The 72,089-nt window shown below is 37.4% G+C and overlaps 1 protein-coding gene across 1 annotated transcript; it reads left to right on the forward strand.

The window, feature by feature from the left end:
* The first annotated feature begins 20,773 nt into the window (after positions 1 to 20,773).
* On the forward strand, positions 20,774 to 43,821 carry LOC114646353 (sarcoplasmic/endoplasmic reticulum calcium ATPase regulator DWORF-like). The gene is made up of 3 exons (XM_028794512.2): positions 20,774 to 20,928; positions 25,119 to 25,213; positions 43,318 to 43,821. Exons 1-2 carry the CDS (start codon positions 20,916 to 20,918, stop codon positions 25,211 to 25,213), a joined length of 108 nt encoding a protein of 35 aa, XP_028650345.1. The 5' UTR covers positions 20,774 to 20,915; the 3' UTR covers positions 43,318 to 43,821.
* The last annotated feature ends 28,268 nt before the right edge of the window (positions 43,822 to 72,089 follow it).

The raw sequence follows: 72,089 nt of genomic DNA on the forward strand, positions 1-72,089 counted from the left end.
AAAAAAAATTCACATACTCCAAAAAGAAATATTTTCCTAAATAAGAAATTGCATTAAACCCATAATGGAAAATGGAAAAATATTATTATGTCGACTAAGTTGGTCCCTTTTAAACATTTTAACAGTAAATTAAATTACTGAGTTTACTGTTTATTTAATTTTAGTAAAACAGTAACATCTTTTGCAGGATTGGAGGAAGGTTATGTCCCACCTGCTTTTTTACATAGAGATTCCATTGTATATTATGCATTGTTCCCTCCTGACAACCACACTGTCTTTCCTAGAATGTCTCACTTATATCTCAACTTGAATGAAGGAACACCATCTCCAGCTCACCTGGCAAAAGTGGACCTCCTTGTTATTCCAGCCAGTCCATAACCTCATCTCTGTTCACCTCAGCTCATTATCACTAGCACCTGCCACGTCAGTATGTAACCATGTGGTGATGATCAATGACCAGGTATCCTTCACTGACCACATTGCAACTGTCTCTTGTTCATGCGGATTCATTTGGCATAATAAGATCAGACCATATCCGACAGAGCAGACAGCACAATTTCTATTCCAGGTAGTAGTCTTGACTACTGCAGCACTCAGCTTGCAGAAGTACCTATCTGCATGTGCAACCAAGCCACTGCCAAAGATTTAAAATGCATTGGCATATCTCATATTCAACCACTGGCTCCCAGCAACAGCATGAATTAAGTTTGCATCCTTGATGCTTGCCTACAGAGTAGTCAGTAGGTTAGCCCCTATGTATAAGGAGGCACTCATGTAGTTTTATGCTCCTTCTCACCCACTCACATCTGCTAATAAATGGAGGTGGTGATACCACCTTTATATGGTATCAAGCCTCAGTCCAAACTGGTGGAACAAGCTGCCACCTCCATCCAAACTGCTGACTTTCCAACTGTATTTAATAAGCATTTCAAGACTCTTTTGTTCTATGAATATCTGTTTAATTGACAATGGCTTTTATGACAGTTCTGGTAACTAATTAAAGATTAACTAGTCTAGTACTGTTCTTTTTGACTTCACTTGTGATGATCTGTTTTGTAACCTTGTTCCTGTAGCACTTGTGTCAAAACTGCCCCAAAACTGATGTTTACTTGATCATGTTGACCTCTTTCATAAATCATTTTGGAAAAAAGTATCAGCTAAGCAAGTAAATGTAATATGTATGTATACAAATATTGATGTATAGAACGCACTTTTCTGCTATAGGGTCACCAGTAGTTGGAATCTCCGCAAAACTGAGCCCTACCTGGTTTGGACACCAGTTCATCACATGGCACACTTAAGCACACACCCATCCTCACTGGTACTAAGTCAAGTTAATTACACTATTCAGTTCGAACTGAACTACTTTGGCCTGCGGAAGAAAGCGCCAATCGCTAGAAAAACCTCCAAAGACACAGAGAAGGCGTAAACTCCACACAGAAAGAGATCAAGTAAGAAACTGAACCAAATTCCTGGAGCTATGATGCAACAATTCTAAATGCTAAGCCACACTGCCACTAATGTATATATTGCATTGTGCTACTGTTATTTTTATTTTATTTTTAACCACATGAGATCTGAATTATTTTGTAGATTATATCTAACTCTTTGTTTTTCCATCTTTATGAAGTTTTCTATTCTAAAGGCAAAACAATACTCTGTTAAATAATACATATATATTGAGCTCCCAGGACACATTTTGTTCGACTGATATGAAAGCATTTTAGGGGAAACAGATGGAGTTGGTGAGATCAATGTTAGATATAATGGAATGACTGGAATTGATCATATTTCTCCACCTCCTGATGACCACAGTAAATTGCTTCTGAAACATTTTTCTTCAGTATAAGAAAATGCACACAAACAAAATCTGTTCCATTTTTCAAATATTGTTCTTGGAAACTAGTCTCAGTGGGTTATTTAATGCATAGCCTGGAGACAGATGGCTAGCTATTAACTGTTTGCTGTCATTTCCTGGAAAATCTTTTGGATGTTTTTTAATACAAGGAGAAGAGTAAATAAAATGGTGTAGTGGTCTAAAAAATGTAAAAAAAATAAATGATCTACAAGACAGGCAGTTGTGTTCCAGAAAGAAACTAATGTTATTTTGGGCTTCAGTTTCTTATTATATCCTGCTGTTATGCAATAACTGAAAATAATGTACTGGTTTCCTATTGAAAAAATGTAGTAATTGTTGAAAACAAAGAGATTATTTACTTACATGACCAGAATTACACAAGGCTAAAACTTGCATCATTAAATTAATCAGATTTATTGTAATCTGCTAATATGTTTTTAGGAATGTAGGGCTGTAAAATAATCTGGGTCTTTCACATCCTTTACTGTAGTCTTTTACATTTTCGGGCTGTTTACATTTATTTTTGTGATATTTAATAGTTTTCATCATTTTCAGACCATTTTATTTTATGTTTCAATTTGCCGGTGTAAAATTTTGCCAAATCAATATGTGGACAACAATACAAATTTCCATACCGGATCGATCAAGCCCCGGGTTAACAATGACCGCCGCCAGTACTGTTAGCCAACAGGGTGCTGGCGGAAATTGGGCTACTGTTGGCCGAAGAAGAGGGGGGAGATGTGTCTGGAGGCAGGAGGAGAGGAGGAAAGTAAAGAGAGTCAACTGAGGGTAGGAATTTTGAATGTTGGCAGTATGACTGGTAAGGGGAGAGAGTTAGCAAATATGATGGAGAGAAGGAAGGTTGATATATTGTGCGTGCAAGAGACTAAATAGAAGGGGAGTAAGGCCAGGTGGATCGGAGGTGGATTCAAATTGTTCTATCATGGTGTGGATGGGAGGAGAAATGGGGTAGGAGTTATTCTGAAGGAACAGTATGTCAAGAGTGTTTTGGAGGTAAAAAAAGTGTCAGGCAGAGTAATGATTATGGTGTGATTATGGTGTGATGATGAATGTTGTTAGTGTATATGCACCGTAACTTGGGTGTGCAATGGGGAAGAAAGAAGATTTTTGGAGTGAGTTGGATGAAGTGATGAACAGTGTACCCAAGGGACAGAAAGTGGTGATTGGAGCGGATTTCAATGGGCACGTTGGTGAAGGGAACAGTGGAGACGAGGAGGTGATGGGTAGATATGGTGTCAAGGAGAGGAATGAAGAAGGTCAGAGGATAGTGGATTTTGCCAAAAGGATGGACATGGGTGTGGTGAATATGTATTTTAAGAAGAGGGAGGAACATAGGGTTACATACAAGAGTGGAGGAAGATGCACACAGGTAGATTACATCCTGTGCAGAAGAGTTGATCTGAAGGAGACTGAAGACTGCAAAGTGGTGGCAGGGGAAAGTGTAGTTAAGCAGCATAGGATGTGGTCTGTAGGATGATGTTGGAGATCAAGAAGAGGTAGAGAGTGAGGGCAAACCCAAGGATTAAATGGTGGAAGTTGAAAAAGGAAGACAGCAAGGAGGAAGTAAGGACAGCTGTGAAGAGGATGAAAAATGGAAATGCTGTTGGTCCAGATGACATACCTATGGAAGCATGGAGGTGTTTAGGAGAGATGGCAGTGGAGTTTTTAACCAGATTGTTTAATGGAATCTTGGAAAGTGAAAGGATGCCTGAGGAGTGGAGAAGAAGTGTACTGGTGCCGATATTTAAGAATATGGGGGATCTGCAGGACTGCAGTAACTACAGGGGAATAAAATTGATGAGCCACAGCATGAAGTTATGGGAAAGAGTAGTGGAAGCTAGGTTAAGAAGTGAGGTGATGATTAGTGAGCAGCAGTATGGTTTCATGCCAAGAAAGAGCACCACAGATGCAATGTTTGCTCTGAGGGTGTTGATGGAGAAGTTTAGAGAAGGCCAGAAGGAGTTGCATTGCATCTTTGTGGACCTGGAGAAAGCACATGACAGGGTGCTTCGAGAGGAGCTGTGGTATTGTATGAGGGAGTCAGGAGTGGCAGAGAAGTACATAAGAGCTGTACAGGATATATACAAGTGAAGTGTGGCAGTGCATTCAACATTGAGGTGGGATTACATCACGGATCAGCTCTGAACCCTTTCTTATTTGTAATGGGGATGAACAGGCTGACAGATGAGATTAGACAGGAGTCCCCTTGGACCATGATGTTTGCTGATGACATTGTGATCTGTAATAAGAGGAGGGAGCAGGTTGAGGAGACCCTGGAGAGGTGGAGATATGCTCTAGAGTGGAGAGGAATGAAGGTCAGTAGGAACAAGACAGAATACATGTGTGTAAATGAGAGGGAGGTCAGTGGAATGCTGAGGATGCAGGGAGTAGAGTTGGCGAAGGTAGATGAGTTTAAATACTTGGGATCAACAGTACAGAGTAATGGTGATTGTGGAAGAGAGGTGAAAAAGAGTGCAGGCAGGGTGGAATGGGTGGAGAAGAGTGTCAGGAGTAATTTGTGACAGACGGGTTTCAGCGAGAGTGAAAGGGAAGGTCTACTCGATGATAGTGAGACCAGCTATGTTATATGGGTTGGAGACGGTGGCACTGACCAGAAAGCAGGAGACAGAGCTGGAGGTAGCAGAGTTAAAGATGCTAAGATTTGCACTGGGTTTGGCGAGGATGGATAGGATTAGAAATGAGTACATTAGAGGGTCAGCTCAAGTTGGACAGTTGGGAGACAAAGTCAGAGAGGCGAGATTGCGTTGGTTTGGACATGTGCAGAGGAGAGATGCTGGGTATATTGGGAGAAGGATGCTAACGATAGAGCTGCCAGGGAAGAGGAAAAGAGGAAGGCCTAAGCGAAGGTTTATGGATGTGGTGAGAGAGGACATGCAGGTGATGGGTGTAACAGAGCAAGATGCAGAGGACAGAAAGATATGAAAGAAGATGATCAGCTGTGGCAAGCCCTAACAGGAGCAGCCGAAAGAAGAAGAAGAAGATAACTGTCTTTTCATGGCTATGGATGGCCATGCTATTTACAGTGACTGTACCTGTTGCAGGCCACATGACGCAGAAGTCACATTTCAGCTTGTGTTATCAGGTGCCACCTACTATATATAAACTTCTGTATTTGATTTTGAAAACAAACTTTAGGCATAGTGTCAATAACTATTAGCTAGTGTAGCAACTTGTACAATGCTATTTTGATTGCATTTCTGGTTTGATGTTGCCCACCTTGACAAACTATTTCTTTCTGTTTCGTTTGGTATTCCTACTCCTTAATACTCTTAATACTACATTTTTGCTGGATCCTGTTTGCCTATAATTTTCATCTCCTTTTCAGTTTCTATTTCTTCCCCTCTCTCTCTCAACATCATAAAAATTTAAGAACATTAAAAAATTTGATGAGAGTAGGCCATTCAGATCAAGAAATTGTGCCAATCCTATCAAATGAATTCTTCCAAAAATAACACCAAGTTGAGTTTTAAAGGTCCATAAAGTCCTACTCTCCACCACACTACTTGGTAATTTATTCTGTTTAGTCCAGGGGTGGGCAGATTCAGTCCTGGAGGGCCGCAGGGGTTGCAGGTTTTTGTTCCAACCCAGTTGCTTAATTAAAAACCAATCCTTGTCAATTATTTAATTGCATGGCTTGCTAGTGCTTTAACTCTGCCATGTCAGGTCATTCTCATATCCTAGATTTATTTTCCTTTCTAAGGATATCATCCAAATGATTTGAAGTCTAAAACAGATGAGTAATTCTCAGTGCTTCACTTTTTTCTCTTCACTTTCCTTCCAAGTATTTAATTAAACCAAATAGTGCATGATAAATACACACAGAGGTGTAAATGAAAACAAGCTAAATGGAGAAATGCTGGTCTCTTTTGTCATTATTTGCTATTGCTAATTAGGAGTAATTAAAAACCAAGAATACAGCTGTTTAAGACTAAAATAAGTAATAAGGGTTCAAAATCTTAACGAGCGAGACAACTAAAGTGAAGCTGAAGTGTTACTTGAGCAATAAGGGCTTCTTATTAAGCAATTGGGTTGGAGCAAAAACCTGCAGCCACTGCGGCCCTCCAGGACTGAATCTGCCCACCCCTGGTTTAGTCTATGGTTGTTTATATAAAGAAAAACTTTCTAATATTTGTTCAAAATTTACCCTTGAACAGTCTGGATCCACTTTAGTAATTCCTTTCATAATTTTGAAAACTTCAATCATATCACCTCTTGATCTCTGTTTGCTTAAACTGAAAAGATTCCTTTAATTTTTCCTCATAAATCATGTCCTGCAGTCCTAGCCTAGTACACAAGAGACCAAAACTGACCCCAGTACTCTAGGTGAAGCCACACCAATGCATTTTATAACTGAAGCATAACCTCCTTGGACTTGTACTCTACATGTTGTGCTACACTATATAACCTGGCATTTTGTTAGCCTTCTTAATGGCTTCTAAACACTTTTTGAAGGTTGATGGTGATAAGGTCCTCTTCATAAAGGGTACTTAAAAGTTATTGACCTCCCACTGTGTTTTTAATCACACTTGTATCTCTTATGTATTTATCTTCCATTGTTCATTCATAAAACTAGCATAATGGAAACTGTTATGCCATTTTACAGAGCACAAAGTGACTGTTTTTCCCAAACTGACTATCCCACATATTCTTCTGGCAATGAGTATTTAAGAGCAACTGATATGATGTTTAAAGGAGCTAAGCAGGAGATGTGTGCTTCTTTTAGGAGTAAAATCAAAAACAAAAAGAGCCTTTCACAAAGACTAAAAACAGGTTGTGAGTTTTTGTTTTTTTAAGGCAGAAGATTTAACCATAATCCTAGTCAGCCAATGATTGAAAATAGTCATTGTGATGTGTCAAAACCAGAGTCTATATAGAAATAAAGCTTATCTAACCACACTTGTTTGCTGATCATATGTGTAGCTCAGAAGAAGGAGTTTCAATGCTGCACTGGATCTTCATGGCACAAGTCAGGGAGGAAGTCTCTAGCAACCAGTTAACATCCCCTAGCAATCAATTATCCACCTTTAGATGGCAATTTAAAATGGCAATGAAATACATATAATATTTAAATTTAAGAAATGTAATCATTTTCAGACAAATTAATAAAATTCAACCTCAAAAAAACAAAGCTTGAACTTTTAAGTTCCCAAAATAAAAAAAAAGTATTATCTGAAGTCTTAGAAGCAACATCCTGGTTTAGTATTAGCTACCACACTTATGGTACTCCATTACACAAATATGTGCAATCATTCTTTTTCCAAACATATATATTCCAATACAGAATAACAGTTGGTCAAATTCTGTTCAGGCTGCTAAACTTGGACAAGGCACCAGTCCATCACATGGCAGGCTCACCTATGCACACACCCATCATCATTTCATATCACCGTGATCGTCAGTATTATGTCTTCATTAGAGAATACAGATCTGCCACTACTTCACTCACACAAGGTATCCTTCAAGTGTCAGTTCTAGGTCCAATCCTCTTTAACATCTATATGCTCCTATTAGGTGAGATTATTTGTCAGCATGGTCTAAGCTTTCACTGCTATGCCGATGACACACAACTTTATATAAGTGTTGATGCAACTGCAACATCTTCACCAGTTGCACTGACTGATTGCATTTGGGAAATCAATCATTGGATGACAGATAATTTTTTATGGCTTAATCCTGATAAAACAGAAATCCTATTGGTTGGTACCAAATCTGTCCTCTCTACCCTTTATGGGTTAAAAATTGACATAGATGGGATCCTGGTTGAACCTTCAGCATCAGTCTGTAATTTGGGTGTCATCTTTGATCGGCTTCTTACTTTCCAGCCACACATTAGCTCAATAGTACAGACAACTTTTTTAATCTCCACAACATTGCTCATCTGCATTCTTTCCTCAGTGTGAAAGACACTGAAACACTCATTCACGCTTTCATCACTACCCGTCTGGACTATTACAATGCATTGTTTTATGGCCTCCAGACTAAATATATGAAAAGATTACTTTATGTTCAGAATTCTGCTTCTCGTTTACTTACACACACTTAAAAATCTTCTCACATCACTCCTGTCCTCCATGATTTGCATTGGTTACCAGTTTCTTCAAGAATCAAATATAAAATTATTCTCATCTCCTTTAAAGCCTTTCATGGTTTAGCCCCTCATTATCTGTCTGAGCTACTGCTTCCTTACACTCCTGCCCATGCATTACGATCATCAGATGCTAACTTACTCACTGTACCTAAATACAGGTTAGTAACTCTGGGTGGCAGAGGTTTCAGAGTGATAGCCCCTAAAATATGGAATGTTCTTCCTCTCAGTCTTTGTGAGGAAAAATCTATTATTCATTTCAAATTCCTGTTAAAAACACATCTTTTCAATGAGTATTATTCGTTTTTTTGTATGTAATTTCTGCTGTCTTGTTAATGTGTTTTTATTGAATTGTAAAGTGTCCTCGAGTGTATGAAAGGCACTACATAAATAAAACTTACTATTATTGTTATTATCATTTGTACAGCCTCTAAGAACATGGGATCAGGAATGGATTGGGAAGTTTGGGAAGTTATGTTAAAATGAGAAAGATTCAGATTGATAGGATGAAAGTGATTTTGATATGGTAATGATACTGCAATATTTTTCTATTGTAGGGTATGTGTAAATGTTTATTTGAATATTCGTATGTTCCTGCCAAGGAATCAAAATTGATGCTATGTGTAATCAGTCTGGATGTTTCAAAGCTGCATTCTAGTGCAGTTTTCTAGGTTCAGTACCCAAAGCATCTTGGCATAAGGCTGTAGTACTAAGGTGTTGTACCACATTAGCCATTATGGATATAGTGAGAAGTCAAGCAAAATGACACCTTTTATAGGCTAACTAAAACATTTACAATATGCAAGCTTTCGAAGGCAACTCAGGCCCCTTCTGCAAGGAAGATGTAAACACATCTTATTACATCTTGCCTGAAGAAAGGGCCTGAGTTGCCTCGAAAGCTTGCATCTTTGTAAAAGGTTGAAATAGTAAAATAATATCATTTAACTCCTAGTGTTCGATATGTCTGGTTTCTCAGCAAAATAAACATATACAGGGGAAAGTGAAATAAAATTTGATTTTAAGTCTCTGAAACAACCTTCATGTCAGTCACTGACAGTTTAGGAGTCACTTTTCTTCCTAATCTTGGTCCTGCAGGGACGCAAGGGGTTGTCTTTGTGCAGCCATTAGAGTGGATGAAAAAGTGGCGAAGATGAAGGAAAGGTGTGAGCAATTGAAAGTTGTATCCCCAGAAGCGTGGTGGAGGTTCTCAGGAGTGAGTATTTTGGGGTGTGCATGTAACAAGAGGGTAATAAATAGGCTAAGGTATTATTTAGGGGCATTTCATGCTCACCAGTAACAAAAAGTCATACATAATGTGCTTTGTGAAAAACATGTACATACAAGGTGTGACAGATAGGGGGCGCTATCACTCCCTTGAACCCTCGAACAATACGTCAGACACCAGATCAAAGTCCAGTTATTATCTTTATTATAATAATGCTGTGCACAAAGCACCCTCCACTCCACAATACTCAATAATAATCAAAATCACAATCCTCCACTCCCAGACACTCAGCCACCCTGCCTCCCAACTCAGCTCACTGCTGGGATTTCCCACAGTCCTTTTATACTTGTTGACCCGGAAGTGTTTCTGTCCCTCAGTCCGTGTGACTCTTAACACTTCCGGGTCAGGTGAAAACTCCTTTTCTTCATCCTGGAAGTACGTCATTTCTTCTGTCCCTGTGACTAGGACGTACTTCCGGGTTATAGTGTACATAGCAATCCCTGGGCCTCCCTGCAGCGTCCCCTTGTGGTCCCCATGGTACCCAACAGGGCTGTGCAGTAAAACTCCAATGTCCATGAGGCCCTGCTGGAATTTGGGGCACCTCCATGTTGCAGGGAGGGCTCCATCTGGCTGTCTGGGGGTATTGGCCGGGATGAATGGCCGGCTATATCCCACAAAGGTTAAAATGGAAAAATGGAAATTGGATACAATACACAGATACAGTGGAAACTGGAGACTGCAAACACCCATAATAGGTGTTATTAGTCTTCTTCTTTGTAATTTTTTATAATCTAAGTGTGATTTGTTGTATTTTGAGATATTTCCATGTCTCTCTCTCCGGAAATTCCTTACACATATAATGTAACTTGTCTTTCTGGTATGCTCTTTCTTGCTTTTATACTGCAATCTTTATCAGTGCTTCATCTTGTGGAAAAGTTTCTACTGATTTAGAGGTTTGGTGTATTGAGATCACATGGTTTTTGCTCCAATCTAGGCATTTTCTTTTGGAGCAAGTGTAGATTTTACTGCATTCTCAACGCTTTGTTAATGAGTGCTGGTTTTCAATCAACTCTCTGCCATTGTCAGTATTGTGGTTGAGCACCTCCTGGTGGTTTGATATGCAGCAAGAGCTTACTGCAGTTAAGATAACATGTTTTGTTTTTCTTCAATATTGTTTTTAGTTCTGTGCCCACCACTCGACCTGGAAGAGTAAAAGCTGTCCATTTAGTCTCATGTCATTCTTTTCACCATTCTGGAATGACTAGACTTGCCAGGAGTGTTTAACCTTTGACAGCTTTGCTGTCATAGTGTATATAATCTGCATGTGTTTCTGTATTAGCCAAGACATGTGTGCAACATGAATCAACAGGGATTAATAAAGCCTAGAAATTTAACGCAAGTCCATGTTTCAAAGCCTTATTGTGTGCCAGAAAATTTGCAAAGAAAATGCAAGTGGCATGACTAAAACTGAAGAGGAGGTTATTTATTGAGCTGACCTACCACTGATATGTCACAAGAAAATACGTCAAGCAAAAGACAGATTTCCCCAGGTGTATCACATTATGTCCTTCAAAATGATTTGGCCAAGCAAAGATCACATGAATGCAACTATCTTTTATTCTGTTAATGGCATAATATAAATTGTTTCTAAGGTGATTCATAACAAAATAAAGAATGGAGAGCGTTTCATGGAACTGGCTAAGTCCAATTTTATTTTTACAGTATGTTCAATTAAACATTGCTTTATTTTAAAAAACATATTTGCTGAAGAACTCTGTATAAGTAAAGTGGCTTTTTCAGAGTGAAAAATAGGAGTAGTATGTGTCACCCCATTCTGTTCAATTAATTTTTGAGACAAGAACTCAAGTTTCCAGCTATAAAGCAGTGTCAAAAATAATTAAAACATACAGAAAGAAAGAGATTAGGTCATACACACAATACAACAGAGCAGCTTTAAATTTACCTGATATAAAACTAATACAACAGAAGTCCACTGACATTGTAATTGACACATGGCCAGTTGACAATGGTGTAAAAGAAAGGAAAAATCCCAGTCAACAGCACAGCTGGGGAATAGAAACTTCTAAAATGTCCCCAGCTGGTTTTAAAAATAACAAACAAATTCCCAGTCGCAATTCTGGTATCCTAGACCTACTGGTTAACCAAACCCAGCTATTCTACAGTATTAGGACATTTTATGGGCTGTCTAATAAGAAGACTAAATACTTTGAATCCTTGGATTCCAAACCTCCCACTGTCACTTTCAACCAGCAGAAGTAGCAGCCTGGTAACTAAAATTGTATGACAGAATACAGAAGTTTTGTTTGTTGTTTTGCTTTTTTGTTAAGTACTGGGTCTTCAACTTGCATTAAATTTCTGAGACCGATGGGAATTCTCTAAAGGCCATGTTACATTATGGGACATTTCCAGTGATTTTCAGTAATAGCCTTCACTTCCAATATCTCAGCGAGTCAGAAGCAGTTGTTGGCATGGTTCCAAGAAGCTAACTTGACATACCTACCGACTCACTCCAGTTAGTTCACAACCCACTTCAACACATTCAACCTGTTTGATTTTTTATTTCATTGTAGGGGTGGATTTGTGTGCATTAGGGGTGACAACCAATGAATGCTTATCTGGAAGTACAATGCATATAACGCAGTGATAAGCAATATAAAAAACAGGCATTTCGGACTTCACAGACAGTGGAGACACGTTTCTGTTTGATTTTTTTTGTGTTTTACAAACCGCAGCAAAATAAAAAAAAGAAAAACAGAAAACACCCGAGATTACAGCTGAACTAATTTTACCTGTTGACCCTTTGTAAAGTACTGACTCGGTCAGGCAGCATGCTATTGACTTTCAGATAAAGGGCCAAGCACTCCTGGGCCGATCTGACCTACCTCACGACCAGAAGCTGGGTAATGTGGCATTGGCTTTACACAAGCAGGGAGATCATTCCATATCTTTGGGACCTTATAGCTAAAAGCTAAGCTCCCCAGTATTGTTTTAATAGTCTCTTTGGAATCTTCAGTAGCATCTTGAGACTGTAATGTGCCATCTTATATGTTGATAACACCAGATAAGTAAGTTTTGCCTAGGCCAGGCCAATTAATGCTTTAAATGTGAGAAAAAGACAAATTAGTACTAGACTCAGCTGGAAGCCAGTCTAAAGACTTAAGAACTAGGGTTATGTGGTTCTTGTTCCCAGCAGGCACTGGAAATATATGGCCCTTGTTCCCAGCTATAGTAATTATTCTTGTATCAGCATTTTGAATTAATTGAAGGCTACAAACAGAATCATTTCAGTAGCCTGTGAATAAAGCATTGGATTACTCAATTCTATAAGAAATATAGGCATGATTTAAACTTCCATACTTAAAAAACACCTTACATTTCCAATAATTTGGAAAAAGTATATTTTATATAGTATAGTATTGTTTTTGACTTGTAGTTTGCGCACTGATTCATTAAAAGTAATGTTTAGGCCTAATGAGTTAAAAAGGACCTTATTACTCTCTGTAATATTTCCACCAATTAATAATAGTTTGCTTCTTCTGTGTCCAAGTAATCCTTCATACAATATTTGAACTTGCTGAGAGATTAAATATGAACATAATATGCAGATGATAACCATCATCTGCATGTGAGTGTTAGGAGATATTATGTTTTCTAACTGTATGTACAGTGAAAATAATAACAGTCAGGGCAGTGAGTCCTTAGTTACACTAAATCTTCATAAACTTAACGGAGTACTATCATCACCTGTCTGTACATAGGACACCAAATGTAAATTTCAAGCTAGTATAACAGAAAAGAGTGGTAAATAATGTTAAAAGCTGTGCTTAACACTAATAAAATGTAGAGCAGGGTTCTCAAACTCCGGGCCTGGCTGGCCGCAGTGGCTGCAGGTTTTCATTCTGACCCTTTTCTTAATTAGTGACCTGTTTTTTTTCTCTTAATTAACTTCTTTTGAATTCATTTTATTTGACTTGCTCTTGGAGACTCAGACCCCTTAAATGTTTATTTTTTCCTTAATTAGAAGTCGAACAATAATGAGATCTAAAATGAACCAAAACATGACCAGCAAACTGTGTCCATCATACAATATCTGAAAATAAAGAAAGGTGAAAGTCTCAAGAATGTTAATCTGCTCAGGTCCCCAAAACATTTGAACAGCGATCTTAGAAAAGAGAAAATCAACAATTTTGGAAATGTCTGCTATTGCACAATGAGAGCAGCAACAAGCCATGGAATTAAAAAACGAGTTTAATTAACAACGAAAATCAGCGCCTAATTAAGCAACTGGTTGGAGTGAAATTGGTTAGAGTTTGAGGCCCTGACTTAGTTGGTATTCTGTTGGCTCACTCACTTCACTTTCATTTCTGTTTGGGTGCCATTTAAGGATAGAAATGAAGCAATTCAGAGGAACGATGAAGAAATTCTGGGGAACAAATCTTAAACAATAAGTCAATTAAAATTAATTCAAAAGAAGTTAATTAGCTGCAAAACAGGTCACTAAATGGTTAGAATGAAAACCAGGACCGGAGTCTGAGAACCCTGATGTAGAGGATCCACCTTTAGAAAACAATAAAATGTGATTGCCATTGCAGGTTACTGCTGTTTGAACACATTGGTGAATTTCAAATCAGTCTATAGATTTTTTTCTCACTAATGGTCTAATAACTGAGACTTTCAGTGCAACAGGAGATGTGACAGCCAGTAACCATGGACTGGTAATTTTAGGATATTAGAGTGCTTCCAGAAAGCAAATTAGGTATGTTAGCAATTTTGTAGAGATTGAGTCCAAAGTACAGGTAGGAGAGATCAGTTTAGAAATGAAATGCTTCAGTACATTTGTTGTTTTAAAAGTCAAATGATGTAATGCTGTTATTGTAGTTTTTTGGCTATGCTGTTCCTGCAGTAAGGTGACCCATACTTGTAAACACTAACCCTATAAACCTGGTCATACTGTTCTAAAAAATCATCATTTCAAAAAGTAAAGGACCCCATACCAAAGTTGTCCTATTCAACACAATTGAATTTTAAGTGACATTCTGCCTTTTACAGTATTTGGTTTTGTTCTGAATACTGTGGCTGCCACTTAGTTTAGTAGCATCGCAATGTGTACATGAAATTCAAATTGCAACAAAAAATAAAAGATGTGGATTCCAGTTGGCTGCCTAAATTTATCCATGCAGTGAAGGTCATTAGCTGGTGATTGTTTTTCCATCTATTGTCTTCCTAATCTTTCTATGAAGTTTATTATTAGAAGGAACATGACAAATGTGATTCAACTGTTAGCCAGTTGAGTAAGAAACATGTGATAGAAAGAGTGTCTATTCTCTATCCAAACATCATTTTTCTCACATTCTAATGTACTGTGTTTGTTTAATAAAATAAAGGTTGCTAGTTATGACCACCGTTTAACTAAAACCATCAGAATGAAAACTTGAAAACTTCAAACTTGAGCATGATAAATTAGTGTTTTAAGTAAATTTAATTAAAGTCTGGAATTGCCAGCATCTTTTTTGGCCCAACTTCTTTTTGGTAACACTTAGATTATTTACTGCATGATGACTAATTATTTTTGGTCCAATTATAAAAAGAAGATTTAAGTACTACTATGAAAATATGCATTATTATATAATATAATGTAAATTCCTTTATATTATTAAAATGCATATTTGCCGAAGAAATGGCTTGATGGGACAATGTTTAGCATAGCCAGCAGTGAAAAATAATAGTAAAAAGTGTGCCACAGTGTATTTAATAAGCTTTGCATTCCTATAGCTTCCTTATGAGATATTATCCTTTCATAAACAATACACAGTATATACTGTACATTTTTTTCTTCTTTAGGTACATTTGCATATAATGCAAAAAAAATCTACTGTGATCACCATGTGTTTCTGTCCACAAGAAACAATAACAATGTATTTCTTTTGTAGCCCAAAATCACACAAGGGGTGCTGCAATGGGCTTTAACAGACCCTGTTTTTTCACAGCCCCCCCCCAGCCTTGACTCCCTAATAAGACAAGAAAAAAACTCCAAAAAAAACATTATAGGGAAAAAAAATTGGAAGAAATCTTAGGAAAGGCAATTCAGAGAGGGGTCCCTTTCCAGGTAGGTTGGGTGTGCAGTAGGAATCAATAAATGGAGTAAATACAATACAATACACAGAACAGAACACAAGCAATCCTCTTCATAGAGCTAGATGGCCAATCTATCATTGCCACCTCAGAAATACAATACAACACAATACAAGGCAAAATGTAAGAATAGATTATGCCACTCACTAAATACAGAACTATCACATATGAGTATGCAGATTTAATATATCAAAAAAACAGAAATTAATTAACATAAATTAAATTGACAACATCTGTGCATCAGCTAAGAAATAAATAGCCAATCAGTGAACAGATTTTGTTGAAGTTAGGCACACTTATTCTTCAAGGAAATTTGTCAGGAAAGTTGAGTTTTCATTGACATATCTCAAATATAGTACTAAAATTTCAAAATTCACCACTGAAAATCATTAGTGAATTTTCAGACTCATTTATCCTAAAACAGAGAAAGTGCAGCTGCATTACTACACCAGTTCACTTGTCCTGACACTTCAGGTAAGTGGTAACATAACCTTAAATTAAAAAAAAGCAAAATCACTTATCTAGAAATTAATGTAAAATGACACATATAATGTAAGCATCTCTCTGTAAGCATAGAGTGAACAAAGTATTTATGTTACACTAAAAAAACTCACAGCAGCACATTACAATGATTCAGTAGTTCTTTGATATTGTAATTTATTGGCAAAACTCCAGACTTGCTCTCCATATGAGGTGAATAAACATTTGATATCAAGCAATTGCTTCTTTATAAACAACATTTTTTGTTGTATTTCATAGAGTTTATATACAGCAAGTAAAGAGCTGTTTCACATCACTCGTGAGCAAACAATGCAAAGCTGCACATTATAGAAAAAATCTGTTCTTAAATCAATGCCTGTAATTTTCTGCATCTGACTCTGTGGTTTGTTTATGGTCATAGCAAAGCAGATACAAGCAGAAAATTGCAGATGTGTATAACAGAATAGAAAATTTTGAGAATCTATATTTCAGTATTTCAACCTCTACTATTGTACATGGGTGTAACACTAAAATTTTTTAATGTATGGTTTCAAACTTTTGTTTCACTGTTCTGGGCTCCCAGAATCCTGCAGCTGGCACTTTCTTGTGGTATTGGTAGATCTTGAATTTAAACTGGTTTTCTTTCTAGAAGGCATAGTATTTGGCAATGAATAAAATAGGAAACAGAAGTAGCAAAACACACTGACTTTATTTCACAGCGCATGAATGGCTAGATCTCCAACAGGGTGTACCCTCAATGAAAAACTTTGAACTGTTGAAGTTCATGAGTTTGCCCCTTGGGACATTACTAAGGTAATATGCATACTGCTTTTTGGGTATGTCTATTGTTAATTTATCCCTAAGCTTTAATGACAATGTGTATGCATTTTTGATTTGGCACAGAAAATGTAAGAAAGTAATGTGTCACATAGCAAGATTTTTCAAAGAAGCAGCCACCCAGACCCCCAGGAGACAGTGGACAGAAAAAAGGTAGCCTATACTGGGACAAGGACCAAGATGAGTATACATAACAAATTTCATGTAAATTGTTTGATCCGTTCTCAAGTGATGCCTGGGCATATGTACTTTGTTTTTGTTGTTTTGCTCTATAAATCAATGTGAAAGTATTCCTTAGGCTCTGCTCCAAGAAACACTGAGGAAGATCTTTGTTTCACAGGGACTTACAGAAAAGTGGCGGTGAAGCTACAGTGTGGCTTATTGTACCAAAACAACATAATCTTACAATTAAAACAAGAGTTGTCACAACCGGGGCATTTGAGAACCAGGCCACTGCTTACCCTAAACATGCTGGAGACACCTTGGATTTAAGCTCTTCGGAGTTTTCTGCATGCTCTAACTGCACCCAGACAAGACAGCAGCCTGTGCATTGATAGTGCTTCATTTGAAAAAGGGAGAGAGCAGACTGACTGTGGTATGAGCATTCACCTGCCATTATTCAAATAGACTTTTCCTGGCAGAGCCTGACCTGAATTTTACACTGAAAAAAAAAAGATTAGATTAATACAAGTTAAGTTTAAAATTATTATTTGTGTCATGACTATTTTTTCCATGTTTTTTGCTTTGTGTTTTTTGTTATGTTATTAAGGCCAATTTGACCTTTCCACAATGTGATTCCCAGCATTGAACCTGGTCCATTAATGGAGCTAACACTCCATGCTGGATACATCTGGTTTGAAACACATCCTCAGTCACTGTCTGTGTGTAGTCTGTACTTCCTACTTATGACTGTGTGGGTTTTCCTCTACATACTCAAGTTTTCTTCCCACATTCTCAAATATTTCTGGGTTAGGTTTATAGGCAAGTCTAAATAGGCCTTGTATGAGTGAGGGTGTCCTGGAACGGAGTGTTGCCATGCCCAGAGAATATTTTTACTTTGCACACAGGGCTGCTGGCATAGGCATCAAATACATGGCATGAGTGATTGCCAGGAATTTTACCCAGTCGGGACGCCTTAGTAATGGAAAGACCAACGGATACAGCATTCCCCCTGGCTTGCTATGGTGCCATGTGTTTAAAAGTATGAAAGCTCAACACTCCTGGAGTCATGGCCTCTGCCAGGGGCTGCAGGGGGAACAGCTGAGCCCTCCTCAACAGGACTGCTGACACATCCAGAACTATAAAAGGAGCTGCCTTTATTGTTCTATTGGAACCTTTGTGGAAGGTAGCTGTAAAAATAAACCACTTTTGTTTAAACAGGACTTGTGCCTGTGGGGTTGTGTCTGGAGTTTGGGGCTCTCTGGCGCCCCTTGTGGTTCACAATGGATACACCTTAGGAATTTTCCCCCTGTATTCCAAAAAGCAAAATGCTCGTTATGTTTATTAATGACTGTAAATTGAAGTAGTGGTAGGAAGTGTGGAGTGTCCTGTGCAATGAACTGACAACTGATAACAAGGCTTGTTCATGCCATGTGCCAATTATAGCAGGGATAAACTCTTGGACTCTAAGACACTAGGTTAAGCTGATGAATGGATGAAAATATTTCAATAAAAAACATTTGCAAAGTGTTCAGGAAAAGTGTTCGATTTCTGTTTTAAAATGTAAAATTTTACATTTATGTACTACATATAGAGGAACGTACTTAGCAAGTATTGAAAACAAACTTTAACATACATTACTTATTGTTCACTTTTCCATCACTTTTTAGCCAATGGGTTAAGTAGAATTGTTTACACATATGTTTCACAGGTAAAACACATGCATGAGTGTTAAAAATGTCAAAATTGTTATTTATATAATTTCAGTTAATTCAAAATGCTGGTTCAAAAATTATTACAAGAACAAGAAACACAAACACATAGCTCCAGTTCTTAAATCCTTACACTGGCTCCCGGTTAAGTTTAGGGCAAATATCAAAATCCACCTTTTAACATATAAAGCCTTAAATGGCCAAGGTCCAGCTTACTTATCTGAACTAATCATTACTTACAAACCAGAGCGTACATTAAGATCTTAAGATGCTATTCTGTTTGTGATTCCAAGTGTTAATAATATTACAGTGGGAGGGCCCTGAAGCTGTGGAATGGTCTGCCTGCTAGTATAAGAGGTGCCCCTTCAGTCTCAGCTTTTAAATCCTGGCTGAAAACTCACTACTTCAGTTTAGCATACCCTGACTAGAGGTGCTCATTAGCTGTGCATACTGCATCTATGTGGTTAGTTAGTCATTAGTACTAAAATATAACTAATAGTTACTACTTGCCTACTGTTTATCTTCTCAGTACTCAAATATGGCACTTCGTGCCTCTGTTCTACTGCCAAATTATTTGCCTGCCTATGGAAAAGTAATCTCTGATAGAAGAGCACTGGAATCCTGGGGTAGTAGGGTCCTTTCATCAGACTGTCTGGCCCAGCACTGACTCAGCTGTAGAATAGTCAGTAGGGGAGAGGTGGCTTATTGGCCGTGGTCTCCAGGACTCTGAATGAATCTGCACCCTTATATGTGATATGTCTGTATTTAGTGAATGATATAATCTAATCTTGCATTTTGCTTTGTAGTTTGTACTATTACTATTGTACTATTGTATTGTTTTCCTGTATGACAATGATAGATTGGTCATCTAGCTCTGAGAATTACTAGTGTTCTTTATTGCATATCATGTTTACTTCATTTTTTGACACCCATTGCAAAGACTAGCTGGAAAGGGGTCTCTCTATGAATTGCCTTTTCCCAGATCTCTTCCATTTTTATTTGTATTTGTATATCCCGTTTGTATTTGGGAGTTTTTTCTTGTCTTTTTAATGAGTTGAGGCCAGGGTGCTGTCAAAAGATTTTGGGCTATACAAGAAACAAATTATTGTTGTTAACTTACTATGTGTTATAAAGTGATTAAGTATGGAGATGGTCTAAAGATGTGTGGGTATGTCCAACAGTATATACAGGTATGGCTAGTATTGTGCCTCTTATTTTCTGATTTCATAGTAATGACACAACAGACACCAGAACAAACGTCTGGAGAAAGGCAAAGCTAAACCTCAGAAAGTCCATGACAGGTTTCTCATTGCACCCCATAATCCCTATGGATCACTGGACCAATTGTAAGAGTCTTCTTCCCTGACCATATCCCTTTCTTATCTTGGACCATTTAAGAACGCTCTTTGAATACTCAAACCAGCTACGGTTTTTATTAATCTGTTGTCATTCATCCTGAATGCATTGCCCAACAGTCTTACTTTCCTTGCTTTGAATTCACCCACAACTATTCCTTCTTCTTGGATCTTTTCAATACTCACAATCCAGGTGTTACCGTGTGGTGGGTATGGCAATGCGTATGCTCCCAACCTCCTCCTCCTCCATGCTCATGTAATTTACACAATTTTCATCTAAGTGGCTCACCCCTAATCAGACTTCAGCCTTAATCTCAGCGGACATTCAGGCTTTCAGATATCCAACAATCCTCCACGTGGCCAGGAAGTAAGACCAAACATACTCTCTGTGAAGAAACCACACTACTAATCTGTTCTGAATCATCTTCTCCTTAAAGATTCATACTGTTAGTCATGGCATGGCTCTTAATCCCTTTAACTTTCAAGAGTATTGCAAAAAGTAGGAACAATTATTCACCAATTAGGTTTCCATCTGTAGCATTTTTTTTCACTTGATCCTCAAATATTTTTTAGAACAGTGTAAGCTAATGTAACATAATTACAGTTGCCTTGCATTTATGGGACGTAAATACAACAGGGACAAATGTGTTGTTTTTTTCCAAAAATACAAACATAAATACCCATAACTCCCACAGGGAAAAGCACACAGTTCACTTAGAACAGCTGTTGGGTGTTTCAAACAATCTGTTAACATTTTTTGACCCATCGCAGGAAATCTTTATGTGCAACATTTTATTCTGCTTATTAACACAATGTGTTGAACTAATCAGAAGCACAAAGATGTGACTTTTGTCATTTTCAGCTGGCATCCTCTGAAAGTAGGATGGCATAGCTGGAGAGGGTAGCAAGCTGCATTCCATTCAACCTCTATTTAAAGCAGCAGCGGGCACTGAGTACTGCAGCAGTTGTTGTGCCCTAACTTTAAAAGTGAAAATTCAAAAAAGAAGCAATGACCAGCACAGGTAAGATGATACTTTTAATTTGCTCAGTGTTGATGATCATGAATCTCCATCATGGTTTTCAAAACTATTAAAGCAAGGCCTGCTGGGTTAGGCAGAGTGGAAAAATATTTGTCTATGGACAATGGTTATCAGATGTTAGCAGTAACATTTGATACAGATCATTTGGTAAAGTTAAGAAATCAAAACAAAAGTAATTTACAACCCTTTTTATTGACCCTTGTTTCAATCCAAGAACTGTTTCATAGATTTAATAGTCTATCCTGCATTTGCTGAAATGGTTTAATAGCCTCATTAAATCAAATTAATGAGCAAAACAAAAAAAATGATGGATCTACATCTCTTTAGAGGAATTCCTCAAAATGAAGAAAATGCCTCATATTCGCAAAGTTTTAAATTAATTGCAGTTTATTGCTCAGCTGAACAAATTATTTGTTTGAGTGACAGACAAGCCTTTTCATTTCTATATGTGTTTCAAAGGTTATGGTTTATATACATAAGTAATATTTGTTTGGTATTGATATAGATGTCACCTTTTCTTTGAAAAGGGTTTTAATCAGCTTGTCTGATCATCATAAGCAAACTTATATAGAAAAATCTTCCACCTTTACATCAGATTTCTACATATCATATTTAAACTGTGTCCTTTTATTATCCATTGTTTATATACAAATTTTCCTACTTGAGGTTGCATGGCAGCTGAAAGGTTATAAGTCCAGTACTATTTATACAAAGAAGGATTTCACTTGGGACACGAGTTGTCTCCTAGAGTCCCACCGAGTAAGAATGGAGATACCAATAGACCTGATGTTGCATTTATGAGCTGTCAGAGTAAATATTGGGCAACGCATTTGGGACTCAATACAAATTCTCTGTGGCTCCTTTGTTAATTTTTTGAGTGATTTTATACTAAACTCACCATTATAAAAGTGTTTCATTAATATCATGCATATTTCAATGATATTACCTAAATGATGAAGACTCCATTAGATTTGGGAATATTATGATTATAACATCATATGTTAAACTAATATAATGTTCCTGTTTCTTGTTAAATTGAATTTTTATGATTGTATTACTATGAATGCTTTTGCTTTCAGTAACTAAAAATCATACTGCTAACTACTCGCTGGAATGAGTATATCTACTCTTTAAAGTAACTCCTCTGCCCAGGCGTGAGATGTTTATAGGTCAAGGAGGTAAATATAAACATTAAGTAAAATCTGTAACACTGTATAGAATCTGAATAAAATCCACATTTGTTTGCAGGGGCTTCCATATTTTCACTGAAAACTAAACATCACTAAAAACGTAAGGCACAAAGTATCATTTTATGTCTAATAAAATATTTTTTTAATGCTTAAAGTACAGAATGTCTATTTCAGCAAAGCAAGGCTCCTGCGCTCCATGACCTAACAATTAACTATGTTAAGATAATAAATTAATCAGCATCAACAGATTTTTTTTGTGTCTGCAAGCCATTTATTTAGAAAAAAGAATGGAAAAGAACAGTTTGCTTATCCTGAAAGCACAGTGTTTAGCAAGTGGGGTTACCAGAGACATAGTAAAAGAAAGAAAGAAAGTCATTTAGTCATTTTCTGTGGTGTGTGCCTGCCATATGATAGACTAACATCCTGTCTGTGGTTGGCCTCTACTGTTGTGATAAGTTCCACTTTCTGCACAACCCCATAATGGAACAAGTGGGTTAGGATAATTGAGAAAAACTTTCAATAAAACCTTTGTTGTCCACACATAAGGAATTTTTGACCCTTCAGATCTGTGGATGAAACATACAAGGTAACAACAAGGACATAAAATAACATAAAACAGCACATAAAAGAATGAAAAGAGTTTAGTGTTTCAATGTAGGTAAAGCCCATTTCATTGTAACGTGAGGATACAGGTGCATAAAGACAAACTATAGTACAGCATAGATCTACCTCAGTCTTCTTGTCATCTGTTAAGTTGCTGGTGGTGTCCTTTTAATCGTTCGGGGAATGGGAGAGGCAAAGGGCTGAGCAGTACATGGAGTACCAGATCTCACTCTGTGTAAATGATTTTTGACCTGTGGATAAAGCAGACAGATATGTGACTTCCCTATAGTTTTTCATAGCAACTTCTGGCGATTCCCTTTTCTCAGTCCTGTGAGGTACATGTGAACAACAACACACACAAAATTAGTCAAATGTAGGCACATCAGATTTTGGGCAGAAAAAAAAATGCTATGAGCTGAATTAAGTAACTGCAATGGGAATAAAGTGCTTTTAAAAAGTGAAAATTGTTGCTGTCCTAGGTAGTAGTTTTTCAAGTTCATTTAATACAGTAATAGGGTAATTAAAAAAAAATAAACTGACTATTTTTGCCTGTCCTGAACTACACATATTTCCCAAAAGTTTTGCTTCGATCTTTTATGTTACTTTTTGTTGGCAAATTCTCCCAATTTTAGTCAAACTATTCTTACTCTTCATAGTATAGTTGCCATACAAAATTATCACACAAGAAACTTGTTTAGAATTCTGCAAACAATCCTTTCCTTCATTTTCTAACCCTCTTATCATGTTCAGAGATGTGCGAAGATAATGTCTGTTCAGGCAGCACTTGACACAATACAATAATCATACTGGACATGGACAGTTAACCAAACCTGAATGTTCTGGGGATATGGGAGAAGAACCGGAGTACCAGATGAAAAACCCACACAGGCGCTGGAAAAATGTGTAAACTAACAGGACTGAGATAAAAATCCAGTACTCTAGGGCTCTTTTGTCTCACACTGACACTGTTCTGCTTAATCTAAAAAAAGTACCTAAAGATTTTTCACTACCTTGACAGACTGAGTATCATTTACTACTGATGAACATAATGGGAGAAAATCCCCACTGTTACACATGACTAATTCTTTTGTTTTTATTATACAGTGCCATTAATCACAAAAGCACTTCCGTGACACTAACTCTACGAGTCACTAATGTGATTAAAATAAGCGCACAGTCTATTCCTCTTCTCATCCCCGTATTAAAGAAGATCAATCAAAGTCATATCTTTAGCATATGGTATTTAAATAGTTTTGACACAGCTTTTAATTAATATACATAGAAAAAAGTTTCTCACATTGTACACAGAGAATGTTATAAATCTGCTGCTTTTGAAAAAAGAACCCAATTATTTGAATATGTCACAAAGTACATGTTATAATTGCCTTTATTTAACCCTAATAGATGCTTTTAGATCATTTGCCTCTATTATTTCTTTCCATGATGATTAGCAGAAAAATCTCACAAAGTGCATTTTACTTTTATGCAAACTGTACAGTTTTGCGTTCCTACTTATTCAATAATCAGAATATCTGCTTTGACACATTGTACTAAATACTTTCAGCCTTCTAGCACTACAATCCTCTTATGTCAATACCCTGACTGTAAACAAACTAAATTAATTATATTTAATCAACATATTCTAATTATTTTTCAGTATCTTAAGATAGTTTCTTACTTGGTAGATATTATGAATTGTGTGTGTTTTTAATACATTTTGTAAAATCCTGCTTCAGTAAGTACTGTGTACATTTTCATTTTTTTTTTCTGATACCCCTTACTCCAGTTTAGGGATATTTTTGCCAATGTTTGATTAAACAGAAAGCAGAAATTTACTCAGAATGGGACACCAGTGGTTCATTAGTCACTACCACATACACACACATTCACACACACACAGACACAACTACTTAGAAATATGAATCGATCAAACACTGATATCGCAAAGATATGAGAGGAATCTACAGTTTCTGAATAAACCAATATGAATGCATGAAAATGAGTATAAACTCCTTATTGGTCCAGGATTGGAATACTAAATACTTTGCCACTGTGACCTGAATTTTTATGTATATATTGTCACTCCATCTACTTATTTTTTAATCCACACTTTGTAGAAATATTTAATTATAATCACAGCCACACTGGAGTTAGCAAACAATTTTCTCTGTACTGTGTGAGTAGACTGGGGTCTGCAATAGAAACATGAAGAGCAGATGTGAAGATTTCATACAAAAGGTACACCCTTTTGTGAATCAAACTTCAGGTGCACCACACTCTTGTTGCACCGTGATGCCATATGTTTTCTTTAAGATTCATAAACAATAATTAAATACTAAAGATGATTTAATAATGTCAGTCTCTTGGTTTTCTATTTAGGTCAGATGGATGCCTCCAGGTATGTTGTCCCGGTCCTACTCATGATTGGCTGGATAGTGGGGTGTGCACTTGTGGTTTACTTTGTTTTCTCATAAGTAAGTATAGTCATTTTTATTTATAAAATGTTCCCTTACTAAAAGTGAAACTTATAGAGAATCCCTATTCTGGGTATTCTTTAACTATGAATGCTTCAACATCTCTTCATTCTGTACACATTTTCATTAGGATAAGAATAATAAATAGAGATTGCATGCTTAAACAATACCTCTGTCACGACAACTCAAAGATCAACATCACAATCCTTAACAACGTGACCATTTTAGTCCTCATTTACAAGATTGGGCTCTTTATCTGTCAAAGTGAGGAGGCCGTATATCATTAGAATTTAGAAAACCCTTAACTATTTTTATCACCAGCACTGATGAAATTATTGCAGCACTATATGAAAAGATTAATAAAATTTGTATCCATCCATTGCCCTATCTACACATCCAAGTCAAGTTCACAAGTGACCAATGCCTATTCTGGTGCATCAGGTGCGAGGCAAGCAGTAACCCTGGATGAAGAGCCAGAAAATATTAGGGCAAATTCTCATATGCAGCCACACTTTATTCAAACAATGCTAGTTAAGAGTCCTAAAAAAACTTTTAAGAAAAGACCCATAATATAAAGTATTAACTTTGCATAGGCAGTAATTGAGGTAAACTTCAAACCCAGGATTTTAAAGCTATGAGGCAGCACTGATAACTGCTGTACTAGCTAATGAATATAACATCTGTCTGCCTATCCCAGACAGTAAAAGGTCCCAAGGTAGTGACGCATATTGCCTATAAATGCATTAAGATAGGCACACAAACACAAGACAATCTTCAGACATGTGACTTCAGTGAAGCTGTTAGTGTAGAGTGTCCCTAAGGACTTGCTCATTTCGCATTCATGTGATCTGACTTGGCTAAAGTAATCCTAAAGTATTTCAAATGATTGCAGCATAGAAAAAGATACCAACAGGAAAGATGAAGTTTGCTTTTTCTTTCTGTTATTTAATATGTTTTAAAACAAAGCATCTCCTTCATAATATCAAAAAAGGTTTAAAATATATTAAATGAACCCAACTTGTGTGCTTTGGCACACAAAGCCACAGTTTGCATTACTAGTGGTAAATGATTTTTTAGCCTTCATTGGCCATGCAGGTTTGTAACCCTTTTAATTTTTCTCCAATAATAAACTGCAGTAAGTCTGATTATTGATATGATTTGGCCTAAGCCTGTTTTGATCTAGAACCTTATTGGTTTCACAGTTAGCACCCTGAATACTCAGCTACATTGCTAAGCAGTTTATTGGGATACTGTAATGAGCCAGGATCAGCTACCGCCTGCTCCTCTAAGACTTAGTAGGCTCTTTGAGTCTTGTCTGTCAAGGAGGGTGCTAGCAAGTGTGCCCACTCATGCTGCGGCCAGCATTGGTGCATGTCCATGCACTCAAAAACAAGCAAGTAAGTTTCTACATTGTCCCTTAGGCACCTCAGGAAGAGTAGCCGTGTGGGCCATTGCCCTCAACCAGGTTGTCAGACCCCCACTTCCTCTCGGCGAGCCTTTTCAGCTGGTTGACATGGTCAGAGAGTTGGTGGACCAGCTCTGCTAAGTTAACCTGTTCAGCCATCCTACTGATTACACCCCCGGTGGTCATCTGAGGTAATAACGGGGGAATAACTACAATAAATGTAGGGATGCCAACCTGACTATCTCTGTTTACTTCCAAAATAAAAAGAAAACTGTGCTCAATGATGACAGAAATGTCACCCTCTTGTGTTCTAACAGAGAACTGATGTCAACGAAGACTTCTTGTTATAGCTCAAAGGTCTCTCCAGCTCTCATGTCAACAAGTAATGACTCTTTCTGGGTGACTGGGTTTTTATGGTCAGGGGCCTAAAAGGGGTGGAGTCAGTTGTCCTCACTGTGCAGTTACTTGGTATTATGAAGGCAAAGGAAGGCTACACAGTTAGAGGCAGCACCTACTCTTGGCCAGTGGTGGTATTACATACTTGGGATCATGTGTGACACTTCTAACAGTCAATCGAGGCTCTGCTAGCCAAAGCTTCATATCGTCTGAAATAACTGAAGGAACCTAATGCAAGAACAAATTTTTTTATTTTGATTTTATGGGTATGGACATTTACAGTATGAGCTATTTTAGCTATATGGTAAATTCAGTTAAACAGATACAAACAAGTTTAATTTCTGAATTACTTGTGATTTCTTACTACAAATTACTTTTAACTGACTCTGCCACCCCCCGTGGTGCTCTGCTGTTTGCATAAAAACTCTTCTTAGTCCATGTGCATAGTTATTTTTCATAAGAAATGATGTCAAAACCCTGATAAAATTAATTCTTCCTGTTCTGGTTTCAATAATCTGTCGTAAACATACCATACCTCTGAAATGCAGAAGACATGTTTTATGAAACTGGCAGCTTTGCCATTGTAAAGTAAGTTTCAAGGCTTTTGCTTTACATTTGGAGTGACGCCCCTTTGGCAGCAGTTGTAAGCCTCTTGGGGAGATGTGATGTTTTTTAAATTAAATTACTAAATACAGCTTCAGCCTTGGATTAATGGCAGCATTCCACCATTATGAAAAAATACCCTTAACTTCAAAAATACCAAACCTATTCTTGTGCCAAATTGGCACAAATGTATTCAGAGTATTGTAACTTACTATTCTCGTAACAACTCATTGTTGGATTCTTGAGAATGGATATTACTTTAATGTGAGTTTAACAGCAGGAAACTATTGAGTCAAATGCTTCATTATAAAATCTAAAGAGGTTGTAATACTGAAAATTGAAGATTTGGAACCTCACAAAGCAAAAGTTTAGGAAGAATAGGACTGCAGCATTAGTGCATTGTTCAGAATATCATTCTGCTGGTTTAGATGTTTTTTTTTTACAGGAAGATAACATTGAAACAACACAAGCAATTTCAAATTCCAAGACAAATTCTATAGAAGCCAAACTTTGGGGTTATGTTCTTAACCTTCTCAGCGTTATGTTTCCCACAGAATTTTGTTTTGTTTCAACAACACTAAAATATTAAATGTAACAGAAACATGTAATTATCGTAACATCAGCATAGTCACAGTAGGAAAGGTCTCTCTATTGTCCACTTGTATACTGATCCAGATTTAGTATATTGGCTTCATGTGATATGTTTTGAAACACAGTCAAACACACATAGGCACTGTTCAAGCAGATGTTAAAATTTTTTTCTTGTAATATATATATATATATTTTTTTACTACTTGAGCATGACAGGATAAAATGTCAGTGCCTAACCCACATGATTAACACCGCCTACTGTACAGCACAAGGCATAGTGACATGCACATTTTCCCTGACACGAACATTGACAGTTGCTGCATTGTGAACACTGCTTTGGAGTCAGACATCTTCCTTGTCCTTCAACTTGATTGTAATCATTTTGCCTTTATTCCACACAGCTACTGCACCACGTTGCAGCCTAATATATTCATGTCACCAGGCGTAACACGGTTGTTCAGTCATAAAATGTATCAGTTTTCCTTTGTAGTAAAGTCTCTAGCAGTTCAGGTTGGGTATAGAAATTGTCCATCATTATACAATGCCCCTTGGTCAAGCAAAGGGTCTGCCAGTGACAGTACAGATAATGCAGCAATGACATATTGATCGTACTTGTTATCTGACTTTATACCTCTACTGGTGTAAAGTATCAAGTTTCATCCACAGCTTGCTTTGCCCAGCATGTAGAACTTTATACTGAATCATACCCATTTGGATGTGATGTAGATGTCAACCTTCTCTTGTGACCCATTAGACTTTCTTCAATATTTATGTCATAATCTGGAACATACACCTTCTGCATATTTTTGATGATGCACATTACACAATTTGTATAGTTTTGTCACTGGGTGATTGGCTTCATCAAAGTAATGTAATGCAGGTATGTCATAATAAGTGAAAAACGTACTGTATAACTTCAGCAAAAATGGGTGTCTGCAACTACCGGTTTGTGACTAGTATCATCTCTGGACTGACCCACTATGCCATTTATCAAGAGACTGAAGAACAACCACATGACCTCTGCAGTAAAAGTCTGCCAATGATAAGCAAATGGATTCCTATTTCTTTTTCAACACTGCCCAGCATAGTGGTTTGTTTTCTTCATCAGACTATCATTAACAAATCATACATAGTCTAGATAGCCATGATCAACAGACATCTTTATATTAGGGTTACCCATACATGGGCCATGAGTAGTATGAAGTTGACACTGAACATGAACATCACTGAAACTTGGAAGGTTGGAATCTACAAAAACAGGTGTCAGTTTCACTGTCCATGTCAACGTCTGATGACCAATTCACATCATCGTCATTATGGCTTGATTTGGGCAATGATTCAGTTTCAGTTTGTTCTAAAACTGGCTTTTTGTTTGCCATTGCATTTTTGGTAGAAAGCTTTGCCCCACTCATGAATATTAATGAGTTGCCACACAGGTACTATGAGTTAGCAGAACCTCATGCACACCATTAATATATCATTACATCTCACCTCAACTTTAACCATATTTACACAGAAATGAGAGCCTGAGTAACGCTCAGAGTCAACGCCAATGAGGTTAATTGAATTTCAGGTTTGGTTCTTAAAGAGGAATATATCATGTCTAGATCTCCTTGTTAGACAGCCATTTTGTGACACTCAATATGCTCAGTTTTTTTAAATAAATAATCTTAAATATTTAACACCCACTTCATTCAACCAATGACAATATCTATTGTAACTCAAACCATATGGGGACTACAGAATAATGTTTACAGTTTGAACATTCTTTAGTGTGGTAGCAGCATGCAGCACTGGTCAAGCCAGACAACCTTGATATTACGTATGGTCACATGTTATAGACAATTGCAGGCTGTCCAGGATCAGTTCCTACCTTGTATCTGATACTGCTGTAAAAGACACAAACTCTGGCTTCAGGAGATGAATAAATAATAGATGGATGGATACTATTGTTTCTGTATAGTGGCACAGTATCTCTGTGGATAGTATTGCTTATTATGGAGAATGGACCTCAGTTCAATTTTCACTATGGTGTCTTGTTTGTGCAATGTTCTACCAGGACTCTTACACACTTCTGCAGCCCAAAGATATTCTGAAGAGTTAATTGGTGACATTACTTGACCCCAGGTGTGTGAATGTGGTTACATGTATTTTATTTTTACAGTCTCCTTTTGGTTTGCACCTGGCACCATTGGCTGCTGCAAGACAATCTTTCTGTGACCTTCTACTAGATAAAACAGGGTTATAAATAGTGCATAATTTGAACTTTATTCAAAAAGTAATTTAAGGTAAAATTATTGTTAGCATTAATTTTCAGATTTAAATTTTTATACAGAGTATCATTAAAAACATTTCCTAGTTGTGAATCAAATTACATAGCTATAAGACAGTAAAGAAATTGGTCAACAACAACACAATAAAAAAGGCTTTTACTAAAAAGGAACAATTTGTAGGCTGTGAGTGAAATTTAGCTACTTCTGTTTCTTATTTAGTTGTATACTCTGCATTCATCCACCCATTTCCTTTTCCTGTCTTTTTCTCTTAAGAACATGGTCGTATATATTTACAATCCAGTATGTCTTTCAGTGTATACTTACTCTGTGCCGTAATGGAGACAAGCTGAGCAGCTGGCTGCAGTTCTTATATAAATTAGTTCTCTGAGGAGTTCTGGGAAAAGCTGAACATGCTGCCTCATGAGAATCTTAAGAGTTTTTTGGAGGACTGCTGTTAGGGTCTCTACTTAGTGCAGAAACATGCCATTCTGTGTAGTGACCGCATGCAGTGGACCTCATCTGTATTTCTTTGGTTATATATGTTAATACAGTGGACTCTTTCTCTTTATTCCCCCACACTATAATCCTGTTTGTCTGGGGTCAGTGTTTTGGGTATCATGTGTAATGCTATCAGCAGCACATATGTTTCAGCTAAAGAGATGAAAAAAAAAAGAAAAGGCTGCTTGGTTTTACTGCTGACAACATTCTGTTCAGCTTGTTGAATTTCCATTTCAGCTATGTCTTGTTTTATTCTCTCCAATAATGCTCAGCTGTGATCTTTTGATTTAGACTATCCACAATAACAAGAATTAGACTGAAAGAGAAAAAAAGAAACCGCATGCTCTGAAATAAGCTCTATTTGAAAAGAGGTTTCACAATCCTTTCCTCATTTCAGCTCTGTCCCTAGCAACAAATATCAGGTGGAAATTACAAAGCAATTATGTACCATTTCAGCAGACACCGTGTCATCTGCAGTACTTAGCACTCAAGCCTGTTCTAAAATTTGTTACTGCCATTCATTAAGAAAGGAAGGAAAGACTTTTTCAAGAGCGCTTCATCGCCGAAGCACATAGTTTTTCTCCTTATAAAAGGATTAATTGTAGTTGCTTGGATGACAACAGTGATAATATTAATCAGAATTGACTTTGTGATTGAACAAAGAGCTGGAAGATGAAAGACTTTCTTCTTTGTGGAAACCATCAATCTTTATTTTAAGTGCACTGTCCTCAAATGCAATCTCTATGCCCTGTTTTCAATTTCATATTTGAATGTTATATACCATCAATAAAATAACGATGTATAAATTCACAATTTCAATTAATATATTTGAGGATTTATTTATATCTCTATACCAGTGAGTGCCCTCGTTGTAATTTCTATATCATTCCACTTGAATACAAGTTTTTGGCATTAAATTTTAGTTTAAATATTTTGATAAATTTAAGCTGGTAATATTGTTTAAATATAAAATAATTATGAAACATAAGAATATTCATAAATGTAGAAATGTTGAATCAGTAAGCCTGACTTTATGTAACACATTAACAAGTTTCATATGCAATATGCTGTATAACCACAACAACTTGAACCTTAGTATTTACAATAAAAAAGATATCTCTGATGGCCTAATGTATGCAAACTAGTATAGTAAAAAATGTAACCATGTTTAGGGTTCTCCAAGTTCCTGCTTGTCTTTTAAAAAAAAACTGAAATTGGAATGGTACTTACTGAGGGCATTGGTAGTACTGTCGTCAAATTACTATGTTTGAAATATCTTGGTTTTAAACACCTGAAATCTATGTTGATGTACTCTACCGTTATCCCTTTCAATGTCTCAAATGCTGGCTTAATGCTGTGCCATACATGTCTTTTTTGACCTGATTGTGACATGCCTTTTAAGTGCCCTGAACAGCAAATTTTTCACCCCAAACCTAGTTCATATTGATAGACATTCTTAACCTGTAACACAATGGTCCTAAGTTTTAAGTGCTGTGAAAACATTTTTGCTCCCTTCCCAATATACTCTATTTTTGAAAATTTGTCTCAATAAACAGCTTCAGATCTGTAGATAAAATGTGATATTGGATAAAGTAAACCAGAGTTAACATATAACACCATTTCTAAGTTGATACATACCGTATTTCCCTGAAAATAAGACCTACTCCGAAAATAAGCCCTAGCATGATTTTTAGGCTGCTCTGTAATATAAGCCCTACCCCAAAACTAAACCCTAGTCAAGATTGTCAGCTGAAAAGTAAAGCACCTAAGGCCAGGTTTATACTTCACACGATGCAACGCGTGTGCCTGAAACATCCATTAAATTCCGAGGACACCTTGCCACAATATCACTGAAAGGGATGTTAGATAGATAGATAGATAGATAGATAGATAGATAGATAGATAGATAGATAGATAGATAGATAGATAGATAGATAGATAGATAGATAGATACTTTATTAATCCCAAGGGGAAATTCACATACTCCAGCAGCAGCATACTGATAAAGAACAATATTAAATTAAAGAGTGATAACAATGCAGGTATACAGACAGACAATAACTTTGTATAATTTTAACGTTTACCCCACCGGGTGGTATTGAAGAGTTACATAGTGTGGGGGAGGAACGATCTCCTCAGTCTGTCAGTGGAGCAGGACATTGACAGCAGTCTGTCGCTGAAGCTGCTCCTCTGTCTGGAGATGATACTGTTTAGTGGATGCAGTGGATTCTCCATGATTGACAGGAGCCTGCTCAGCGCCCGTCGCTCTGCCACAGATGTCAAACTGTCCAGCTCCATGCCTACAATAGAGCCTGCCTTCCTCACCAGTTTGTCCAGGCATGATTAATGATTTAATAATTTCATCCATCAATCCAGGGATGTGCCCATTCCAGCAAGATGAACAGAAGCATACACATACACTAACATTACTTTAGCGTCTTTGAAAGGAAAATGGAGCACACTGTGGAAACCCACCAGGAAAACATACAAACTCCAGGCAGGGAACACCAGCGACATGACTCCCTGCGAAACAGCAGCGGTACTGCTCTGTCACCGTGCCACCCCCATACTGTATGTATAACTATTAACAGTATTTATTATTTAAACTAAGTTAATGATTTATCTGTAAAATGTAACATACATACTTTAATGCATTTCATCATGAAAGTGATATCAAGTATAAATCTAAGAATTCTAAATGTGCAGAGAGTTGGAATATCATAAATTTAATGTGTTCTGTGTGGTGATCTATTGCTGCTTGCCGCTGCTGTCAGGTCAGGAGGAAGCCCCAGAAGCGCATAGCAATTAACAACTGGGTCGGTTTTAAGATGACGTTTACGACAGTCTAATGATAAAGTAAACTACGAGCTTAAAGTGGACATTTCGAGGTTAAAGCCAAAATTTCCACTTTAACCACAAAATAGACCTTTTCACTATGTCCTTAACTTTTTTCACTGTGGCCTAAATACGCCGCCGTATATTCTGATGCTATTGTGAAGGTGCAAAAAAAAAAAAAAAAAGATGGCATGTGAGTCTTTTAAAATATATCGTGTCATTATGTTGGGGAATATGCGACACTTGAATATAAAAGCACCATGACTACATTTGTATGTCGGAATTTTGCTTCACCACATCAAATCATTCATGAAACATTGAAGTATGCACATTGATCCCGAAGGATCCTAAAAGCGGCTGGAGTAGCAAGAAATTCAGGCTGCAATTCAGGGTTTGAATGTAGAGACTTATGATGATATTCCAGAAGAAGATGACATGACTGTATTTGAATGAATGTAGATTGTTGTACATGAGTAAATATAAGATATCCCCTGAAAATAAGCCCTAGTGGATCTTTTGGAGTAAAAATTAATATAAGACCTGGTCTTCTTTTCGGGGAAATATGGTAATATATTTAAGTAATAAAATCATTGTCAATGTGAAAAGTTAAATACCTTTTTAGTTACTCACTCATACAGCTGACCAAAGTTAACTGATAATTAGACTCAGCTGACTGGTGAATCTAAACCTCACCACACACTGCCCCTTACACTGAGTAGTCACCAAAAGGTTTCTAGAAGACACTCTATACCTTAATCAAAGGAAACTCCAGAAACAGCATGAGTTAGAAAACCATTTCTATGGCCACCACACTGCAGTGAGAGCCATTATTTCCAAATAGAGAACATTGGAACATTGGTGAACCTTGCCAGGAAAGGCCCATTTGAAACATTTACCTCAAGGGCCCGGTGATGTCTCATTCAAGAAATCACAGAGAATCACATAAGAGCATCTAAAGGACTGCATGTCTTTCTAGTCTCAGCTATGGTCAGTGCTCATGACTTCACAATAAAAACAGACTGAATAAAAATGGGTTAACGCTTTAGTTTTGGTACTGCAAAAATTCATCTAGTACTCATTTACTTTTATGTAACAAGTCCTTAACAAAGACTTCTTTTGGTGTTCATAACACTTACAAAGCATGAGTAAAGTGGTTATTCATCTCTGTGCAATGTTATCATTTGATATACTAGTAAATGTATTATGAATATGAAGGATTCACACTGAACTATGTAATATCAAGAGACATATGTCTCACCTAAACCACCACTAACCGTTCCAAAGTGAAGTCTTTTTAATTAGGCCACACTGCAATGCACAGATGAATGACTGCTTTACTGATAATTTGTAAGTGTAATGAACACCAAAAGAAGCACGTCTAAGGTCTTGTTACATAAGAGTAAACATAGGAGTAAATGAGTAATAGATGCATTTTTTTTTGCAGTGGAAAGGCATAAACCTCTGCCATTGAAAAACTGCATCAGTGCTCATCCTGGATTTGCAAGCAACACATATATGATCCCCCAAGTCTGTTGGAATAATTCTATGTACAGGTGAGTCAAAAGTTGAACTGTTTGGATGACTCAGGTCCCATCATGTCTGGTAAAAGTTAATGCACTATTCAACAGTACATTCGTCATACTTACCATAAAACGGGATGGTAGTGTAATGATGTAGGATACTTTGTTGCCTCACAACCTGAAACACTTGCCATTACTGAAGGGTCAATGAATTCTGTAGGCTACTGTACCAGAATGTCTGGTTAACTGTCCAAGACTTAAAGCTGAAACATAATTAGATTATGCAGCAGGAAAAGGGCCCACAACACAAAAGAAAGTCTGTAAATTAATTTCTCATAAGAAACAAAATTACAGTTTTGCAGTGGCCTAGTCAAAGTCCTGACTTGAACACATTAAAGATGCCATGCCAAGACCTGAAAGGAGGGTACACTGGATTCCTAGGAACAGAGTCAGTCATATCATCATCTACATCCCAGTCAATGGGCTCCAATGGGATTAGCACACTATTGATTTTTTTGTTTTGTTTTTTTCTGTTAGAAATATTCTTTATAGTGTCAGGTGTGAATACCGTCTGTAGGAATGAAAAATGAGACGTATTCTATTAGTATACAATGGAATGGGTGAGTGAATGTTTTGTGAGTGATTGGGATGTCATAAGTACTGCACACTACAGTTATGCTCTGTTGAATTCATTTTAATTTGCTTTTTTACACTTAGATTTAAGTGCTAGGCTATTAGTGCATGATAGTTTTGAATAAACAACAATTATACACAAAGTACCAAACTCGAAATTCTTCGAAAACTCAAATAAAAATCCGAGTTCCTTGCTTATCAAGTAAACTGCAGTTTTCCACGTTTTTTGCAGTGAAACAAGCACTTTAAGGCTAAGTTACGACAATGTGAAACATATGGTGAACAGATATTTTTTTTATTTGTCCAAAACATTCTCCAAATTAAAATCAATGTTCCCATTATTGGCAAAGAAATATTGAATGATTGGAAGATTATGTATGAACAGTTTGGCTTTAGTATAGTTATAGCATTTTTATGTCTCTTAATCTGATAAATAGACACACAATCATTTTGCTAGAATAGTATATTATTGTATTATGGTGGAACAGACTGATTAAAAAAATAATAATAATAAAAATATATAAAACAATAATAAAACTTCATAGATGTAGATAGTCTGAAATGAAATGTTTTTTATATGCACACCAAATTGAAAATAAAAAAATATATATAAGCCAGACTTTAACAACTAAAAACCTTTAAATCTACATTTTTAAAATTTTATATAACCCTTAAAAACTTCAGCCAAGTTCAAACAAATATCAAAAGGCACACTTTTAAATTTGGAGTGGTTGTTCTGAGGCTAAGGGTCTGCACTGGTACCTGGAAGTTTACTGGTTCAAATCCTGTTGCTGCTAGAAGGGATCCTACTCTATTGGCTTCTTGAGCTAGGCCCTTAACCTGAAAATTGCTCCAGGGCGCTGTACAATGGCTCACCTTGCACTCTGACCTCCTCCTTCGGGGATTCATACAGTGTATCAAAAAAAAAAAAATGACACCGCCCATTAATGTGTGCAGGAACTACATGATGACAATTTTTCTCTCATAAAGGTCTATTAGTGATATCAGCACTGAATGACAAGAAGGTGCAAGCAAATCAGAATAAATGCAAAAATGAAGACAGTGTGGTGTGATGGCTACAGCACTGGACGTCAAACTACAAGGCTGTCCATTCAGTCTTCCGTGCATGTCACTTAATATGGCTGCAACCCAAGTATGAATTATGCTTTTTGATTTCTCAAGCACTTTCAATACCATCCAGCCATTACTGTTAAGGTTTAAACTCAGAGATATGCAGGTAGATGAGCCTATCGTGTCCTTAATGATGGACTATCTGTCAGGTAGGCCACAGTTTGTGAGACTCAAGGCCTGTGTCTCTGATGTGGATGTGAGCAACACTGGAGCACCACAAGGAGCAGTCCTGTCTCATTTTTCTCTTCACTCTGCACACATCAGCCTATAAATATACAGTAACACCAGGTCATGTCACTTACAGAAATTCTCTGATATGATTCTGCACTTACAGGTATATTGATAAGGGATGTAGGAATCAGATGGAGGACTTAGTTTCTTTGAGCAAAGAAAATTGTCTGCTTCTTAACATTAGCAAAACCAAGAAAGTGGTTATTGACTTTCACTGCACCAAAGAGCCTCTATGTCTGATCACTATTTAATGAGTAAATGTAGAAGTGACCCACTCCTACAAGTACTTGAGGGTCCACATTAATGACAGTTTGGACTGGTCTCGGAACTATTTAAGAAAGGGCAGAGCAGGCTCTTCTTCCTTTCGACACTACATTACTTTAATGACAGTAATGACATCCTTCACATCTTGTACAACTTTATGATGGCCAGTGAGATTTTCTACGCTGTGACATGCTGGCCTTGTAATATCACTTCAAGAGAGGCCCACCAAATCAAAATGCTAATTAAAAGGACAAGCTCAATTATAAAACACATTCTGGACCCCCAGGAAGACATAGCAAAGGAGAGAATTAAAACAAAACTGAGGGTCATGATGAACAATGCTGTACATCCCTCTCTGACACTCTGAGGACTTTAAACAAGAAAATTATTCAGCAGAAGTGTGTCAAGAAACGCTGCTAGGGCTCCATTATACCAACAGAAATATGCCTGCATAATGCCTAACTGGGACTGTGACAGCCAAGTCAAAACTTTTCCTTCTTTCAAATTTTATTGCATTGTAGTTATTCTAGAGTGTGTTCAGACCAAAGCGTGTGTATATTTATTTATTTACGTACCTATTTATGTACGTATTTATTTAAAGAGCTTCTGTAAAAAAACAAATTTCCCCCTGGGTACAAATAAAGCTCTACTTATAGCTACAACTATTTAAACTATTTGTAGTTAAACTGCGCCCTTATCTTGTAGGATGCCTTGTGTAGAGATGTCTGCCAAATAAATAAAACAAGCACATTAAAATAAGAGAAAATAGCACAAAACAATCCTCAGTATGATGAAACCAGATTTTGTCAATAAAAGGCATTACGTTCCTACCTAATAAAATCATTTATATCTGGAACCGTCTGAATTTAGCATTATTTTTCTCTTTATCTGTATACTGTATGCAATGGCAGGTTACAACTTTTATTAATATATATTATAATATATATAAACGACTTTTACTACGAAGAGATGTGCTACATAAAATGCAAAATGATTGATTGTGAAAACATTAACAAAAATGAAGACATAAATAGCTGAAACATTGTGTGCCTAAATGTATTTCTTTCTTAAATATATTTTTTCTATTGCAAGGGCACACTGACCTAAGTTTTCTCCAACTCCTATACTTACTGCTAGACTGGTATTTTCCACTCATAAAATAATTTATTAGTTTTGAACAGATCAAAGAAGAATTTCTTACTGAGTGAGGTTTTAGGCAAATGTTATCCAAGGATACATGTGGCTATCAGCAACTTAACTTCAAACCGTACTAATATCTCCCAGATGAAGTCATGAGTAAATGTTTTAATCTCAGATTATATTTTGGTTTTCTATTTATTTATATTGATAATTTAAGAAAGTTATGAAATGTGTTATGATTTAACATTATTTTGTTACTTTTGGCATCATCATTTTGTTTTTATGGACACCACTTTAGGCATTTAGGCATGGGTGCAGTCAATTAATAGTAACAATGACAGTTGTCGGGCCTGGCGTGTCTCATCACACAGACGGGATTATCACATCAGTCCCCATAGCATTTAAGACGGCAGCACAGTGTTCACATTTTTTTTTCTGTATTAGCATTAGTTGAAGGTATCATATATTTCTGAGGTGGTAGAACCATCTCATTTTTTGTTTTTAAAATTTGACTTTTGTTTCACAATATAAAGGCTGTGGTGTTTCTTATAGTTTACCTTTTAGTGGAATTCTGACGTTTTACTTGCCTTATCCCATCGGTTTATCTCATCTTCTGGTCTGTTGTTTTGAATCTGCCATCTTGCATATACTGTAGTGCTCTAATTTAATCCTTAACAGACTCCAAGTCTAAAACTTCAAAAACACTCTGCCTCCCCTGCATATTTTAATTATTTAGTTAAATTTATTAAAAGAGTTAAATAATGCAAAACTCACAATTTAAAAATCTAAATCCAAAAATACTACGGAACAAAAACTAAACTTAATTAATTAGCTAGTATGATATAGGGTTTTTGCTTACTGAAGGTTTTATTTTCTGTAAATAATCTGCATTTTCCCTTCATTGTAACTTGATATTTTCAGTATAGTTTTGGTGATATCATTAAACCATCATTGTATGTTTTGATTTTGATAACAGGTGCAGACATTCAGTGTATTTTCAATTGCCATGGTCTTATTGTTGTTAGCAACGCCACCCTGTTTTTACCATCTGACTTTCAGAAATGTAATACAAAATGGAGCCAAAGAAAACATTTGTGAACAAATGTTACAGCAAACTAGTTGAGGTAGCAAGGGTCTTTAAATAGCCCTCAGGCCATTGCGCACCTAATGATTGCAGCACCAATTGGCTATAATCCATTAGAGGTCCTGTAATCATGAAATACAACAAAGGGCAACGGAAAGAACACATAAAAAAAAAACGCACAAAATGCAATGTAAAGGGAAAAATGGGTAAGAAAACACTGGAAAATGACAAACACAAAAAAAATGATACGAAGAAGAAGGGAGACATCAATTCTAATGTAAATATGAATATTAACAAAATAATTAAGAATATAACTATTCAGAAATGTTCAATTCTTGATTTTTGTATGATGCTAAAAAAACGACTATCCACAATAAGATTACCAAGATAAAGGGTCTCAGATTTTGATTTTCAGAAAAAGTTCAGAAAAAGGAATAAGACTGTTAAGAATCTTGAATTTAGACCTGGCTCTTTCAATTTATTTTGAAATGTATTGTGCACCCTTTAGGAGTATTTAGAAAAAGATGCCATCATAGTTTTTATAGTAAAAATGCATGTTGCCAGACATGTAGGTGTGACATGTGATGTTACTTGAGTAGGGCATATAACATTAGTACACTAGTACAGAACTTTACAAATGTCAGCTTCCAGCTTTTTGATATCCTTTGCTGAATTAAAGAAGTACTAAAAACACAGCTCTTCAGTGTAGTTAAGCTTCTGTTAGGTTTGCCGTCTGGTTTTGAAACTTTTGTTTTTGACTTTAAGTTCGGTTTTTAGGTGCGCTCACTTACTGTATAATGTGGAAAGCTAATACTGCAGTCACCATATATATCTGCCTGTCTGTCCATCCGTCTGCCATCAAGAAACAACTTGGCACCCTGTGGACTGATGTTGTTGAAATTTGTCACATTTCTTCTTAAAAAAAAACGAGTGAGGAAAGTTACATTTTCGTGGCCATATCTCAATTTCAGTGCTCTAAACTAATTTGTGAAGTGTCAAAATCTCCCTCTGAAAAGCATTGGCAAATTTGCAAATTCTTCTATTTTAAAACAGACACATTATGTGCAACTTCAGGCTACTGTTTCAAATTTACTTTGAGAAGTGTCACCTCAAGTTGTATATTCTGTTTATATTCCTCCTTTACCCGTCCGACAACCACTCCTGACAGCCAAGCGAATCTCTAGTACAAATTAATTAAAATCTGTTGCTGTGTGCATGTAAGCTGCTTGAACACTTCTCCTGTGTCAGGTAAGTTAATCACAAGAGTAATGAAGAAAAGCACATGTCACTTTTTATCAAATGAATATAAGAGGAAAACAGATTTTGAAATGAAGACAGAACTGTTGACCAATGAATAAGGGTGGCAGTGGGGACTTCAGTTCAAATGATCAACGTGAATGCATTTCCTCTGCATGCACTGTACTAATTTTTCTTGAAGAATTTAGCAAAAAATGCATGTGTTTTGCATACAAGTGGATTATGTGACATGAGTAACATGAGATTATTTAATGGACATTTTTATATTGGTTGCTGTGGTCCACCTTTGGTCTCCATAGGAGCCCATTCTATGAGAAACATTTTTCTCAACCATCACAACAAACCACATGGAGAAAGTAACATGAAAATGAATATTATTTTTGAGTGGAGTATCTTTTTAAGTCTTTGTGTACGTCATTCAAATATGAGTGTAAGAAACTAGAAATATAACTTTCATAGATCCTCCACAGCCAACAACTAAAAATAGGACAACAGTCAAAGCCATTTATGTTCTGGACTTCCTGACTCTTATTTGCATTTTGTCTTGTGGAAATTGTATCTTTTTCTGTGAAATAGCTTTGGGCTGAGGTTCTATGAGTGGGTATTTTCTATTTCTAAGAAAATATGCTTTATTTTCAGTTATATACCTTCTTATAGTGTGTTTTTTGATGTGCATATTAATCGATTGTTAAGATTATAGTCCTGGTTGCTGAATATGTTTGCGTGTGACAGTTGGGTTACGAGAAATTTTAAAACCAATAAAAATTGCATTCTTTAAATGGTTAAGAACTTCTGATTTAAGTGCATGTACACTATTTGGCAGGATGAGAGTTGAACATATTGAGGGTGTATGACGTCAATTTGCAGATCGCAATCAAATAATAATAATAATGAAATAAAGACAAAGAATGATGCTGTTTTCAGGTGTCTCATGAAGGCAACGTTACTGTTTGCTACCAGAAATAAGTGACCAGGCGGACATCATGACAGGATTTATTTTCCAAGAATTTACGCAAATGTTTGCAAAGTATTCTCATATCCTGACAGCGCCCTTTGTCATCATCTGTGTTTTCTGGGATACTGTACTGGCATCTCAAAATCCACACAAACTGATAATTGCTACTACAGCTATAGTTCTGTAGGATGATATCAAAACATCAGTTTTTTTTTGTTTGGTCGGCACGTATCTCAGACATTTCGCATCATACACATCTGTACATTATAATTAATTATGTGAACATTGCCGGCTTGATTCGGTAGTATTTATTGGTTTCTTTGATATATCAAGATTATGAGTAAATAAAAAACTCTGATAAAAAACTGATAAGATTATAAAAATACTCTTCATAATAAGCTATAAGGTGAGATAAGTTTTTCTGTTACTATGTATTTTAGCTGCATATACAAGGGCTTAGACATGAACAAAGTAGTTCTCATACTTGCTAAACTTCATAATGTTCTGAAATAATTCACTTCTGAAATTCTGTGAAATACAAGGTGAGCGTGGCAACAGAAAACTGTTTTAATTCTGTAGAATCATACCGTGACTGAGTTCCAAAACATTGTGTTCATTCTGCCTTTAAACTAAAAATCAAGCAGGATAAGATGAAAGTATTTATGCATAATTTTAAGATAAGAGATGTTCTATGATGTAAATGCATGCAGTTTAAGACCATTTGATATTTTATGTAACTAGCTGGGCATTCCTTAATTGGTTCTTTTGTCTTAGGAAGTGTTATATAAGGAAAATTAAGTACAGCAGATGGGGTGTCGACATAATCAGCAATCATGAAAAAACATTCTTTTCCCAAGCTTGTGAATACTATTTGCATCTAAAGTGACATCCAAATGTCCCATGAAATTAAAATCACAGAAATAAAAGTGGATTAAAATTTATGAAATGCTATCTTGTAAAGTTCTCCATCTCCTGTTTCTGAGCCACTGCCCTCAACAAAGTATACACATGTCACTGGCTACATCTGTGCAACAGCTCTAAAAATCAGTAAGCATTTTAATTTTATGCCCCTTATCTGAATTTTAATTGTCTGCTCACTCTAAGGTTGTTGCAGAATGTACTGAATATACCTCATAAATATTGACTCCTTTATATTCTTTCAATATTTAACACTTGATATTTAGTGATACCTTCAAATGATTTTGTTTTCATCTCAAAAGTCCTGTATTTTCATTACATATATATAAATTGTAACTGATAATATTTTTCCTCTTTTTCTGTTGTGCAGTATGTAGAAAGACATGTTGACATGAACTGAAGACAACCACCTCTCCAGAGAAGATGAAACTGAAAGCATATGGAGAAATCAAAGATTTTGTCTCAATCAAGTTTTAGCAATCAAAGTGATCACCTGGAGAATATGACTACTTTGTTAATACATTTCTCTTAAAATATTTAGTCAGACACCATGGTACATGACAAAGAAAAAAATCTTCATCAGAGTTTAAAATTAATTTAGTAAATGAACACCAGATCATATTGTTCAGCCAGTATAAGCAACTTTAACGTTTTGTTCTCCACCATGTATAGATCTATTTTACAGAGAAAAAAAATTGTCAGCCTTCATATAATGGAACATTTTTTTCGGTTTATGTTTCTCCTCATAGTATAAGTAGAGTACTTTTTTATTGTGTGGCTGTTGTTCTTCAATTTGTTTTTGTAATTTTTTAATGTTCAATGTTTTCAGTGTGTATTTACCATTTAACATAATAAATTAATATTTTACCTCATATCAATGACTGCTTATATTGAATAAAAGCCATTTCATCTGATTGGGTGAAACAACCAGAAAGTATAAACCACATTACATGTAATAACCCCAAATGCACATACTAACATCCATCTGTAGAGTTTCAGAAAGCCTTAAGGTCCAATTTTAGGGAAATGAAGTCACTCTTTAAGAGTACTTCTGCATTACAGCTAAAGTCATTCCTGTAGTCAAGTGACTTTGCATTTAGCCATCAATGGGCAGCGTTGAGGGAAAAACGAATTAAAATGACAAATGTGCAAATAAATCAATAATATGTCTTCAGCTCTCATGTTGACATATACACACACACACACACACACACATATATATATACAGTATATATATATATATATGTGTGTACTCGTAATACACCATACCAAAGCAACAACATTATTTGATATGTGTGAACCTCTTTTTTATCTGCAAAATGGCCTTTTTGCTTGTTATCTTTAAAGAAAAAATTCTGCCAAATAAGATAATAGAAGTTGTAAGTAATTAATTAATTATTGAAAAAAATGTCAAATGACATCCCATCCCATGAAAGTAACTTTAAATATTGTATCAAATAATTTTACTGTTAAATCAGTGTAATTAAAGAGAGCACACTCTCTGAACTTGTGTTTGACTCTGCGTTTCCCTATGTCATCTTGTTACCTTTTGCTTCCAATCACAAAACTGAGTTTTATCTATAATGTAACCACAAACACATTTAAAATGGATAGCTTGTTAAAATTAATTATATTGGGATATTGCTGGTTATAATTGTATGCTTGCTATTACCTTCCATTTAAGAGAACATTATTGGGACTTTTTGTGGATTTACTGTATATATTGTTAAAGGGCAATGGACTGGTGCTCTGTTCAGGGGATTGTTCATGCCTTGCATGCTATGCTAGCTGAGACAGGCTTGCGACCTTGTTCAGGAATAAGTGGGTTAGAAAATGGCTGACTGAATGGCTGACTATATACTGTTAAATTACATTATTTTGAAATCCATATCACACTGTTAGGGTGATTTTTTTTTTGTTAGAACAGCAGTTGAAAACATATACATGTGTGATTCTGGGATCCCTCCAAAGAAATAAGGCCCTGATCTTATATATCCATTAATATTTTTCTGCAGAAAGCAGCCCATCATGAATGGGTTTTTATTTTCACTAGGGACACCCATAATTTAAAAAGAAAAGGATAAGGTTCCTCAACTGGGGAGCCATAGTGTGTTAGTATAAAGGGTTACAACATACAGATACTCTCCAGTGGGATCAGAATGGGAGTGCTACACAAATTGTGTGAACCCATGTGAAATCAACACAGCTAAAATGGACCACCAAAGAGTTTCTGCTATTTTGAAAGGACATTGAGTTTTGTTGATTAGTGACTGTGAACTACATAACACTTTAAAATGGTGACAACATTATTCTCTAGATACATGTGTGAGATTACTGTTAAAATGAATTAGCACTTACTGTAAGTGTGCACTATTAGAAAAATGTAACATCATTTATCATCCAAGTGTGACGATGCGGGTTCCGCTCCATGCTCCCATCTTCCTTCTGGGAGCTCTGAACCCAACACCATCGGTAATGTCACCAATGAGCTAGACAGTGAGGCACAATAATGAAGCAAGGGGATGGTGCAAAATGTGCAAAGTGCTTTTATTTTAAAAATCAACAAAACAGTGTTCAAATAAATAGTGCAGTGCTTCAAAATTCTTCAAATAAATAATCCAATAAAAACGAGTGAAAGGTGGAGGTTAAAATCCAATAGAAAAAAATCCTTTAAAAACCCAAGGTTAAAATAATGGCTGGAAGCCGTCCTTTTAAAAACAGATCCTGGTGCCTTTCTACTGGTGATTCCCCTGCGTTCTCCCGTCCAGGCTATGCACCAGGGGAGCCACCCTACCTGCAGCTGACCTTCTTTCTGCCTTCTACTGCTGGTCTGTTCGCCTTTCCGATCCCTGGGTCTGGTAGGCTTCACCAGACTGTGACTTGGGCTCCCCAGCGACCAGGGCACTCACACTGGGGCTTGCACCGACTCCCGCTGCCTTCTCAGCTTTACGCAGTGAGCCATCCTCCTTCCGGTCACTCCCGCTCCTCACTAATGCTCAACGGGAGCGACCACTACCGACAACTCCCGGAGTGCTGGCCAAACACCCGGGCTCACTGCTCAGCTGCATGTGCTCTCTACAACGAGCACCTTCGCTCGTTCACGCACCGGTTTTCTCCGCCCTACTTCCTGACTTCTCTCCTTCTTAAACTCCGTTCGTTTTTTCTTTCCTCCTTCTCCTAGCTGCCTCATGCTTCTATTATTTATCACGGGGACGTGGATCGGGTGTGGCAATTAGCAGCTCCCGGCATCAATTACGGATGCGGACGACTCCTCACCTGTGCACTTAAGCGAGGACCGTCTGCATCATGAATCACCCGGGAACCGCTCTTGCCACACTACCACACCGCGAGTACGGCAACTATTTATTTAAAAGTGGCCTTTTTGACTTGAGCTGTGGACCCACTACACCACACCAAGGTTTTATAAATGCTTGTTAAATAGAGTACAAGGTATTTGAATTATTGGTATTGTCATCGTTACTTTACATTTAAGATGCAATTAATAAACAGCATATATAAAATATATCTGAATACTTGACAAGTTTAGAGTTTGATGTGAAATACAAGAAATGTATGGCAAGTCAAATTAACATTTAAATATATCTCCAATACCTTAAAATGCAGTTTACTTTTTAAGATCTCCAAAACTCATTTCAACAAATGCTTTTTTAAGTTTTAGGATATCTACAATACATTTTTAGATAACTCAGATACATTTTGAGATATCTCAAAAAACTTCGTGCTCATTTTGAGATACCTGAAATGAATTTCATGAAATCTCAAAAATGTAAAAATTCTTTCAAAGAGACTTCCTGGTCTATTCAAAGATATCTTGAAATGTATTTGAGATATCTCAGAATGAGCAGAAAGTTATTCTAAGATATGTCAAAATGCATTTCACATATCAATAAGATGGACAGAATCCTTTTTTCAGGTCTCTGGAAATATATTTGAGATTCAGTGTCTTAATGGTTTTGTAGATATCTAAAAATGCTATTTCAATATCTAGAACTAAGTTTATGTCTTTTTAAAGATATCTTCATGTGTTTGAGATATCTTGAAACAAAATTCATGATATTTTTAGGATACCATGAAATTAATTTGAGATATCTATACATGTATTTTATATATCTGAAATATATTTTATATTATAAGATATTGTAATATATTTTATTTTTATATTCTCATTAAATTTCCAGAGACTAAAAAAAATTAAACTGAGACCCATTGTCCCATTGATACAACAGACAATTTTATAGAAATTCAGATATTTTTCAAAATACATACAGATTTATTTTAAGATATTTTAAAATGTATTGCTGATTTTTAAAAATGAACAGAGTATCATTTCAAAATATCTTGAATAACTACAACCCCAATTCCAAAAAAGTTGGCATGCTGTGTAAAATGTAAATAAAAACAGAATGGAATGATTTACAAATCTCATAAACCCATATTTTATTCACAGTTGAACATAGAAACATATTAGATGTTGAAAGTGAGACATCTTGTTATTTCATGAAAAATATTAAGTAATTTTGAATTTGATGGCAGCAAAAAAGTCTCAAAAAAGTTGGGAGAGGGACAACAAAAGGCTGGAAAAGTAAGTGGTACAAAAAAGAAACATCTAGAGCAGGGGTGGGCAAATTCATTCCTGGAGGGCCACAGTGGCTACAGGTTTTTGTTCAAACCCAGTTGCTTAATCAGAAAACAATCCTTGTCAATTATTCAATTTCATAGCTTGCAACTGCTTTAACTCTGCCATGTCAGGTCATTCTCATATCCTACATTTTTTTTTTCCTTTCTAAGGATATCTTCCAAATGATCTGAAGTCTAAAACAGATGAGTAATTTTCAGTGTTTTACTTTTGTCTCTTCACTTTCCTTCCAAGTATTTAATTAAACCAAATAGTGCACAATAAATACACACAGGTGTAAATGAAAACAAGTTAAATGGAGAAATGCTGGTTTCTTTTGTCATTAGCATCTTATTGCTAATAAGGAGCAATTAAAAATCAAGAATACAGCTGTTTAAGACTAAAATAAGCAATAAGGGTTCAAAATCTTAATGAGCGAGACAACAAAAGTGAAGCAATAGTGTTACTTGAGCAATAAGTGCTTATTATTAAGCAATTGGGTTGGAACAAAAACCTGCAGCCACTGCGGCCCACCAGGAATGACTTTGCCCACCCCTGATCTAGAGGAATATTTTCCAACTGATTAGGTTAATTGGCAACAGGTCAGTAACATGATTGGGCATAAAAAGAGAATCTTAGATTGGCAGAGTGTCACGGAAGTAAAGGTGGGCAGAGGTTCACCAATCTGCACAAAACTGCATCTACAAATTGTGGAACAATTTCAGAATAATGTTCCACAACCTAAAATTGTGAAGACTTTGGATATCTCATCATCTACATTACGTTATATCAATAAATGATTCCGAGAATCTGAAGAAATCACTGTAAGCAAAGAACAATGCCGAAAATCAATATTGGATGATTTTCAGGCCCTGCACTGCATTAAAACCAGGTGTGATTCTGTCATGGAAATCACTGAATGGGCTCAGGAACACTTCCAGAAATCGTTGTCTGTGAACACCATTTGCTGTGCCATCCACAAATGCAGATTAAAGCTCTATTATTCAAAGCCATACAGTATGTGAACATGATCCAGAAATACAGCTCTCTAATCTGGACCAAAGCTCATTTAAAATCGCCTGAGACAAAGTGGAAAACTGCTCTGTGGTCAGACAAATCAAAATTTGAAATTTTTTTTGGAAATCATGGACACCACTGGACTTAAGAGGAGAGGGAACATCTGACATGTTGTCATTATTCATTCAAAAGCCTCCATCTCTGATAGTATGGGGGTGCATTAGTGCCTATGGAATTGGCAGCTTGCAGATCTGGAAAGGCATCATTAATGCTGAAAGGTATAAAGAGGTTTTAGAGTAACATACGCTCTATCCAGATGATGTCTTTTTCTGGGAAGGCCATGCATATTTCAGCAAGACAATGCTAAACCGCATACTGCACCTATTACAACAGCATGGCTTCATAGTAGAAGAGTCCGGATGCTGAACTGGCCGGCCTGCAGTCCAGACCTTTCACCAACTGAAAACATTTGGTGCATCACGAAACAAAAAATACGACAAAGATTACCCAGGACTGTTGAGTAGCTAGAATCCTATTCTGCTGTTAAAAGAAGAGGGGGTGCTACACAATGGTAAACATGGCCCTGTCCCAATTTTTTTGAGACGTGTTGCTACCATCAAAGTCAAAATGACCTTATTCTTTTCTTAATATGATACAGTACATTTTCTTTTTAAACATTTGATATGTTATCTGTGTTCTGTTGTGAATAAAATATTTGCAGATCATTGTGTTCTGCTTTTATTTACATTTTACTCAGCGTCACAACTTTTTTTGGAATTGGGGTTGTATTTGACATTTCTAAAATGCATTTAATATATTCTGGAAGAATACTTTAAATGAGATTGCAGATATCTTAAAATGCACTTTGAGATATCTTTAATTTGACTTTCCTTAGAATTGTGGTTCTTCAGAACTAGAAGGCAGAGGCTTAACCTACAAACGCATAGCAGTAAACTGAACCAAATGAAATCAGGAAGAACTGTTAGAAATAACTTGAAAAGTTTAGAATATAACTAAGCATAACTATACATATTTTACAATATATATAACAAATTCTCCAGTCTCAGAATATATATAAGATCTACAGTATCGTGCTAATACTTGTTTTTTTTTTAATAATTTCCACAGATTCATTGAATCAAAAACATTCTAATAGTACAGATAATTAAATAATTAACTTAAATTGATTAATTGATGGTGTGCACTGTCAAATGGAGTTTCCTGCCTTGCAGCATTTCCTATCAAAAAAAGAATTTGCTCCAGACAACCCTGAATGTGTTTAAGAAGTGACTGATGGAGAGGGGTCAATAAGGAAAACGTATATGAGCTTAACCACAAAAAATCTCAAATATATAGCACTAAATTTATAAACAAATAGAAAACAGAGCATAACACGTATCACATAAAATGTTTCCTTCTCTCAAACTCTTAGACCAGTAAGGGTCTTTACTGTGTTGATTAGAAAATGGCAACTTATTGCCCTCTCTGCACAGCATCTACAACTGCAGAGTCCGAAGGAGAACTGCCTCGATCCACAGGGACTCCATTCATCCCCAACACAAACTGTTCACACTTCTACCCTCAGGCAGGAGGTATAGAAGTATGAAATGCAGGACTTCCAGTCTAAACAACTCTTTCTTTCCCGGGGCCATTAGACTCCTAAATAACTGACTGGAGTTTATAACCATGGTCCACCTCATTCTATCTACCTTACACAACTGTATTTGACTTGTCCATCACACACCTACCTGCACATTACACTTTATACTTCTATTCTGTTTTTATACTTTATGCTGCCTCTGTTACTTATTATCTATTTGCTACTTATTATGTTTATCTTTATACGTTGGTTTGTTAACCATTGGCATTTGGTGTGGACAGCGAAGAAAGAATTTCATTGTACAGGGAAACATGTTTCCTTATTGTGCGCATGACAATAAACTTTGAACTTGACATGATCTGTAAAGGAAATTTAGCTGATGAAACCTTTCAAAATGAGTAAAGTATGTTATGGCTAACACATCCCAACTAAAACAACACTTAAACTGTCCCCTACTTAATTTGCCAAGCTTCATAGTTTCCACTCTATATTTCAGTCCTGTCAAAGTTTATGACGCAGCCAAGTTATTTGCATCTTCACTGAAACAATAGACCCCCTGTGTAGATAACATACATTCATAAAAACCCAGTGTCATCAGATGTGCAGCCTGTGACTTTGAATGAATGACACTGCTTCTCTAAAGCATGCATGACATTTAAACCTCCTGGCAAAGCTTATTTCAGTATGAGGTATTTTTTTCTTGCTGTAATCTCCAGCAAATGACATGCTACAGTTATTTTAACTGTGATTAATTAATATATGGATTACGGATCATAAAAAAAAAAATCATAGATGAGGCCAACCATTCAGGCCTCTGGCCTTCTGGGAGATGTACAATCACCCACGTGCTTGAACTTGGAATCAGGAATATTTTACCCTAATGGTTTTGTTACATATTGTTCCTGATAAAGAAATAAGAAAGCAGATTGTTAACTGTTAATAAGCCTATCTTTGGAGAGTCAGTGGAAATCAGAGACCCTATTTGAACATGAAACTTCATAGAGAAGCTGCCCCAATAGGGGCATTGAAACAATATTCATATACAGTGGAGCAGCATTTTATGTTCCCACTCGGGAAAGATGTATAAACTATCACTCTTTATGTCTTTTTTGCTCTCTAGCAGAATCTTCAAGGAAAAGAAAAAAAAGGTTTTAAGGGTGGAAAGTTCCTGTTTAGTGATTTTGGAGGTTTTGATATATAATGAGCTTTTGTGCAGTCATCATTATAACATGCCCTTTTACATTGCAAAGCCAAATGCAAAGTCAACAGGGGTGACATTTTTCTGTCAGTACGCAACTGAGTGTCAGAGATCTTTCTATGAGTGGAAACAGCCCAACGTGAGAGTTGTCTGGATTCTCTTACTACTCTTTCTGTTGACAGCACTATTTGATCAAGCATTGTTCTCATTGAATTCCTTGAGCTAATTCATTTCAAAATTATGTTCTTCATTTTTCAACACATCACTATGATACTGATTTAAAACTCATTTGGAAAAACAGCCAACATTTTAATTTAGCAAAAAAAAACTGAAAGTAGCATAATAAAGAAATTGGAAAGATAGAATTCCCTGAGGCAAGAGTACAAAATAGAGCCTAGGAAATAAATAATTTAAAACAGAATAGTCAAAAAGTGTGGTCAGAGAACATGCTAAGGTCAAAATACCAAGAATCAGTCAGAAAGGTCAATTGTAAAAACCTAAAATACGTAAGGTAAAGTCATCCCTGATGGAGGATCGCAGGAATCGTTCGATAGAGGGGTCCTTTCATCGGATTGGCTGGCCCAGCACTGTCTCAGCTGTGGAATGGCCAACTGGGGGAGGCAGCTTGATGGCTGAGGTCTCCAGGGTTCTAAACAAATCCAAATCATATTATGTGATATCATCTACTGTTAAATTCTGCTCCGTACTTGTAATATTTTTATTTTTATACTGTATTAAGGATTACTTGTGATCTGTTCTGTGTATTGTATTGTATTGATCCCCTTCTTTTTGACACCCACTGCACACCCAACCTACCTGGAAAGGGGTCTCTCTTTGAACTGCCTTTCCCAAGGTTTCTTCCATTTTTCCCTACAAGGGTTTTTTTGGGAGTTTTTCCTTGTCTTCTTAGAGAGTCAAGGCTGGGGGGCTGTCAAGAGGCAGGGCCTGTTAAAGCCCATTGCGGCACTTCTTGTGTGATTTTGGGCTATACAAAAATAAATTGTATTGTATTGTATTGTATTGTAAAATATTAATCAAAAGTAATTATCCAAACTCATGGCCAGAAGTTTTAATCCTATCTAATAATTTTTCCCCTAACTAAATTACTATACTCAAGATTTTGTTTCTTAAAGATATCAGCTCACAATTACCACTGGCATGATTATGTTATGCTTAATTATGACTATGTTGTTATGCCGCATGACTAAGAACGAATATTGTCGACGCAAGTAATATGACTCAAAAACAGCAGCCTCCACCAGAAAAAGCAACAACAAAATTGTGTCATGAAGAAGTCAAAAAATAACAATAATTTTTATGACCATAGGAAATAATTATTGAAAATGAATAAAGTTGGACAGATTGGAAATTAGATCTTCTCACAAAAAAATTAATAATGCATTTGATATTCAATATACCTGCTAAAACACAGTTTGGATGTTGCTTAATACTGTATATGTAGTGTAACCATAAATACTTTGAAAATAGTTTCAGTGTATAAAATGCAGATAATAATATGATCGGATTGTTTGACTCTTCCATTTTAATTTTAAAAGTTGTATGTTTCGCCAATCAAAATATTTTAAACAAAGGTAGTTCTAATATTTGTTTTCCCGACAAGGCCCTTTTGATTTATTAGATTTAAAAAGTCCTCATACAAAACTTTTGATTTACTAATCAGTCAATAACCCCATCCTGGTTTATTTTCACAATTCTGAGTAGTGATCGAAAAAATGAGCTCATGAGTACAAGTTGCCAAAATGAAGCTCCTGTGCAGGATGGCCATGTCCATGATAAAGTGTGGAACTCAGCTATACAGGAGGATCTTGGAGAAGAATTGCTGCTTCATTGGATTGAGAGGAATGAGTTGAGGTTCTTTGGGCATATAATTAGGACCCCTATTTTTACCTCTCATGGCATGTGTTAAAGGCATAACTGACTGGGAGAAGACCTAGAGGAAGGATCAGGACATGCTGAAGGGATTATATCTCTCAGCTAGTCTTTGGGACACATGGGAAATCTGCAGAAGGTGTTGTGGATCGGGTGTCCTATTCAGCTTAGCATCAATATTACTTAAGTGAACCTCATTGGAATAAATATAAAAAGACTAAAAATGATGATGACTGACAGTGAGTGGTTTTTATATTTTAATTAATTTTCAGCATCAGGAGTAAATACATATTTTCTATTTCAAAGTAATGTAGTATGATGTTTCTCTATCACAGAACTGTCAGTAAAATTAGTGAAGGTTTTTCAGCAAATCAAGACTCATAAAATGTTAATCAATATGTATTTCATCTAGCTCTTTCATGTTGAATATCCTTCTCTCCTTACGAAATAAATGAGGCACAATGTGCTGATGTATATACAGTACAGTGAGAATTAACAGACATTCATATTTTCCAACGCAAGCCATCCACAGTTAGAGACTTAACCAAAGTCTCTTTAGGTGTTGTACAGAACTGAGTCATACGATTTCATGTTTGGAGATTTAAATGTCAGTCATATTTAAAGAGTTGGTAAGTAATCAACAAAATGTGTTGTGCTTGCTGTGAGGTTTTCAAAATCAGTCAAAGAAGGTTTTATTGTTTCAGACTGACAGCTTAATTCAGTTCTCATCTAATTCACCATAAACAGCAGCATCTTTCATGGGTTAATTGGTACTGTTTTATCAACTATACAGTATTTAGCACTCTGTAGGGATAAAAGGATGCTAACTATTGTTTTCAAACATAGTTTGGTATTATATGAAAGGCTTTTGTCACTATTCTCACAAAAATATAAATACAATTTTAGTAAATTCCAACAAAGGTTTAGAGAGTTTTCTATTTGGATATTTTAATTTTGGAGAGGACCCTTTTAGCATCACACAGAGTCCAAGACCTTCTATAAGGTCTCATAAAAAACGATTGTTGATAATGCTGGAAGACCATTTTCTGCAGAAGAGGAAAGTAAGCATAAAGATACTATGTGGTTGTCTTTTCTCAAGGCAATTCTCTAGAATGGTAGTTTTACTGGAACCCTATCTTCAGACATCTTTAGAAGTTTTCAAAATGGATTAGGATCTTCCAGAATACAGAAGCTTCTGACTTAGGTCATATGTTAGATGAGAGAGAAAAAAGTTAGGGAGCCCACCATGACTTTGGCCAACTCCAGAGCAATTAGAGGCATTAACCTCCTAAAGTCACACGTCTTATAGGGTATAACCTGGAGCAAAATCAGACAGAAGACAGTTCACTGATCCTATGTTAAAAAAGAGGAAGTCTACCTGTGAGTCTGCTCCATGCACCATTACAGGAGCTTTACATTACGTTTATATAACCATATAAGAAGAAGCAATATAAAAAATCTAAAGTAAAAGATATAAGTGGATGGGCTTAAAATATTCTTGTGGAATCCAGTCTTTTCCCTTGCCAAACAACAGCTTGTAGTCACTATATTTATATACTTTGGGTGGCACAGAAAAATGTAGCCTACAAATTATGGAGTGCCCAATGATATGACCTCCATGACACACCTTTCCATTATGATAATGGCTACATTGGCTCATGCAGACTTATTTCCATATGATAAACAATGTCAGTAATTGCATCTGAGGTATGGAGGAAAGGGCTTCTTGGTTTTAGTGCATTTATTCACAGAATCAGTCGTATGCCACTTTTTAACCAGTTGAACATTAACTTGAATTGAACTGAACATTTCACAGGAGTACTGGCAACAGGATACTCTTCTATACTGTAAATCATTCATGTGTCAGCTTGAACATATAGTTTCACATTAGAAACATGCTGGGCGGCACGGTGGCGCAGTGGTAGCGCTGCTGCCTCGCAGTTAGGAGACCTGGGTTCGCTTCCTGGGTCCTCCCTGTGTGGAGTTTGCATGTTCTTCCTGTGTCTGCGTGGGTTTCCTCTGGGTGCTCCGGTTTCCTCCCACAGTCCAAAGACATGCAGGTTAGGTGGATTGGTGATTCTAAATTGGCCCTAGTGTGTTTGTGTGTGTCCTGCGGTGGGCTGGCACCCTGCCCGGGATTGGTTCCTGCCTTGTGCCCTGTGTTGGGTGGGATTGGCTCCAGCAGACCCCTGTGTTCAGATTCAGCGGGTTGGAAAATGGATGGACGGATGGATAGAAACATGCTGTTCCAATGAAATATTTTGTCTCCGGCTTGCATACAACTAACACAGGTCACAAAAAGACATGTGCATTGTCACTTGCTGCTTAGCTTCATGGTTTGTCCAGGGCTTTGTCTCTGGCTTTAGCTTAATTACATTTTATTTATTTATTTATTTATGAAATGTTTTCGTTATTAAGTATGTTTTTTCTTTTTTGTATTCTATCTTTCTTTAATAAATATTGTATTGTTTATGTATCATTGTGTATGATTATTCATTGTCATCTTAGGCTTATGATGTTAATGATGTTTCTTATTGTTTATATATGTTTACTGTTGTTTTCTGTTATTCATAAAATTATTTTATATTGGTATTCTTTTGTCTGTGTTTTGGTAATGTCATCACTGTGCCACTTTATTTTAATGTTAGATTGCAGTTTCTAACATTTTATGTGTTCCTGCGTCGTCACAGCCATATGGTTTATGGTGGCTATGCACTTTACAACTCACATGACATAGTGGGGTCAGGAGACATTTTCTGTCATTGCTCCCTCCCTACATAAGATTGCTGTTCCCTGCTTTCATTGTTTAAGCTTTGGATTAAAATACAAACTTTGGTGGTGAAAGTTTGTATTTTTTCTAGTTAGGGAAAGGCATTTTCAGTTACTTTAATTGGGACCTCTTGCATGGTCAAGGAGTTTGACTGTATTTCTGAGTTTTTTGATTTTTTTAGTACAACCAAAACATTACAAAACATGTGTCTGGACAAAACATTACCTGCCTTCTCCCAGTATGTGGACTGTAACACCCGGGGAAATAAGACTATTGATTTACTGTATGAAAACGTTAAAGACGCATACAGCGCCACCCCGCTGCCTGCGCTTGGGAAAGCAGATCATAACCTGGTTCTGCTTCAGCCTCACTACAAACCAAATGTGAGGGTCCTACCTGCAACCACACGATAATTCAGGAAGTGGACCCCGGAAGCAGAGAAGGCTCTGAGAGAATGTTTTGGAACTACAGACTGGGATATCCTGCAGGGATCACATAGTGAGAACATTGAGGAAGTTGTTGACTGCACTACTGACTACATCAACTTCTGTATGGACATTGTAGTTCCAGTAAGAACTGTACGCTGCTATGCTAACAACAAGCCATGGATTACAAGTGACATCAATGGCCTTTTGAACCAGAAGAAAAGGGCTTTCAAAGGCGGTGATCAGCATGAGCTCAAGCGCGTGCAGAAGGAACTCCAAGTCCAGCTCAAGGCGGTGAAGGAGCAGTACAGGGGAAAGCTGGAGCAGAAGTTGCAGAATAACAGCATGAAGGAAGTGTGGGATGGGATGAAGATCATCACTGGCTGCAGCTCGAAGCGGGGTACCACCATCGAGAGAGATGTGAAGAGAGCAAACCAAATGAACAACGTCTTTAACAGGTTTGACCACCCTAACCCACTCCCACTCTCACCTCGGAGTACTGTACCCTCCACAAATCCTTCTGCTGATACCAGCATAGGAGAGACATCCCTACCCATAATTACAACAGCGCAAGTGAGCAGAGAGCTGAGGAGACTTCATGCCAGCAAAGCAGCGGGTCCAGATGGAGTATCGCCACGACTGCTGAAGGTCTGTGCATTGGAGCTGGGGGGGTCCTCTACAGCGCATCTTCAAACTGAGCCTGGAACAGGGGAGAGTCCCGAGGCTTCGGAAAACATCTTGCATCACCCCAGTCCCAAAGGCATCACGTCCTAGTGAGCTGAATGACTTCCGGCCTGTCGCTCTATCATCACATGTGATGAAGACCATGGAGAGGCTGCTGCTTCAACACCTGAGACCACAGGTTCAACACGCCCTCGACCCTCTGCAGTTTGCATATCAGGAGAAGGTGGGAGTGGAGGATGCCATCATCTATATGCTACATCGATCCCTCTCCCACTTGGACAGAGGCAGTGGTGCTGTAAGAATTATGTTTCTAGACTTCTCTAGCGCCTTCAACACAATCCAACCTCTGCTCCTTAGGGACAAGCTGACAGAGATGGGAGTAGATTCATACCTAGTGGCATGGATCATGAACTATCTTAAAGACAGACCTCAGTATGTGCGTCTTGGGAACTGCACGTCTGACATTGTGATCAGCAACACAGGAGCGCCACAAGGGACTGTACTTTCTCCGGTCCTGTTCAGCCTATATACATCGGACTTCCAATACAACTTGGAGTCCTGCCACGTGCAAAAGTTCGCTGATGACACTGCTATCGTGGGCTGCATCAGGAGTGGGCAGGAGGAGGAGTATAGGGACCTAAACAATGAGTTTGTTAAATGGTGCGACTCAAACCACCTACACCTGAACACCAGCAAAACCAAGGAGCTGGTGGTGGATTTTAGGAGGCCCAGACCCCTCATGGACCCCGTGATCATCAGAGGTGACTGTGTGCAGATGGTGCAGACCTATAAATACCTGGGAGTGCAGCTGGATGATAAATTAGACTGGACTGCCAATACTGATGCTCTGTGTAAGAAAGGACAGAGCCGGTTATACTTCCTTAGAATGCTGGCGTCCTTCTGCAATAAGATGCTGCAGATGTTCTATCAGACGGTTGTGGCGAGCGCCCTCTTCTACACGGTGGTGTGCTGGGGAGGCAGCATTAAGAAGAAGGACGCCTCACGCCTGGACAAACTGGTGAGGAAGGCAGGCTCTATTGTTGGCATGAAGCTGGACAGTTTGACATCTGTGGGTGAGCGACGAGCGCTCAGCAGGCTCCTATCAATTATGGAGAATCCACTGCATCCACTAAACAGTATCATCTCCAGACAGAAGAGCAACTTCAGCGACAGACTGCTGTCACTGTCCTACTCCACCGATAGACTGAGAAGATCGTTCCTCCCCCAAACTATGCGACTCTTCAGTTCCACCCAGGGGGGTAAACGTTAACATTATATAAAGTTATTGTCTGTTTTTACCTGCATTATTATCAATCTTTAATTTAATATTGTTTTTTGTATCAGTAAGGTGCTGCTGGAGTATGTGAATTTCCCCTTGGGATTAATAAAGTATCTATCTATCTATCTATCTATCTATCTATCTATCTATCTATCTATCTATCTATCTATCTATCTATCTATCTATCTATCTATCTATCTATCTATCTATCTATCTATCTATCTAACCAACACCTGCTTCTCTGACTATCCTTTAATTTAATTCTTTTCTTATTCTGTCACCTTCTGGTGACAGAACCATGGCAAAAGGTGTGTGAGGCCTCCAAAACACTCACAGAGCAGACCTTTGCTAGCCTGTCTAGAGAAGCCCCAAAGCAGTCTAACCCCAAATTCCACAGGCAGGCTTTGGCCTGCACAGGCCAAAATAGGGGGCTGGCTTTAAAAGTATTAAAATACTATTAATATTGAAAAATGTCCTCCAGTGGGAAGAATGACCATTTACTCATTACTCAAAGCGCTCAGCAAGTGCAGGTTAAGGGCCTTTCTCAAAGGCCCAACAGAGCAGAGTCCCTATATATATATATATATATATATATATATATATATATATATATATATATATATATATATATATCAGGGTTGGATGGAAGTGAGGTCATCAGGAAGGAATGAAAATGTTTGGAGAGTATGAGTAAGTCTTCTGTAGGTCTGTAGGAAGAACAGAAAGGCATTAATACAATTTTGCCGACCAATTTCCAATTTGATTGCCCTGTCACATGTGTGTATGTATATATATATATATATATATATATATATATATAAGCAAACAAGCTGGTTTATATAAGCTGGAAGCTAGTTTTAAAAGTGTAAAAATATAAGAAAGAACCAGAAAATTATTAGAAATTTGAGGATAACTAATACAATACTCACAATAATGATCACTCTAAAAACTCTCAAAGAATCTCTACTGGGACCTTCTCCTTCATCTGAATATGAAGGTGAAGGGTGGTCCCAGCAGCAGTCAGGGTGGTTCCACCTCTTGAGGTTCCACCCACTAAACACATTGAACACATGAAATTAGTATACATACACAATACTCAAATAGTAAGTAATAAATAAAAACAGCAATATTAAAAAAATGTACATAATAACAAACATAAGAAAATAATAATTACAAAACTACAAAAATAAAAATAAAACAGAAAATTAACATACAGTATGCCAGGAAGCAAACTCTTACTGTAGCATAATATCTAATTTGTGATCTAACAGTCTCCTTTATGTGTTAAATAAATTACATCTTGATTCTTGTGGAACATGATATACAGTATATATTTGGTGCCTTTGCATTTTGCTCCTTCTTTTCTCCCTTTTGGATTTTTGTCTGATTTCTTTTTTAAATATTATCTTTCCTGCTGATGTCTAAAGACAGTGAATATAATTTCATACAGTATAAAGGTTTAACATTTGTCATAGGCCTACAGCTTATATTGTCCAAAATAGTAACTATAGTAATTAAAGCTTGAGAGATCAGGGCTGTCAAACTACAGCAATTGTTAGCACTTAGTTCAGTAATATCAGTCAAAAGCAAATGTAGTGTAAGTTACTGCTTTTAGAAATTGGGGACTTATAGCAATTTTCACATTTTGGGACCAAGTCCATAATTCTGTTAATGTTCTAGCGATATCAATGGCTCTTCACCATGCAGCAGGCAGAATAATGTGAATCAGCAATTTGCTATTAATTAAAAATACATGTACATGAAGAATGAGATAAAAAGATCTTTTGTCACTAGCAGACAATGAAAGTTTTAAAAAGCAGTCAAACAAACAAGTCATTTCAGTTATTTTATGACCGTGAAAATCCTGAGGAACTAAAAGATCTGAACCATCTGTCTAAACTTTTGTATTACAGGATGATAGTATCTGAGATGCTGAACAATGCAAAATGGCTCTGTCCTTGCAGGAAAGCCAATCTGACAGCTAATCAGGCTTTTGGCAACAAATGACAGGTAACTATGGCCATCTGCAGAATAAGCTGAGTTTCTGTAGCTCCAGTGCTAATTTCAAATAACTGTATTTTTAATTTGTTTGTACATATTTTTTTACTTAGTATCTTAGTAACTGCTCCTTTTATGATCAAAACTACCTTAAAGTGGATAAAATCCATGGATGCCTGCATTACTGTTTTCATTATGAAAATCAGATACTACATTATTGTTTCCTGGACAGAGCATTTGTCTTGATTAAACTAAATTTTTAATGCTTCAGGGTTTTTTATTATATGTAGTGCTTGTACCACCAAATTATGTGAATGTGGACAAAGTTAATTTTTCGAAAGTCGTGACTTCAATGAATCCTGTCCTAAATCAACAACAGTCCAACCTTTTACTACTGCCCTGAAATGCTAAGTTGTGTTGTTGAATGACTGAGGAGGGACTCACCCCACTCCCCTCTGCCTGCTGCATCTCACTCGGATTCAAGCAAATAGATCGGTACCGCAAGCAAACTATGATACATAACGAAATGAGAGAAGTCGCAAAATCAACTGGAATGTTCAAGCAAATTATAGAAAAAAACCCGATCTAAGTCCGTTAAGTAGTTCTCTCGTGAAAAGGGAACAGACATACAGACAGACAGACATTGGATTTTATATATTATATATTAGTAAACCTTCAAAATAATGTGCAGTTAAAGTCTCAACAGCATTCTCGGCATTTCTGGAGCTTAATAGAGCCAGATAACTATAAGAATCTTCACCAAGCAGCTTTGAAAATGTCTGCTTTGTTCGGGTCTACATACCTCTGAGTCTGCCTTTTCTGACATGAATGTCATGAAATCAAAGTTTAGAACAAGACTGACAGATGAACATTTAAATGACTCCATAAGAGTGAACCTAAGTGGCTACACTCCACCATACACCTCTCTTCTCGACTCCATGCAGTGCCACTCATCTCACTAACTACTGAATACACATCACACATGCAACTGGACATGTGAATACTCTTGTGAAGTGAAACAGTGACATGTAACAAAGTGACAAATGAGTAAGTACTTATCTGTTGTCACACACGTGCGATTAGGAGGCATTCAAAGAGCCTAAAGGTGAGTGAACTATCGCGAGATATGCTTTGGTCATGTGGTACTTACCTGGATCTCTTCTTTCCACAGAAAACCAGAAGAAAAGTAATTACCTTCACTTCCAGACATAAAAATGGCAGCGACAACGTCACTTCCGGCCATCCTCAATGACATCACTTCCGGCGCTTCCAGATCACATCACTTCCGTCTCACTTCGATGATGTTACTTCCGGTTCCTGTTCTCAGCGTCACTTCCTGCCAACCATTTCCTGTTCCCATAATCCTTTTTGTATAAATCCACCATTTTCTCAAAGTAAAACTGTCAAATGTTCTTGTAAATTCAAAGACTTTGATCTCTTTATTTCTTATATTGTCTTAGGGCAATATACGGGGATGGTCCCCAAAACTTTTTCTTGACTTTTGAGTTGTTTTTTCGGGTTTAAAGCCCACCATTGGCGTAGTCGACAAGGATTGTTTTTCCTTTTTTTTTCAACAATGTCAGAAGAACAGGACCTGAACACCGTGCTGTCTACAATTATGGGCGAACTTCGCACCTTAAAAGTACAGATGGGCAAGACCAGGACACAGCTAGCTGAAGCTGAGGCCCATGCAGCCGCATCAGTACGAATGGAGGCCGCTCGGTCACTTCCTACTCAATTAACAACTTTAACAGAAGATGACAACATTGAAACGTATTTTCTAATTTTTGAGCGTACCGCTAAGCGGAACGCATGGCCGAGGGCGGAATGGGCATACCTACTGGCTCCCTACCTGAAGGGGGCGGCGCAGAGAGCCTACTACGATTTAACCGAGGAGCAAGCTGCCGATTATGACACTCTAAAGCTTGAAGTGTTCAAGCGCTATGGAATATCAGTGGAACAGCAGGCGAATGAATGGAGGGAGTGTCAGTTTGACCCTGAGAGGCCATTGAGAACTCAGGCTTTTGAAGCTTGGGGCAAAGTGTGTCGCTGGTTAAGGCCAGACATAAATACTTCACACAAAATGGCCGAACTACTGGCCTGTGAGAAAAACTTCGTGCATGCACTCCCTGACCAGATCTCCCAGCAGGTCCGTAAACATAACTATGAGGATATGGACACCCTGATCAAGATTGCAGAGCGTCACTAGGAGGCTTGTAAATCTGAAATGTATTCACGGGGACATCCAGTATTACAAAACAGTCTGATGTGTGGTGTCAGTAAATCACAACCTAGTTGGTATGTCCATGGCTGTATTACCGGATCCCCCTTTTCCAGTTATTTTGGGTAGAGACTGGAATAAAATCAATAGCGGTAATAACATACCAAAAACGAATTTAGGCTTAGTCATGGAGAATGATGCTCCGAATGCCTCCACGCCGTGTCCCAGAGTAGCACGGACCCATACGGGTACCCAGTGTGAAGAATTTGATGTCCCAGCGTCCTCTGCGGGAACTAGTACAGCTAACGGAGAGGACGTAGAGGCAGTAGCCCCGCCCATTGAGGTCAAGAAAGACCCAATACAAGACTTTGTTAACCCCTTCCTCGTTTAAATGAGAACAATGGAATGATGATTCTTTAAAGTTTGCAAGGAATGCTATAGTGTCTGCAGAGGGTTATACAACCCTAGATCCCATGCCATCAATGGCATTCTTTGTAATAAAAAATGAATTATTATATAGAGTGGCAGAACACGGGGGTGAAGTGCGAACATTGCTGCTAGTCCCACGCACTTTTCGGCGACAAATGTGTGAGTTAGCACATGCTCACCTTCTAGGAGCCCATTTAGGCTCCGACAAAACTTTGGAGAGAATAAAGCTCCTATTTTATTGGCCGGAAATTAATGAGGAGGTCCAACGATTTTGTGCTTCTTGTCCGGAGTGTCAACTTCGCCAGATTCCAAGGCGGATTCGAGCTCCTCTAGTTCCCCTTCCCATTATTGATATCCTGTTTGAACGAGTCGGAATTGATCTCGTAGGACCTTTAGAACCCTTGGTAAAGGGCTTTAAATATATTTTAGTCCTAGTAGATTATGCCACTTGATTCCCCAAAGCTGTTCCGTTGCGCACAGCCAATACAAAGAATATTGCACGGGAACTAGTAGGGACATTCACTCGTGTGGGGATCCCCAAAGAGGTTCTATCGGATCAAGGGACTCCCTTCACTTCGGAGACGTTCAGGGAGGTGGCTAAATTACTCCGTATAAAACATCTGAAAACGTCAGTCTATCACCCGCAAACTGACGGATTGGTAGAATGTTTTAATCAAACATTAAAGCAGATGTTACGCAAAGTAATGAATGAGGATGGAAGAAACTGGGATCAATTACTGCCTCTTGTTTTGTTTGCATACCGGGAAGTCCCACAGGCCTCTTCGGGTTTCTCCCCTTTTGAATTATTATATGGAAGACAACCCAGAGGTTTATTGGATATGTTAAAAGAAGGTTGGGAAGAGGAGGTCCTTCCTACTTCAAATATTCTTGAATATATTGCGCAATTACGCGATAGATTGGAGAAAATTAGGCCAATTCTAAAAGAAAATTTGGAAAAAGCACAAGCAGCGCATTTGCATTATTATAACCGTAATACCACCATTCGGGAATTTGTCCCGGGTGATCGTGTAATGGTCCTCGTCCCAACTTCACATTCCAAATTATTAGCCCATTGGCAGGGGCCCTATGAGATTAAAGAAAGAAAAGGTCTCGTCGATTATTTGGTTAAACAACCCAATCATCGACCGACTGAGAGAGTATATCATATTAATTTGCTGAAACTGTGGAAGGATAGGGAACTTGATCCCTCCTCCGGCCAGCCTCGTTCATTGTTTATAGCTCAAACCCACCTTAATTTCAGTCCTGATTTGACATTGGAACAACGACAAGATCTCAAACAAGCTATCTTGTCTGTCCCCAAAGTGTGGATGAGATACCTGGACATACTGCGCTGATTGTCCATGACATCATCACTGACCCTGGAGTGATTGTCAGGGAAAAACCCTATAGGCTCGCAGAGGCAAAGAAAGTGGAACTAGAGTTGGAAATTAGGCGAATGCTAGGATTAGGGGTTATTGAAGAAAGCCATAGCCCTTGGTCTAGTCCAATTGTCCTAGTTCCTAAACCTGATGGGTCATGGAGGTTTTGTAACGACTTCCGTCGTCTCAATCAGGTCTCTAAATTTGATGCGTATCCCATGCCGCGAGTGGATGATTTACTTGATCGACTGGGGAACGCACAATTCCTAACTACTCTTGACATGATGAAAGGGTATTGGCAAATTCCCTTAACAGCCTCTGCTAAAGAAAAAAACGCATTTAGTACCCCAAGTGGACATTGGCAATACAGGGTCCTTCCTTTTGGTTTGCACGGGATACCAGCTACCTTCCAACGTCTGGTAGATACACTGCTATGGCCCCACAATTCATTTAGTGCCGCCTAACTGGATGATGTAGTCATTTATTCCGGCACCTGGAAGGACCATGTAGTGCAGGTTAAAATGGTACTCTTCACACTAGCGTCAGCAGGGCTTTGTATTAATCCAAAAAAATGTTTTTTTGGGTTACGTGACGCCAAATATTTAGGCTACCTAGTGGGTGGAGGTATTGTTAAACCACAATGTAGCAAAGTTGATGCCATCAATAATTGGCCCCCGTCCGATAAATAAGAGGCAAGTTCAAGCTTTTTTGGGGTTAGCAGGTTACTATCACCGTTTTGTACCTCATTTCTCCGAAATTGCTGCATCCTTATCTAATCTCACAAGAAAACGAGGATCTTCAAAAGTGGTATGGGATGATTCGGCTGATAAAGCATTTGGTGACCTGAAATTGGCCCTTACTTTGGCACCTATTTTAAGATCTCCTAATTTTTCTCTTCCTTTTATCCTCCAGACCTACGCATCGGCCACAGGTTTGGGTGCCGTGTTGAGCCAATGCGTCGACGGTACTGAACACCCCGTGATGTACCTCAGCCGGAAACTGCTGGACCGGGAGACCAAGTATGCCGCGGTGGAGAGGGAAGCCTTGGCGATTTAAGTGGGCTGTAACGTCCTTAAGGTACTATCTCCTGGGGCATGAATTTACTCTGGTGATGGATCATGCCGCTTTACAGTGGATGGCCCTTCATTGGGAGTCGAATCCACGTGTCACTAGGTGGTTTTTGGATCTACAACCTTATCGTTTTAGTGTCATTTATCGTCGAGGTTCCTTACAGGCCAGCGCGGATGCTCTCTCCCGTGTCCGCGACCTCTCGATGCAGGTCACCCGACCCTGGGCTGAGGGGGGAGGTCATGTCACACACGTGCGATTAGGAGGCATTCAAAGAGCCTAAAGGTGAATGAACTATCGCGAGATATGAGTTGGTCATGTGGTACTTACTTGGATCTCTTCTTTCCACAGATAACCAGAAGAAAAGTAATTACCTTCACTTCCGGACATAAAAATGGCCGCGACAACGTCACTTCTAGCCATCCTCAATGACATCACTTCTGGTGCGTCCAGATCACATCACTTTCGTCTCACCTCGATGACGTTACTTCCGGTTCCTGTTCTTAACGTCACTTCCTGCCAACCATTTCCTGTTCCCATAATCCTTTTTGTATAAATCCACCGTTTTCTCAAAGTAAAACTGTCAAATGTTCTTGTAAATTCAAAGGCTTTGATCTCTTTATTTCTTATATTATCCTAGGGCAATATACGGGGACGATCCCCAAAACATTTTCTTGAATTTTGAGTTGTTTTTTCGGGTTAAAAGCCCACACTGTGTATTTGTAATTGTATTGTTTTGTTTTGACAGCAGTCATGTTTTAATTCAATAGTGTGAGATACACTAGAAAATGCATAAAGACATACAAAATGCACTTGCAGGTGAACTAAATATTTTTTGTGATGTTTTAATGCAAAATGTGAGTTGTGGACACCAACATTTTGTAAATGTTCAGGCAAAACAAGCTTATTCAGTTTGTTTGGGGTGAAATAAGTTATGAGAATAAACATTAGAATACATGAGTAGCTCTTGGCCATTTTCATTTTGAAAAGTAGCTCTCTGGGGGGGTGGGATTGGAGACCCCTGATTTAATGCATGTCATAGTTACATACTGTCTATGTATGTATCCCCAAGAATTTTAAACACATATTTATAAATTTTCAAATAATATTTCAAATATAAAACATTTTAATTCCAATTATTGGTGGACAGCCCTTTCACAAAAATCAAGGCTCACTTCCGAGGAATACTTGAAATACATGTTAAGAAAAGTTAAATGGAATGGATGGCATTATTACTTTTTCTGATAGGTTGTAAGATTCTGCAAAAGAAAAAAAAATGTACCAGAAAATGAAAACCTTATACAAAAGTAGGAAACAAAAACACTGAAGAAATGTCCTCCATACATTTACTATTGGTAAGTATTCATATATTCATCACTGACTGTATCTTTGGTGTAACCAGCATATAAGTTTCACCTCCTGTAGTATCTTACATATAGTAAAAAATACTTGAAAGCATGACATCCATCTTATTCTGATTCCTGAGGAAAGTGGTATACCTACTACATTATGCCAATGAAAGATCCTGTATGAAATATTGAGTAAATCAGATTTACATTGTTTATTTTTATTTGCATTATAATACATTCAGAAGATGACAAATATAAGCAAATGGTAGGGATGGTTCATTTTGCACTGAGGCTTCAAAGCTTGTATCACTTTAATGAAGCATACTGTGTCAAAAAAGTATATTGAATCTTATATCAGAGCATGATTACCATGTGACTAATGAAATCCAAAGCTTTGCATGTCACTGAAACACTGGGAATTCCCTAACTGCTTCAAAATTTTGCAATATCCTTCATGCTATAAAAGGGGATGTGAAACTACCACTATCTATGGAGAAGATATTAAAGAAAATGTGGAGTCCAGATGTGTGGAACATGTTATCCAACAATTAAGTACATACTGTGGTGTACTGTTCCTCCATACTAGGACTTATAATACATCATTTATACACTAGACAAGTGGTTCTTAACCAGGGGGTTGTGGCCCAATTAGGTACATCAGTCAACTTCAGGGAAGGGTTAATAACCAAGCTACAGCAAGGTTAATATAATAACAATTCATTACATTTACATAGCGCTTTTCTCAGTACTCAAAGCGCTATCCACACAGGGAGGAACCGGACCCACAATCTTCCACAGTCTCCTTACTGCAAAGCAGCAGCACTACCACTGCGCCACCTGTGAGTTGTGAAACATGCCTTTTTAAAGTGGAGAGCTTCATCAATATCCAAAATATACATACAGCACACAATAACTATCAGCTTTATCAACGTTCATTACATAGACTATATCTATATATAATTGAGACTTTACACTGGCAATTAAAATGCATGTCCAGTATCCACTCAGGTTAATTTATTTAGCACAGCTCCCCACAGCTATTAATCTGTAGAACTGGAGCATCTGCAATAATTCAAAAGGCTATCTGCAATAATAGATTTAACCATGCCCGGGGCTAGAAATAAAAGACAAAGAGTAGGACAGCTGCTGTATATGCTTTTAAATGTTTGCGGCACGGCACGGCAGCAGCAAGCCAGCACCTGATCGAGCAAAGAGGAGGTAAAACTAAACCTCTATTTGTTTCCCATTGCATCACTGTTTAAGAGGAGGTTTCGGAGGAGCGACCGCGTCTCCTTTTGGTGCGTTCAGCTCCCCTGTTCACAATGCAAGCATCAGAGACTCGAAGTGGCTGGTGCGGAGAGCAGGCTGGGGGGTTGGCGAGCGAAGCAAGCAGGGGGTGAACCCCCTACTTAAATTGTAAAAAAATCTGCAGTGATTAATTATGCATTTTGTACATAAGCCAAGGGAGCAGTTTTGGTTATTTAAAATATTAACAGTGACAAATTTTGAATATTGGTAATTACATATTATTATTTATCCCTAAGAAAATAACATTTATTTTATGTTATTCATAACATTTAGACACAAATAAAAATAACTTTTATTTAATAAAAACACAAAGGCTGTTTTTAAAAAATGCATTTCTCAATTTTGTATTATGCTTAAAAAATGTAGGCAGTAAAAAAATACTGGCAGAAAATATTCTTTTGTTCATAAATGTCAGTTCAAAAACAAGCACCTTTGTCAAGGCTGCAGCTAAAGTACATGATGGTAAATATCATGGTCTGCGTCACAGGGCCCTCAAATATGTTTTTGTTCATTGGAGGAATTTGGAGGAATAAAGATTGGGGATGACTGCTCAAGCCTACATTGCCTAAACATCTTATATGTGCCCACTTGCACAAGTACATTCCCTAAAACCTGTTGTGATTCTATTTGCCTTTTAGTACTATTATGGAAAAGTATCAATTTTTCACATTACCTTGCAGCAAAAATTCACTCACGTGAAAAAGTTGTCACATAATTGTTGTATAAAGCAGTGTTTCTCCATGCCACCAGTGGGTTGCATATTGCTGTTGCTTTGTGAACGTGTGGATCATGATGGATTGAGAGTGGGGTGCCTAAGTGATCGGCAGCACCACACAAAATGTTTCCCTATATTTATCCACAATCAAATAGGGGCTGTCCCCCTTCTTTAAAATGTGTGCTTGTTTCACCAAGTGGGACCCTTCCCACTTTGTGGATTGTGAATAAATTTCAAGAGAGTCATGTTATTTTCTGACCCACTTAAATCAGACCAGGATCGTCAGTGGTGTGGGGTTTAAGCTATCCCAGCTAGCACAGGGTGTAATTCAGGAATAACTCTGGGCAGGGTGGCAGTCCATAGCAGGGCAAACACACACACACACACACACACTTTCTCCAAACACACACCTGGGCCAGTTTAGCATTATCAATTCACCTCAGCTGCATGTCTTTGGACAGTGGGAGGAAAGTGGCGCACACCCACACAGGGAGAACATGCAAGCTCCATGCAGGAGGAAGGACCTGGGATGTAAACTCTGGTCTCCTTACAGCAAGGTAGCAGCACTATCACTGTGCCACCTATTTAAAGAGAGTTGCGTAAAGATTGAGAAACACTGTTATATAGTATTGTGGTGGCACACCGGCGCTTGCTGTCTCTGAGTACCAAGGGAATTTTGTTGTTTACATTACTGTTGTAGCAGTGCTGTCAAGTAGCATGAGCCTGGGGGAGATTTGCCAACACTATTAGTTGGCATTCTACCACACAAATCAGGAGTTTCTGAGCTAGGAAGTCTGACAAAGTTGCATAGGAATTTAAACTAATGTGGAAACAGTGAGTCCTCCTTCTAAGGATAGCGAGTTACCTAATAGAGCGATGTAACGCGTAAAGTGCGATAATTATAAAGGTTGCTGTAATGGCAACAAATTACATAATTAGGACAGCACGTTTAAACATTACTTTGGAGTAGGAACTTATCACCCATTTATTGCAGCATTTTAATGACAGCATCAAAATGAAGAACACACAGTATTCTTACATTTTTAGTACACCTGTCTGATTGAGACTATATTCAATCAACAAGGGCTTGTGTGTTTGGTTTCTCCACTGGCTGTGGGCTATGATTTCTATGTGCCACCAGATGTCACTATTTTTGAAGATTCAGATCTTATTCTGGCATAATCAGGAAAAAGCCTAAAAGACTTCATGGGGCTTTGCCCACCCATCATTAGGAAACAGATGCAACCCATTTTTAACTCATTCACCTTTAAAATTGCTTGTGGAATAAGGAAAAAGTTACCTTATTGATAAAAATGCAGTGATGACATGCTAAGCCATGGTGCTGACCTGATCTTTATTTTAGGCCGTTTAATACACATGACAGAGAAGATAAGAGTCAAATGAAGGTGGATGCCCCAATTAATTGAGCAATGTCTGGAGGACAACAAGGCATTTTTGTGCACAAAAGCAAAATGGCTGCTCTTGCCAGTTAAATTTAATCATTCTGGTTTTTAGAGCTCTGTTGCTTTCAGAAGCTGATCCAAGAATGAATGCCAGCTTCTGGTTCATTGTCGTCTTAAATTTTGACAGGACAGGAAAGGAATGGGGCTTGACGTGTTGAAGTGGAAGTGTCATCTTGTGCCATCTAGAGTCTTCTCCCCAATAGAATATATGTTAGTGACAGTATAACACCTTTATTCTTCCCGCTCTGTTTCCCTTTATTAGAGTCTGTGAAACAATCCTCATGCTTGAGTGTCTGACATCCTCAACACTAGAGTTTTAACCTCAAAGAAATGTTTGCAGCATTTGAAAGAGAGTTGATGAGGCAAAAACATACTTCACCTCACTGATATCAGCTACACTGTAATTTAAAATGAATAATGCAGGTAAGACAGTTCATATGTTAGGCTTGACTTAACATAAATGTGTGATTTGAACTTGAAATTCTATAAACCATAGTGGCTGACTGGCCTCCTTTAGGAATTGTAATCAGACTCCCAATTATTTTTTTTTAACTATTGGGAAGGGGTAAATGTTATATATCATCTTATATATAATTCGCCAGTCTCTTCACTCACTCACTCACTCACTCACTCACTCACTCACTCACTCACTCACTCACTCACTCACTCACTCACTCACTCACTCACTCACGTCTGTCCGAAGCTGAATGCGCAGTCGCCTTCTGCGCACGTCGCCTTCTGCGCATGTCCGAAGCCGAATGCGCAGTCGCCTTCTGCGCAGCTGCCCAAAAAACCTTACGAGACTGACATCGTGGCAGGCGGCGGATTTATGGCCGTGAAAATTCAAAGAGAAAGGCGACTTCGAGCAACATCGTGGCAGGCGGCGGATTTACGGCCGAAAAAATTCAAAGAGAAAGGCGACTTCAATTAAAGCTCTAGAGGCCTAAAAGGCAATTTCGACTACAGCTCCAGGCCTAATTACGCATTCATTCAATACCCCTATATCAGGTTTGTGGTGCTTATACTTATTACTATTCCACTCGTGCCCGTTTCATCTTACGTTGCTCTTTGTCTAGTCTCTTATAATTTCCCATTTGAATTGAACTAAACATATAATTCTATAATTTCAAGAGAAATAAAATTGAAACCCCACATTCTGCGACTTAGGGAATACAGCATTGCTTTGCAAAAGAATCTATTTCATCATAAATGTGTGCTTTTATTGCATGTAGTCTTAATAACTAAGGATGCTTTAAATTAAAACATAAACAGAACATTATCCTATTGGCTGAAATAATAGCTGTGATCCTGAATATCTCTAGCCAGGCATCATAGAGGTAGCACTCACCCCAGAGAGCAAGACCAAAGGACCAGGTCAAAGGTTCTTGTTTAGGAAGCCTGCACCTCTGCCAGAGTAGCCCCCCAAAAAAATAATTGTGAGTGATGATATTGTAAAAGAGTATAAAATCTTGAGCAGATACTGTACATACTGCATAAAATGCATATGCAAAAATCAGACAAAAAAAAATCTTTAAATGGGAGTTGTTTCGTTTGTATTTTGCAAAACAATGTAACAAAGGGGTAAGCAGAATTTACTTGACAAGATTTGTTAAAGTAAGCTAAATAATCGTAAATACAAATTTTTGGATAAGTCAATAATTCTTACCATATGAAAAACTAGACTTAATGTCATCATTTAAATACTTTTCACTT

Source organism: Erpetoichthys calabaricus, chromosome 2 (assembly GCF_900747795.2).
Source record: "Erpetoichthys calabaricus chromosome 2, fErpCal1.3, whole genome shotgun sequence".
Taxonomy (NCBI): domain Eukaryota; kingdom Metazoa; phylum Chordata; class Cladistia; order Polypteriformes; family Polypteridae; genus Erpetoichthys; species Erpetoichthys calabaricus.